At 32.2% G+C, this 72,089-nt stretch overlaps 1 protein-coding gene across 1 annotated transcript; it reads left to right on the top strand.

The window, feature by feature from the left end:
• The first annotated feature begins 24,931 nt into the window (after positions 1–24,931).
• LOC143233826 (uncharacterized) lies at positions 24,932–69,168 on the top strand. The gene is made up of 14 exons (XM_076470553.1): positions 24,932–24,941; positions 25,330–25,510; positions 28,029–28,105; positions 31,015–31,113; positions 36,511–36,699; positions 40,514–40,623; positions 42,708–42,825; positions 44,213–44,414; positions 44,676–44,824; positions 46,445–46,609; positions 49,143–49,234; positions 50,671–50,779; positions 67,223–67,363; positions 67,873–69,168. The coding sequence occupies exons 1-14, from the start codon at positions 24,932–24,934 to the stop codon at positions 67,977–67,979; spliced, it is 1,749 nt and encodes a 582-aa protein (XP_076326668.1). The 3' UTR covers positions 67,980–69,168.
• The last annotated feature ends 2,921 nt before the right edge of the window (positions 69,169–72,089 follow it).

Below are 72,089 nucleotides of genomic sequence, written 5' to 3'. Positions count from 1 at the left end.
CATGCAAATATTTCTTATGCACCGTGATGACCGATAAGTCACTGTATTGTCAGCGCTACTAAGATATCACATGGTGGTCTAAAAAATATCATATGGTGGTCTAAGAGGCTCCACCTGTCGCTGACAGTGACTGTTATAGTTGTTTAGGAAGATCGATTGACTGAACATCACGGTTTCTGGCACTAGGGTTAGGATGGACCAGTCGGTGTTGCTCAGTATTGTAGCGGGCACTTTCATGTAAACACGTGCTTAACTAGCTCGTCTCTAGACATAACGTACTAACAGCACTCGTTCGCTGAGACGTTTCTTTAACAGACTTAGTCGATATCTTTGTTGTATGTGTGTCCTTAATTGATCAACATAGATCCAGAGATGGACTCTTATATTCTGTGCATAATGGACCTAGGATTAACGTGGTTTCTGAGACGTGCACGTGGTGCGTGTCACAGTGTCGTCCATTGGTTGGTCAGATTAGTCCTGTTTGCAGTAACTGGTCAGTATTTTTTAACTTGTGTTATAAAAATCCTGTTTAGCCATTATCGAGTTCAATAGACCTTCATATGTGTCTCATTATCCAATAAAAATGTATTTAGTGTCAGACAACTATTGTTTTAATTTGGTTTTCTAAATTGAGTAGGAAATTTCGGAGATATGACGCTGTGATCATTATCTATGTTTTTGCATGAGAATCAACAACTTATGAAAGTGTTTTATATGTATGTGTTTGTGTACCCAACCATATTTAAATGAGCTGTTCAAACACGTGTGTCACTGATGCTGTCCCTAATTTAGACGAGATAGACAACAACTAGTCAACACCACCCATCGCCAACTCTTGGGCAGCTCTTTTACCAATGAAAAGTGCGAGTAACCGAAGATTATAATACCATTTCGCCCAAAAACGTGAACACGTTTGGTGGCGGGATTCGAACCTGAGACGAAAAACTATAAGTCGAGAGCCCTAACCATCGGGCCATGTCACCTCGTCTGAACCTACGTAAACATTCAGGTGGATGAATGCTTCTTACAAAGATTGTTGACAATTTTAAAACTTTATCACCGTCTTCCTTCTATTCGTTTTGAGACCCCGGCATGGCCAGGTGGTTAAGGCAGTTGACTTGTAATCTGTCGGTCGAAGGCTCGAATTCCTTTCATACCAAACATGTTCGCCCTTCTAGCCGTGGAGGCGTTACGATGTTACGGTCAAACCCTCTATGCGCAGACAGTTCTCATGTAGCTTTGCGAGAAATTCAAAAACAAACAAACAAACTAATCGTCTTGATTCCTCAAATTTTTAGTTAACTAGTGAAAACGATGTTGCCTCTTGGCGCGTGGATACAGAGACGTCTGAAAACTAAACATCAAATTAAACTTTCATTCTGCCAGTGGTGTACCGATAGGGTATTGTGGCTATAATCAAAATCTTAGTTATGTAAAGGCAGTAAGGTTATGAAAGTAATACTTTATAATCCCTTGTGTCAGAACAATGTCCTTCAAACATGTACAAGGAGACTGAGCGCTCGCCGTTAAAATAGGACACATCGTTACAACAATGAGGAAGGTATTCCAGCTAAGCCTAAATAACATAAAAATAAGGCTTGTTTAGTGAGATGCCAGTTGCAGTAAATATCGGTCGTGTTGAGTCAAGTTAGTTGCTTGTATCAACTTAGAGTAGTAAGTTATTATCAGTAACAAGTTATACGTGTGTAACTAATCAATATCTGAAAATATCGTACAGAAATAAAACTGTTGATATTCATTGTCAGTAACTAGTTGTACTTGTGTAACTAGGAAACAACACAAAATGTGTTAGAGACACAAAACTGTTGGTATTCATTGTCAGTAAACAGGAACCTGGTGAATCCATACCCTTTTGTCAATGAGAAACAATATTATTTATTTCATAAAGATAAAACTCTGCAAACCTAGAACTCTAAAATTATTTAAAGCCATTTTGTGACACTGTTCTGTTGCTGAATCTTTTGTCCTGTAAAAAGTTTTCCAGATGCTTAAATCTGTGACAAGTAAGAAAAATGAAAGTATCATGAAACTAGTTAAATTATAATGAAACTAGTTAAATTATAATGAAACAAGTTGAAGTATCATGAAACTAGTTAAAGTATCATGAAACTATTTCGGCTCTTTGATTGGCTAATTCTGGAATTGTTTTGCCAACTTTGTCTGTATTAATTCGTGACAGTAGACCTTCACAGTAATAATCTGGTCCTGGTTGAAGATCCTGTCATGGATAATACCGTCCACAGACCACCACACAGTGACCATAATCTTTTGTTGGAGCATTTTGATTTTGGGAGGTGTTTCAGAGCCTCGTCATAGTTGAGCCACTGGACAGATCACTTTCTGTTGTCTTAAAGGATCCACGTGTTGTCGTAGGTGACAATTTGATAAAGAAATAGGTCATTTCTGTTGCGCAAAATCAGCATAGCGCACAATTCAAAATGGTGATTTTTCTGATTTTCACTCTGTTCGTGTGAAACCAGTTTGTCCAGCTTTTTCACTTTTCCAGTTTTCTCCACATGGCCTTAAATTGTGGAAATGCCAAAACTCAGTTCTTGTCGAACAGTTTGGCGCGGTTGTGTTTCTGTTAATGTTTTCAGTTGGATATTTACAACAGCAGAAGAACATCCTCTGTCCTCCTTACCTTGAAGACCTGCATCACCATAACGAAACGTTTGAAACTAGAATTGTACTGCACGTTTGGAAGTGGTTCCTCCGCTCCATGCTTAGTTGGTAATCTGATGTTTGTAATGTATTATAACGAAGTTTGAATTCGTGCAAAACATGATGAGCCGTTTTTAACATTAATAATAAGGGTCTGAAATATTGGAAATAGAGCTTTAGAAAAGAATAAAACCTTAATGAATAGAAACAAAACTTCAGCTATTCAATGGTATATATGGAGTCTTCAGCTATTCAATGGTATATATATGGAGTCTTCAGCTATTCAATGGTATATATATGGAGTCTTCAGCTATTCAATGGTATATATATGGAGTCTTCAGCTATTCAATGGTATATATGGAGTCTTCAGCTATTCAATGGTATATATATGGAGTCTTCAGCTATTCAATGGTATATATGGAGTCTTCAGCTATTCAATGATATATATGGAGTCTTCAGCTATTCAATGGTATATATATGGAGTCTTCAGCTATTCAATGGTATATATATGGAGTCTTCAGCTATTCAATGGTATATATGGAGTCTTCAGCTATTCAATAGTATATATGGAGTCTTCAGCTATTTAATGGTATATATAGAGTCTTCAGCTATTCAATGGTGTATATATGGAGTCTTCAGCTATTCAATAGTACATATATGGAGTCTTCGGCTATTCAATGGTATATATGGAGTCTTCAGCTATTCAATGGTATATATGGAGTCTTCAGCTATTCAATGGTATATATAGAGTCTTCAGCTATTCAATGGTATATATATGGAGTCTTCAGCTATTCAATGGTGTATATATGGAGTCTTCAGCTATTCAATGGTACATATATGGAGTCTTCAGCTATTCAATGGTATATATATGGAGTCTTCAGCTATTCAATGGTATATATATAGAGTCTTCAGCTATTCAATGGTATATATATGGAGTCTTCAGCTATTCAATGGTGTATATATGGAGTCTTCAGCTATTCAATGGTACATATATGGAGTCTTCAGCTATTCAATGGTATATATATGGAGTCTTCAGCTATTCAATGGTATATATATGGAGTCTTCAGCTATTCAATGGTATATATATGGAGTCTTCAGCTATTCAATGGTATATATGGAGTCTTCAGCTATTCAATGGTATATATATGGAGTCTTCAGCTATTCAATGGTATATATGGAGTCTTCAGCTATTCAATGGTATATATGGAGTCGTAAAAAAGATGTTTCTTATCCCTATAAAGGACTGAAACATTAGCATAAAAATCCTCCACTATTTCACAAACAACCTTGTATTTATTTTAAAAAGGACTGAAAGAAATCAAGTAGTTCAAGTTAAAAACATGCACATGTCATGAAACTCATTAAACCCAATACACACTAATAATTTTACTAAAACATGCACATGTCATGAAACTCATTGAACCCGATACACACTAATAATTTTACTAAAACATGCACATGTCATGAAACTCATTAAACCCGATACACACTAATAATTTTACTAAAACATGCACATGTCATAAAACTCATTAAACCCGATACACACTAATAATTTTACTAAAACATGCACATGTCATGAAACTCATTAAACCCGATACACACTAATAATTTTACTAAAACATGCACATGTCATGAAACTCATTAAACCCGATACACACTAATAATTTTACTAAAACATGCACATGTCATGAAACTCATTAAACCCGATACACACTAATAATTTTACTAAAACATGCATGTCATGAAACTCATTAAACCCGATACACACTAATAATTTTACTACAACATGCACATGTCATGAAACTCATTAAACCCGATACACACTAATAATTTTACTAAAACATGCACATGTCATGAAACTCATTAAACCCGATACACACTAATAATTTTACTAAAACATGCACATGTCATGAAACTCATTGAACCCGATACACACTAATAATTTTACTAAAACATGCACATGTCATGAAACTCGTTAAACCCGATACACACTAATAATTTTACTAAAACATGCACATGTCATGAAACTCATTGAACCCGATACACACTAATAATTTTACTAAAACATGCACATGTCATGAAACTCATTAAACCCGATACACACTAATAATTTTACTAAAACATGCACATGTCATGAAACTCATTGAACCCGATACACACTAATAATTTTACTAAAACATGCACATGTCATGAAACTCATTAAACCCGATACACACTAATAATTTTACTAAAACATGCACATGTCATGAAATTCATTGAACCCGATACACACTAATAATTTTACTAAAACATGCACATGTCATGAAACTCCTTGAACCCGATACACACTAATAATTTTACTAAAACATGCACATGTCATGAAACTCGTTAAACCCGATACACACTAATAATTTTACTAAAACATGCACATGTCATGAAACTCATTAAACCCGATACACACTAATAATTTTACTAAAACATGCACATGTCATGAAACTCATTAAACCCGATACACACTAATAATTTTACTAAAACATGCACATGTCATGAAACTCGTTAAACCCGATACACACTAATAATTTTACTAAAACATGCACATGTCATGAAACTCATTGAACCCGATACACACTAATAATTTTACTAAAACATGCGCATGTCATGAAACTCATTGAACCCGATACACACTAATAATTTTACTAAAACATGCACATGTCATGAAACTCATTGAACCCGATACACACTAATAATTTTACTAAAACATGCACATGTCATGAAACTCATTGAACCCGATACACACTAATAATTTTACTAAAACATGCACATGTCATGAAACTCATTAAACCCGATACACACTAATAATTTTACTAAAACATGCACATGTCATGAAACTCATTAAACCCGATACACACTAATAATTTTAGTAAAACATGCACATGTCATGAAACTCATTGAACCCGATACACACTAATAATTTTACTAAAACATGCACATGTCATGAAACTCGTTAAACCCGATACACACTAATAATTTTACTAAAACATGCACATGTCATGAAACTCGTTAAACCCGATACACACTAATAATTTTACTAAAACATGCACATGTCATGAAACTCGTTAAACCCGATACACACTAATAATTTTACTAAAACATGCACATGTCATGAAACTCATTAAACCCGATACACACTAATAATTTTACTAAAACATGCACATGTCATGAAACTCATTAAACCCGATACACACTAATAATTTTACTAAAACATGCACATGTCATGAAACTCATTAAATCCGATACACACTAATAATTTTACTAAAACATGGACATGCCGTAAAAGTTATTAAGTCCGGTACACACTAATAATTTTAATAAAACATGAATATGCCATTAAACTTATTAAACGCGGTACACGCTAGTAATGTTACTAACACATAGATCTGTCATTAAACTTATTAAACGCAGTACACGCTAGTAATGTTACTAACACATAGATCTGTCATTAAACTTATTAAACGCGGTACACGCTAGTAATGTTACTAACACATAGATCTGTCATTAAACTTATTAAACGCGGTACACGCTAGTAATGTTACTAACAGATAGATCTGTCATTAAAGGTATTAAACGGTGTACACAGTAGTAATTTTACTAAAGCATCGAAATGTCACGAAACTTATTAAACCCGGTATGTACTAATAATTTCATTAAAACATGAGTATGCGATGATACTCATTAAACACGGTACACACTAATAATTTTAGTAAAACATGAATATGTGATGAAACTTATTAAACCAAGTACACTTGTAATGATCGATCGAGTATGATCGAACAGATAATGTTTCACTTGGTGTTATTGTACTTAGAGAGTATGATCAAACAGATAGTTTCACTTGGTGTTATGTATTTAAATTGTTTTCGAACAGTGAATGTTTCAACTGGTGTTATTAAAAGATTATTTCGAACAGTGAATGTTTTAGCCAGAGTTAATGTATTAAAAATTATGTTCAAACAATGAATGTTTCACCTGATTTTAAGGTATTCAAAGATTATGTTTGAGCTTTGAATATTTGATATGATGTTATTGTATTTATATATTATAATCGAACGCTGAATGTTTCACATGGTGTTATGTTATTTACAGAGGTTGTTGATCAGTGAATGTTTCACCTGATGCTATGGTATTTAAAAATTATGTTGGAAGAATGAATGTTCCACCTGGTATTATGGTATTTAAAGATTATGTTCGAACAGTGAATGTTTCACATGGTGTTATGGTATTTGAAGATTGTGATCGAACAGTGAATGTTTCACCTGGTGTTATATATTTAAAGATAAAGTTAGAACAGTGAATATTTCACATGGTGTTTATGTTGGAACAGTGAATGTTTCACATGATGTTTATGTTGGAACAGTGAATGTTTCACATGGTGTTTATGTTGGAACAGTGAATGTTTCACATGGTGTTATAGTATTTAAAGATTATTATCGAACAGCGAATGTTTCACATGGTTTTATGGTATTTAGAGATTGTGATCGAACAGTGAATGTTTCTCCTGGTTTTATATATTTAAAGATAATGTTAGAACAGTGAATATTTCACATGGTGTTTATGTTGGAACAGTGAATGTTTCACATGGTGTTTATGTTGGAACAGTGAATGTTTCACATGGTGTTATAGTATTTAAAGATTATTATCGAACAGCGAATGTTTCACATGGTTTTATGGTATTTAGAGATTGTGATCGAACAGTGAATGTTTCTCCTGGTTTTATATATTTAAAGATAATGTTAGAACAGTGAATATTTCACATGGTGTTTATGTTGGAACAGTGAATGTTTCACATGGTGTTTATGTTGGAACAGTGAATGTTTCACATGGTGTTATAGTATTTAAAGATTATTATTGAACAGCGAATGTTTCACATGGTTTTATGGTATTTAGAGATTGTGATCGAACAGTGAATGTTTCTCCTGGTTTTATATATTTAAAGATAATGTTAGAACAGAGAATATTTCACATGGTGTTTATGTTCGAACAGTGAATGTTTTACATGGTGTTATGGTATTTAAGGATTATGTTCGAATAGTCAATGTTTCATCTTTCTCAAGGTATGGTGTATTTACAATCTGATACCACAACTCTCTTGAATGGCATGTGAGATGATGGATGTCACCCAACAGTTCACAAGATTTGATAAATAAACATAATTAGTAACTTCCCACTGCTTGGCTTTTCTCTGGTAAATATTTTTCATCTTTTGTTCTGAATTTCCACTAAAGGAATTAATGGCGTGTGAGATGGAAACTTAGAATATCGCTCGTGCTGTGGCATCATGCTTAGTAAAATCACTTTGGAATCCAATTAGAAATTGTTTGAACTACTTTCGATCACGTAGCTCAATTTTCCGCAAGAACAGCGGCAAATTAAGGAGCACAGCAGATAGCCAGAGATGGCCTATTTCTGAAACAAATAAACACGACTCAAATCAAAAAATCGAAGCTAACCCTAATAAGGTGACCAGTAATAATATAATCCAATCCGATGATTGACCCCCGAATGGCCTAAGTTAAAACTACTATAAACAGAAGTATTTTTAAAATATAAACTAGTAGGCAAATAAATTTTCCTTTATTAGTTTGAATAAAACACTTACTTCCTGTACTGCTCAAAAATAGAAATAATATTAACTGAAATATCTTGGCTAAGAAGCGTAATGTTTGAGGACGTGACATCATAAATCATTACTTCATCATACGCATGCGTATTATTTCAAATTGTTTTTTGCGGTCGAGATGGCGGGTACTTCCGTAAAAAGTTTGAAATTCATTTATAAATCACTGATTATATCTAGTTTTATATTTTATCAGATGAAACTTGTTTAGAGCACTACATTTCTATTGAAGAAGAGAAAACATCTAATATTTTCAAAGTTGTTGGATCTGTATTTCTGCGTAACAAAACGTGTCACTTTCTGGAGTGTTCATCAAATGATGTGTGTCACAGACTAGGGTGGTTTTAATTAGTATGATGAAAAAGTGAGCGCTGTGTTTTGATTGGTAACATGCGGTGTCCATTTAGTAATAATTTAATACAAATATGCAATATATAGTAGCCCTAATGACGTATGATATTCTAAGGGTATAGTAGCCCTAATGACATGATATTTTATGGGTATAGTAGCCCTAATGACATGATATTCTAAGGGTAGGCCCGGCATTTCCAAGCGTGTTAAGGCGTGCTACTCCTAATCTGAGGGTCGTGGGTTCGCATCCCCGTCGCGCCAAACATGCTCGCCCTCCCAGCCTTGGGGGCGTTATAATGTGACGGTCAATCCCACTATTCGTTGGTAAAAGAGTAGCTCAAGAGTTGGCGGTGGGTGGTGATGACTAGCTGCCTTCCCTCTAGTCTTACACTACTGAATTAGGGACGGCTAGCACAGATAGCCCTCGAGTAGCTTTGTGCGAAATTCAAAAACAAACAAAGAAACACACAATTCTAAGGGTATAGTAGCCCAAATGACATATGATATTCTAAGGATATAGTAGCTCTAATGACATATGATATTCTAAGGATATAATAGCCCTAATGACGTATAACTGTCTAATGGTGGATAATTTCAACATAGTTCACATTGGTCTATTTAAACACATACAATTTTTATTAAAAATTTTAAACATTTACCAGATACATTAATTGTCTGTAAAAATATAAGGTTATTACAGGACATTAAAGAGTAAAATGTTTTGTTTTTTGAAATCTATATAATAATTGAAAAATGACTTACGAATGTTCAAGGTATGCTGCGCCGACATTTTGTTTTAAAGCGGGCAAGTAACGTACTTTCTTTTTTGAAAAACTAAAGAATGATATAGAATTTCCAAGTTAAACACCAGTTAATGCTTTAAAGTCACGTGTGCTTACGACTCCCATGGCGCCATCTTCATCAGTTCTTTATTACAGCCAGATAATTCGAAGGCTATTTCCGACTAGAATTTCGAGTGAAATTGGACATCGTGCAAGTTCCCATATCTACATGGTACACAAAGAAAAGCAGCTTACCAAAATATTCAGTTAACATTGCACGTGTATAGTGCTTGGTACGATCAGAGCTTGACCCGTGCCACGTGATTCAAACCAAGAGAATATATTTTTAATAAAAAAAGAAATAAAGGGATGGAGAAATGGCCGTGACTAGCAAAACGTGTTTAAAGTTTCTGTCTGTGATGGACCAGCAAAGAGAAAAATAGAAAGGTTCTCGCCCCATACAAGAAGGAGTACTATTTGTCTCTCACGGAAGGATATATTGCTTCGATAAACATGCAGTGTAGTTACGACATACCTAATTTTACTTTGCAAATGTCAAGTCATAAATAAAATTTGGATGAAAAGAAAATCAAATAGATAGGCTGAGAGATACTTAGAAATTATCTGTCTTGTCTCGTTTGTATTTAGTTACTCATTTCTAAAATCCTTTCGTGTACGTATTTGGTTTATCAATGTTTATGTCACTTCTTACTGTTTTCTTCTTCCGTTGTGTCCATTGTCTGTCTGATTGTGATAAATGTGCACAATAAATTGTGTTTTGACCTTCAAGTATTATGCGAATCGCTAGCAAAGACAATCTTAGAGTGGTTCACTCTACACACGTTCGTAATCACACATTACGATAGATGGCGATCGAGTGAATTCAGTCTTGATTTGATGGTTATGCCCCTTGCTATTTGCCACTTAAGCCTAATGGAGTCACTGAGTTAAACGCAGAGAAGTTTTTGAGTCGATAAAGCTTTATATACTTTTTAAAAAATATACATATTTCAGTAAAGTTTATCAATAGCTCAATATGTATATTTCTCACCATTCTTGTTTTCCTAATAGAAGAAACAGCATATTATAAAGATTACAGCCATAATAAGTAAACCCTGAATCTGTCTTAATCTCATGAGGTGAACATTACTTCACCGCTTCAGGTCATTATATTTGTAGCGAATTAGCTACACAAGATTTGTGAATATAATTTGAAACTATTCATTTCGGTATAGGAACATACTCACAGGGGGTTTTAGGAGGTGCAAGAGGTACAAATGCAACCTCCTTCTTTCAGACAGGGCTGCTGACCTTCTAGTATTGTTACTAGTGCTGCAAGATATCCTCTCATTAATAGGATGATGGGTTGTTTGGAGTGTTGAAAAACAGGAGAAGCAGTTTTGATGTTGAAAGGGTCGTATGGGTTTGTCCAACATACATTTTAATATGACGAGACTGATCATCTTTTAGGTAATACAAACCACTTCTTTAGTAATTTGAAAGTCTTTTTAGCCCTATTTGTACGTTAAAAAGTCAATAGTTTGTTATATAAAATTCAAGGTTAGAAAACGAATTTTATTACATGGATGGCAACCATTCTCTGATGGGTTTTGTATTTCACTTTTACCTGAACAAGGCTATCCTGGAAAGTTCTGCTCTTCTGAAAGGAAATAACAGGAATTTCAGGAAATATTTTTTTCCTTCGATCATGTAGTTGAACACAAAAATGTTTTAGGTTTTCTGAGCAGAACCAAGAAACGTTTCTGAGTTCAAAGTGACGGGTAATAACAAGAGGAATTATGTTTGAAACTTTACTATTCCACTGTTGAAAGCTGGTTTGTTATACACACTTGATGTGTTTTCTGTAGTCTGTTTTACCTGAACATAACGTGGTTTGTTATACACACTTGATGTGTTTTCTGTAGTCTGTTTCACCTGAACATAACGTGGTTTGTTATACACACTTGATGTGTTTTCTGTAGTCTGTTTCACCTGAACATAACATGGTTTGTTATACACACTTGATGTGTTTTCTGTAGTCTGTTTCACCTGAACATAAAGTGGTTTGTTATACACACTTGATGTGTTTTCTGTAGTCTGTTTAATCTGAACATAACGTGGTTTGTTATACACACTTGATGTGTTTTCTGTAGTCTGTTTAATCTGAACATAACGTGGTTTGTTATACACACTTGATGTGTTTTCTGTAGTCTGTTTCACCTGAACATAACATGGTTTGTTATACACACTTGATGTGTTTTCTGTAGTCTGTTTCACCTGAACATAACGTGGTTTGTTATACACACTTGATGTGTTTTCTGTAGTCTGTTTCACCTGAACATAACGTGGTTTGTTATACACACTTGATGTGTTTTCTGTAGTCTGTTTCACCTGAGCATGACATGGTTTGTTATACATACTTGGTGTGTCTTCTGTAGTTTGTTTCACCTGAACATAACATGGTTTGTTATACACACTTGATGTGTTTTCTGTAGTCTGTTTCACCTGAACATAACGTGGTTTGTTATACACACTTGATGTGTTTTCTGTAGTCTGTTTCACCTGAACATAACATGGTTTGTTATACACACTTGATGTGTTTTCTGTAGTCTGTTTCACCTGAGCATAACATGGTTTGTTATACATACTTGATGTGTTTTCTGTAGTCTGTTTCACCTGAACATAACATAGTTTGTTATACACACTTGATGTGTTTTCTGTAGTCTGTTTCACCTGAACATAACATGGTTTGTTATACATACTTGATGTGTTTTCTGTAGTCTGTTTCACCTGAACATAACATGGTTTGTTATACACACTTGATGTGTTTTCTGTAGTCTGTTTCATCTGAACATAACATGGTTTGTTATACACACTTGATGTGTTTTCTGTAGTCTGTTTCACCTGAACATAACATGGTTTGTTATACACACTTGATGTGTTTTCTGTAGTCTGTTTCACCTGAACATAACGTGGTTTGTTATACACACTTGATGTGTTTTCTGTAGTCTGTTTCACCTGAACATAACGTGGTTTGTTATACACACTTGATGTGTTTTCTGTAGTCTGTTTCACCTGAGCATGACATGGTTTGTTATACATACTTGATGTGTTTTCTGTAGTTTGTTTCACCTGAACATAACATGGTTTGTTATACACACTTGATGTGTTTTCTGTAGTCTGTTTCACCTGAACATAACGTGGTTTGTTATACACACTTGATGTGTTTTCTGTAGTCTGTTTCACCTGAACATAACATGGTTTGTTATACACACTTGATGTGTTTTCTGTAGTCTGTTTCACCTGAACATAACATGGTTTGTTATACATACTTGATGTGTTTTCTGTAGTCTGTTTCACCTGAACATAACATGGTTTGTTATACACACTTGATGTGTTTTCTGTAGTCTGTTTCACCTGAACATAACATGGTTTGTTATACATACTTGATGTGTTTTCTGTAGCCTGTTTCACCTGAACATAACATGGTTTGTTATACATACTTGATGTGTTTTCTGTAGCCTGTTTCACCTGAACATAACATGGTTTGTTATACACACTTGATGTGTTTTCTGTAGTCTGTTTCATCTGAACATAACATGGTTTGTTATACACACTTGATGTGTTTTCTGTAGTCTGTTTCACCTGAACATAACATGGTTTGTTATACACACTTGATGTGTTTTCTGTAGTCTGTTTCATCTGAACATAACATGGTTTGTTATACACACTTGATGTGTTTTCTGTAGCCTGTTTCACCTGAACATAACATGGTTTGTTATACACACTTGATGTGTTTTCTGTAGTCTGTTTCATCTGAACATAACATGGTTTGTTATACACACTTGATGTGTTTTCTGTAGTCTGTTTCACCTGAACATAACATGGTTTGTTATACACACTTGATGTGTTTTCTGTAGTCTGTTTCATCTGAACATACTTTCTTCATTTTAAAAAATTGACTTTAGGTACTGTTTCATTTAGAATGAGAGGGTGACAACTTAAAGTATTGTGGTCTCTCTGTAGGTTTGTTGCAGAAGTCAGTGCGTAAAATTCCGTTTTTTATAAAAACTGTGACGTCAGTAAAGTTAATCTGTGTAGCGAGTAATCACACGTAAACTTGATTGTGTTGTGAAAAGAGTTACATGTCTGATAAAACCTTTCAGTGATTTAATACTGGCTGTCGAAATGAAAAAAAAATATGTCGTCTGTGTAATGTTTCCACAATTGAGGTTTAACATACCCATTAACCTAAAGGTTGGTCACTTTCTTGTATATTGTAATAAAAGTTATTTAGTAGTAAGACACGACTAGCGAGGTTACTTACCTTCTGGTGTAATGTAACAAAAGTTATTTAAGAATAAGACAAGACTAGCAAGGTTGCTTACCTTCTAGTGTAATGTAACAAAAGTTATTTAAGGATAAGACAAGACTAGCAAGGTTGCTTACCTTCTGGTGTAATGTAACAAAAGTTATTTAAGGATAAGACAAGACTAGCAAGGTTGCTTACCTTCTAGTGTAATGTAATAAAAATTATTTAAGGATAAGACAAGACTAGCAAGGTTGCTTACCTTCTGGTGTAATGTAACAAAAGTTATTTAAGGATAAGACAAGACTAGCAAGGTTGCTTACCTTCTGGTGTAATGTAACAAAATTTATTTAAGGATAAGACAAGACTAGCAAGATTGGTCCCTTTCTGGTTATTGTAATAAAAGTTATTTAAGGATAAGACAAGACTGCCAAGGTTGGTCCCTTTCTGGTTATTGTAATAAAAGTTATTTAAGAATAAGACAAGACTAGCAAGGTTGCTTACCTTCTGGTGTAATGTAACAAAAGTTATTTAAGGATAAGACAAGACTAGCAAGGTTGCTCACCTTCTGGTTACTGTAATAAAAGTTATTTAAGAATAAGACAAGACTAGCAAGGTTGCTTACCTTCTGGTGTAATGTAACAAAAGTTATTTACGGATAAGACAAGACTAGCAAGGTTGCTTACCTTCTGGTGTAATGTATAAAAGTTATTTAAGGATAAGACAAGACTAGCAAGGTTGCTTACCTTCTGGTGTAATGTAACAAAATTTATTTAAGGGATAAGACAAGACTAGCAAGGTTGCTTACCTTCTGGTGTAATGTAACAAAATTTATTTAAGGATAAGACAAGACTAGCAAGATTGGTCCCTTTCTGGTTATTGTAATAAAAGTTATTTAAGGATAAGACAAGACTGCCAAGGTTGGTCCCTTTCTGGTTATTGTAATAAAAGTTATTTACTAGTAAGACACGACTAGCGAGGTTGCTTACCTTCTGGTGTAATGTAACAAAAGTTATTTAAGGATAAGACAAGACTAGCAAGGTTGCTTACCTTCTAGTGTAATGTAACAAAAGTTATTTAAGAATAAGACAAGACTAGCAAGGTTGCTTACCTTCTGGTGTAATGTAATAAAAATTATTTAAGAATAAGACAAGACTAGCAAGGTTGCTCACCTTCTGGTGTAATGTATCAAAAGTTATTTAAGGATAAGACAAGACTAGCAAGGTTGCTTACCTTCTAGTGTAATGTAATAAAAATTATTTAAGGATAAGACAAGACTAGCAAGGTTGCTTACCTTCTGGTGTAATGTAACAAAATTTATTTAAGGATAAGACAAGACTAGCAAGATTGGTCCCTTTCTGGTTATTGTAATAAAAGTTATTTAAGGATAAGACAAGACTGCAAAGGTTGCTCACCTTCTGGTTACTGTAATAAAAGTTATTTAAGAATAAGACAAGACTAGCAAGGTTGCTTACCTTCTGGTGTAATGTAACAAAATTTATTTAAGGATAAGACAAGACTAGCAAGATTGGTCCCTTTCTGGTTATTGTAATAAAAGTTATTTAAGGATAAGACAAGACTAGCAAGGTTGCTTACCTTCTGGTGTAATGTAACAAAATTTATTTAAGGATAAGACAAGACTAGCAAGATTGGTCCCTTTCTGGTTATTGTAATAAAAGTTATTTAAGGATAAGACAAGACTAGCAAGGTTGCTTACCTTCTGGTGTAATGTAACAAAAGTTATTTAAGGATAAGACAAGACTAGCAAGGTTGCTTAGCTTCTGGTGTATGGTTACAAAAGTTATTTAAGGGATAAGACAAGACTAGCAAGGTTGCTTACCTTCTGGTGTAATGTAATAAAAGTTATTTACGGATGAGACAAGACTAGCAAGGTTGCTTACCTTCTGGTGTAATGTACCAAAAGTTATTTATGGATAAGACAAGACTAGCAAGGTTGCTTACCTTCTGGTGTAATGTAACAAAAGTTATTTAAGGGATAAGACAAGACTAGCAAGGTTGCTTACCTTCTGGTGTAATGTAATAAAAGTTATTTACGGATGAGACAAGACTAGCAAGGTTGCTTACCTTCTGGTGTAATGTAACAAAAGTTATTTAAGGATAAGACAAGACTAGCAAGGTTGCTTACCTCCTGGTGTAATGTAACAAAAGTTATTTAAGGATGAGACAAGACTAGCAAGGTTGCTTACCTTCTGGTGTAATGTAACAAAAGTTATTTAAGGATAAGACAAGACTAGCAAGGTTGCTTACCTTCTGGTGTAATGTAACAAAAGTTATTTAAGGGATAAGACAAGACTAGCAAGGTTGCTTACCTTCTGGTGTAATGTAATAAAAGTTATTTACGGATGAGACAAGACTAGCAAGGTTGCTTACTTTCTGGTGTAATGTAACAAAAGTTATTTAAGGATAAGACAAGACTAGCAAGGTTGCTTACCTTCTGGTGTAATGTAACAAAAGTTATTTAAGAATAAGACAAGACTAGCAAGGTTGCTTACCTTCTGGTGTAATGTAACAAAAGTTATTTAAGAATAAGACAAGACTAGCAAGGTTGCTTACCTTCTGGTGTAATGTAACAAAAGTTATTTAAGGATGAGACAAGACTAGCAAGGTTGCTTACCTTCTGGTGTAATGTAACAAAAGTTATTTAAGGATAAGACAAGACTAGCAAGGTTGCTTACCTTCTGGTGTAATGTAACAAAAGTTATTTAAGAATAAGACAAGACTAGCAAGGTTGCTTACCTTCTGGTGTAATGTAACAAAAGTTATTTAAGGATGAGACAAGACTAGCAAGGTTGCTTACCTCCTGGTGTAATGTAACAAAAGTTATTTAAGGATAAGACAAGACTAGCAAGGTTGCTTACCTTCTGGTGTAATGTAACAAAAGTTATTTAAGGGATAAGACAAGACTAGCAAGGTTGGTCCCTTTCTAATTATTGTAATAAAAGTTATTTTGGGATAAGACATGACTAGTAATGTTGGTCACTTTCTGGTGTAATGTAACAAAATTTGTTTTGGGATAAGGTAAGAGTGGCAAGGTTGGTGAGATTTGAAGATGGTTTTCAGAACTTTAGATCCTTTATCATGTGGATTATTAATGTAAAAGGAAATGCATTAATTTTAGATTATTTAACATGTCTTTCGGTGGGGCGTCAGTAAAATTACGAATTAACAACACTAAAATCCAGTGATCGATTCCTCATGGTAGACACAGCAGATAGTCCAATGAGGCTTTGCTCTGAAATAAACGACCAACTATTGGGCACAGAAAACTGTCTGGTGTTAAATGTCTACAAACAGTGAATTCATCACTAATGTTTATAAAGTGATTTTTTATCTAAAAAAACGGAATACAGGTAATGTCATTCACGTGATGGAATACAGGTAATGTCATTCACGTGTTGGAATACAGGTTATGTCATACACGTGATAGTCAACGAAATCAGAAAGTTTTTTGTGTTTTTGTAGTAAATTGCCATCGGACTCTCTGTTGCCCTCGGGGGAATACAGATAACTGCTAAATAACCATGTCTGTGTTATAACTTATTGATAGCATTATTAAGTTAGTTTATTTAAATAAAATATAATTGGACAAGCTTGTCCATTTTTCGAGTACAGGAACGTTCCTTTATTAACTGTGGCCTTTTCAGAAATTTTATAACTGGTGGATTTAGTGAAATAAATTTTACAGTCATGTGTAAGTTTCTTCTAGCCATTATTGTTACATATATATTAATAAATGTAGTGCTTTAAACATCGCTACAGTTCTTATAGTATTGTTGAATACATGTTTAGGAAGTATTACTTCAAACATCACTACTGTTCGTCTAGTATTGTTAGTTATATATATGTTAATACATGTAGTACTTTAAACATTACTACAGTTCTTATAGTATTGTTGATTAAATGTTTAGGAAGTATTACTTCAAACATCACTACTGTTCGTCTAGTATTGTTAGTTATATATATGTTAATACATGTAGTACTTTAAACATTACTACAGTTCTTATAGTATTGTTGATTATATGTTTAGGAAGTATTACTTCAAACATCACTACTGTTCGTCTAGTATTGTTAGTTATATATATGTTAATACATGTAGTACTTTAAACATTACTACAGTTCTTATAGTATTGTTGATTAAATGTTTAGGAAGTATTACTTCAAACATCACTGATGTTTGTCTTGTATTGTTAGTTATATATATATTAATAGATGTAGTACTTTAAACACCACTGATGTTTGTCTTGTATTGTTAGTTATATATATGTTAATAGATGTAGTACTTTAAACACCACTGCTGTTTGTCTTGTATTGTTAGTTATATATATATTAATAGATGTAGTACTTTAAACACCACTGAAGTTTGTCTTGTATTGTTAGTTATATATATGTTAATAGATGTAGTACTTTAAACACCACTGCTGTTTGTCTTGTATTGTTAGTTATATATATATTAATAGATGTAGTACTTTAAACACCACTGCTGTTTGTCTTGTATTGTTAGTTATATATATGTTAATAGATGTAGTACTTTAAACACCACTTCTGATTGTCTTGTATTGTTAGTTATATATATATATTAATAGATGTAGTACTTTAAACACCACTGAAGTTTGTCTTGTATTGTTAGTTATATATATGTTAATAGATGTAGTACTTTAAACACCACTTCTGTTTGTCTTGTATTGTTAGTAATATATATATTAATAGATGTAGTACTTTAAACACCACTGATGTTTGTCTTGTATTGTTAGTTATATATATGTCAATTGATGTAGTACTTTAAACACCACTGATGTTTGTCTTGTAGTGTTAGTTATATATATGTTAATAGATGTAGTACTTTAAACACCACTTCTGTTTGTCTTGTACTGTTAGTTATATATATGTTAATAGATGTAGTACTTTAAACACCACTGATGTTTGTCTTGTATTGTTAGTTATATATATGTTAATAGATGTAGTACTTTAAACACCACTGATGTTTGTCTTGTATTGTTAGTTATATATATGTCAATAGATGTAGTACTTTAAACACCACTGATGTTTGTCTTGTATTGTTAGTTATATATATGTTAATAGATGTAGTAATTTTAAACACCACTGATGTTTGTCTTGTATTGTTAGTTATATATATGTTAATAGATGTAGTACTTTAAACACCACTGATGTTTGTCTTGTATTGTTAGTTATATGTATGTTAATAGATGTAGTACTTTAAACACCACTGATGTTTGTCTTGTATTGTTAGTTATATATATGTTAATAGATGTAGTACTTTAAACACCACTGATGTTTGTCTTGTATTGTTAGTTATATATATGTTAATAGATGTAGTTCTTTAAACACCACTGATGTTTGTCTTGTTAATTATATATATGTCAATAGATGTAGTACTTTAAACACCACTGATGTTTGTCTTGTATTGTTAGTTATATATATGTTAATAGATGTAGTACTTTAAACACCACTGATGTTTGTCTGTATTGTTAGTTATATGTATGTTAATAGATGTAGTACTTTAAACACCACTGATGTTTGTCTTGTATTGTTAGTTATATATATGTCAATAGATGTAGTACTTTAAACACCACTTCTGTTTGTCTTGTATTGTTAGTAATATATATATTAATCGATGTAGTCCTTTAAACACCACTGATGTTTGTCTTGTATTGTTAGTTATATATATGTCAATAGATGTAGTACTTTAAACACCACTTCTGTTTGTCTTGTATTGTTAGTTATATATATTAATAGATGTAGTATTTTAAACACCACTGATGTTTGTCTTGTAGTGTTAGTTATATATATATCAATAGATGTAGTACTTTAAACACCACTTCTGTTTGTCTTGTACTGTTAGTTATATATATGTTAATAGATGTAGTACTTTAAACACCACTGATGTTTGTCTTGTATTGTTAGTTATATATATGTCAATAGATGTAGTACTTTAAACACCACTTCTGTTTGTCTTGTATTGTTAGTAATATATATATTAATCGATGTAGTCCTTTAAACACCACTGATGTTTGTCTTGTATTGTTAGTTATATATATGTCAATAGATGTAGTACTTTAAACACCACTTCTGTTTGTCTTGTATTGTTAGTTATATATATTAATAGATGTAGTATTTTAAACACCACTGATGTTTGTCTTGTAGTGTTAGTTATATATATATCAATAGATGTAGTACTTTAAACACCACTTCTGTTTGTCTTGTACTGTTAGTTATATATATGTTAATAGATGTAGTACTTTAAACACCACTGATGTTTGTCTTGTATTGTTAGTTATATATATGTCAATAGATGTAGTACTTTAAACACCACTGCTGTTTGTCTTGTATTGTTAGTTATATATATGTTAATAGATGTAGTACTTTAAACACCACTGATGTTTGTCTTGTAGTGTTAGTTATATATATATTAATAGATGTAGTACTTTAAACACCACTGATGTTTGTCTTGTAGTGTTAGTTATATATATGTCAATAGATGTAGTACTTTAAACACCACTTCTGTTTGTCTTGTATTGTTAGTTATATATATATTAATAGATGTAGTACTTTAAACACCACTGATGTTTGTCTTGTATTGTTAGTTATATATATGTCAATAGATGTAGTACTTTAAACACCACTTCTGTTTGTCTTGTAGTGTTAGTTATATATATATTAATAGATGTAGTACTTTAAACACCACTGATGTTTGTCTTGTAGTGTTAGTTATATATATGTCAATAGATGTAGTACTTTAAACACCACTTCTGTTTGTCTTGTATTGTTAGTTATATATATATTAATAGATGTAGTACTTTAAACACCACTGATGTTTGTCTTGTAGTGTTAGTTATATATATGTCAATAGATGTAGTACTTTAAACACCACTTCTGTTTGTCTTGTATTGTTAGTTATATATATATTAATAGATGTAGTACTTTAAACACCACTGCTGTTTGTCTTGTATTGTTAGTTATATATATGTTAATAGATGTAGTACTTTAAACACCACTGCTGTTTGTCTTGTATTGTTAGTTATATATATATTAATAGATGTAGTACTTTAAACACCACTGATGTTTGTCTTGTAGTGTTAGTTATATATATGTCAATAGATGTAGTACTTTAAACACCACTGATGTTTGTCTTGTATTGTTAGTTATATATATGTCAATGGATGTAGTACTTTAAACACCACTGATGTTTGTCTTGTATTGTTAGTTATATATATGTTAATAGATGTAGTACTTTAAACACCACTTCTGTTTGTCTTGTACTGTTAGTTATATATATGTTAATAGATGTAGTACTTTAAACACCACTGATGTTTGTCTTGTATTGTTAGTTATATATATGTCAATAGATGTAGTACTTTAAACACCACTGATGTTTGTCTTGTATTGCTAGTTATATATATGTTAATAGATGTAGTACTTTAAACACCACTTCTGTTTGTCTTGTATTGTTAGTTATATATATCTTAATAGATGTAGTACTTTAAACACCACTGATGTTTGTCTTGTATTGTTAGTTATATATACATTAATAGATGTAGTACTTTAAACACCACTGATGTTTGTCTTGTAGTGTTAGTTATATATATGTTAATAGATGTAGTACTTTATACACCACTGCTGTTTGTCTTGTTTTGTTAGTTAAGTATTTATTGGAGTGATACTTCTAACATCACTACATTTTATCTAATTTTGTTGAATTTTTGTTTATGTAGGTATTTCTTTCTCATGCTGTCATAACCGTTTATCTGGATAACAAGAACTATTGTCGTTATCCATCATGTGAATGAATTAATGTACTATTATAACCAATTATCTGGATAAGAAGAATTACTTTCATTACGTATCGTCTGGATGACGTTAAGTACTGTCATAACACATCATCTGCATAACAAGTATTACTGTCACAACCCATCATTTAGATAACAAGAATTACTTTCATTACGTATCGTCTGGATGACGTTAAATACTGTCATAACACATCATCTGCATAACAAGTATTACTGTCACAACCCATCATTTAGATAACAAGAATTACTTTCATTACGTATCGTCTGGATGACGTTAAATACTGTCATAACACATCATCTGCATAACAAGTATTACTGTCACAACCCATCATTTAGATAACAAGAATTACTTTCATTACGTATCGTCTGGATGACGTTAAGTACTGTCATAACACATCATCTGCATAACAAGTATTACTGTCACAACCCATCATTTAGATAAGAAGAATTACTTTCATTACGTATCGTCTGGATGACGTTAAGTACTGTCATAACACATCATCTGTATAACAAGTATTACTGTCACAACCCATCATTTAGATAAGAAGAATTACTTTCATTACGTATCGTCTGGATGACGTTAAGTACTGTCATAACACATCATCTGCATAACAAGTATTACTGTCACAACCCATCATTTAGATAACAAGAATTACTTTCATTACGTATCGTCTGGATGACGTTAAATACTGTCATAACACATCATCTGCATAACAAGTATTACTGTCACAACCCATCATTTAGATAACAAGAATTACTTTCATTACGTATCGTCTGGATGACGTTAAATACTGTCATAACACATCATCTGCATAACAAGTATTACTGTCACAACCCATCATTTAGATAACAAGAATTACTTTCATTACGTATCGTCTGGATGACGTTAAGTACTGTCATAACACATCATCTGCATAACAAGTATTACTGTCACAACCCATCATTTAGATAACAAGAATTACTTTCATTACGTATCGTCTGGATGACGTTAAGTACTGTCATAACACATCATCTGTATAACAAGTATTACTGTCACAACCCATCATTTAGATAACAAGAATTACTTTCATTACGTATCGTCTGGATGACGTTAAGTACTGTCATAACACATCATCTGCATAACAAGTATTACTGTCACAAACCATCATTTAGATAAGAAGAATTACTTTCATTACGTATCGTCTGGATGACGTTAAGTACTGTCATAACACATCATCTGCATAACAAGTATTACTGTCACAACCCATCATTTAGATAAGAAGAATTACTTTCATTACGTATCGTCTGGATGACGTTAAGTACTGTCATAACACATCATCTGCATAACAAGTATTACTGTCACAACCCATCATTTAGATAAGAAGAATTACTTTCATTACGTATCGTCTGGATGACGTTAAGTACTGTCATAACACATCATCTGCATAACAAGTATTACTGTCACAACCCATCATTTAGATAACAAGAATTACTTTCATTACGTATCGTCTGGATGACGTTAAGTACTGTCATAACACATCATCTGTATAACAAGTATTACTGTCACAACCCATCATTTAGATAAGAAGAATTACTTTCATTACGTATCGTCTGGATGACGTTAAATACTGTCATAACACATCATCTGCATAACAAGTATTACTGTCACAACCCATCATTTAGATAACAAGAATTACTTTCATTATGTATCGTCTGGATGACGTTAAATACTGTCATAACACATCATCTGCATAACAAGTATTACTGTCACAACCCATCATTTAGATAACAAGAATTACTTTCATTACGTATCGTCTGGATGACGTTAAGTACTGTCATAACACATCATCTGCATAACAAGTATTACTGTCACAACCCATCATTTAGATAACAAGAATTACTTTCATTACGTATCGTCTGGATGACGTTAAGTACTGTCATAACACATCATCTGTATAACAAGTATTACTGTCACAACCCATCATTTAGATAACAAGAATTACTTTCATTACGTATCGTCTGGATGACGTTAAGTACTGTCATAACACATCATCTGCATAACAAGTATTACTGTCACAACCCATCATTTAGATAAGAAGAATTACCTTCATTACGTATCGTCTGGATGACGTTAAGTACTGTCATAACACATCATCTGCATAACAAGTATTACTGTCACAACCCATCATTTAGATAAGAAGAATTACTTTCATTACGTATCGTCTGGATGACGTTAAGTACTGTCATAACACATCATCTGCATAACAAGTATTACTGTCACAACCCATCATTTAGATAAGAAGAATTACCTTCATTACGTATCGTCTGGATGACGTTAAGTACTGTCATAACACATCATCTGCATAACAAGTATTACTGTCACAACCCATCATTTAGATAACAAGAATTACTTTCATTACGTATCGTCTGGATGACGTTAAGTACTGTCATAACACATCATCTGTATAACAAGTATTACTGTCACAACCCATCATTTAGATAAGAAGAATTACTTTCATTACGTATCGTCTGGATGACGTTAAGTACTGTCATAACACATCATCTGCATAACAAGTATTACTGTCACAACCCATCATTTAGATAACAAGAATTACTTTCATTACGTATCGTCTGGATGACGTTAAATACTGTCATAACACATCATCTGCATAACAAGTATTACTGTCACAACCCATCATTTAGATAACAAGAATTACTTTCATTACGTATCGTCTGGATGACGTTAAGTACTGTCATAACACATCATCTGCATAACAAGTATTACTGTCACAAACCATCATTTAGATAACAAGAATTACTTTCATTACGTATCGTCTGGATGACGTTAAGTACTGTCATAACACATCATCTGCATAACAAGTATTACTGTCACAAACCATCATTTAGATAAGAAGAATTACTTTCATTACGTATCGTCTGGATGACGTTAAGTACTGTCATAACACATCATCTGCATAACAAGTATTACTGTCACAACCCATCATTTAGATAACAATAATTACTTTCATTACGTATCGTCTGGATGACGTTAAATACTGTCATAACACATCATCTGCATAACAAGTATTACTGTCACAAACCATCATTTAGATAAGAAGAATTACTTTCATTACGTATCGTCTGGATGACGTTAAGTACTGTCATAACACATCATCTGCATAACAAGTATTACTGTCACAACCCATCATTTAGAAAACAAGAATTACTTTCATTACGTATCGTCTGGATGACGTTAAGTACTGTCATAACACATCATCTGCATAACAAGTATTACTGTCACAACCCATCATTTAGATAACAAGAATTACTTTCATTACGTATCGTCTGGATGACGTTAAGTACTGTCATAACACATCATCTGCATAACAAGTATTACTGTCACAACCCATCATTTAGATAACAAGAACTATCTATTAGGATTCGAGTCCTGGATTTTATCGTTTTATGTGTGTAAACTTACAGGTGACTTATTGTGAGAAGTATATTTCAGGATATTATTCTGAACAGTAATTATTCTGGTGTTGTGTTGTAAGACGAAACCACAACACTAAGTGTTTATGATGACAAAATATTTTTAAAATAATAAAAACTATCTGTAAATTTATTTTTCATTCTATTTCGTAAAGATATTTTTAACCTATGCTCCGAGCTTGGCTTTTAAATAAATATTTGTACTGTTTTTTACTGTCTTACTTTTCTAGTACTGAACAGTTTTCTCTTCTCCAGTGTCTCCTGACTGTTATTTTCCTTTCGAAGTTCAAGGAATATTTCTCGTCCAGACACAAGGTTCCACAGCTTATGGAGACAGTATCGTTACGTACTCAGAACTAACAATTGAAGTTGACGCAATTCCTCCATGGGGTCGCTGCCATTTTAGGATAGGAAACAACGTCATTGTAAAAGACAGGTGATTAATAATGGAGCTTGTTTTTGTTCTTTATGTTTGTATAAGTTATTGTTGTAACGTCATTGTAAAAGACAGGTGATTAATAATAGAACTTGTTTTTGTTCTTTATGTTTGTATAAGTTATTGTTGTAACGTCATTGTAAAAGACAAGTGAGTAATAATGGAACTTGTTTTTGTTCTTTATATTTGTATAAGTTATTGTTGTAACGTAATTGTAAAAGACAGGTGATTAATAATGGAACTTGTTTTTGTTCGTTATGTTTGTATAAGTTATTGTTGTAACGTCATTGTAAAAGACAGGTGAGTAATAATGGAACTTGTTTTTGTTCTTTATATTTGTATAAGTTATTGTTGTAACGTAATTGTAAAAGACAGGTGATTAATAATGGAACTTGTTTTTGTTCGTTATATTTGTATAAGTTATTGTTGTAACGTCATTGTAAAAGACAGGTGATTAATAATGGAACTTGTTTTTGTTCGTTATGTTTGTATAAGTTATTGTTGTAACGTCATTGTAAAAGACAGGTGATTAATAATGGAACTTGTTTTTGTTCTTTATATTTGTATAAGTTATTGTTGTAACGTCATTGTAAAAGACAGGTGATTAATAATGGAACTTGTTTTTGTTCTTTATATTTGTATAAGTTATTGTTGTAACGTCATTGTAAAAGACAGGTGATTAATAATGGAACTTGTTTTTGTTCTTTATGTTTGTATAAGTTATTGTTGTTTTTTATTTGCTCTCAATTCAGCTATTCTGGAACTTGTGCTGTAAAGTTGTGATTAAACAAGGCTTAACGGGGTTGATTATTCACTTACATCACTAACAGCGTTATTATTAAACCACTAACAGTACTGCAAAACTAACGTAAAGTTTTAAAATAATTACCCTACTCATACGGTTTTCATCCAAGTATAACTATGCAAGATTAATGAAGCTAATAAAATGTAAAGCAGTCAGTTCTTGTATTATAAAACGTGGTGGACGTGGCTTGATCAGTAGAACGTTTAGGCCGCTACTTGAGCGAATTACGCTGTAGTAGATATTGATTAAATGAACCAGTTGCTAAACTGTTCCAATCCACTAACTTTTTTAGTATACGTTTGATAAAAGTATTATTAATCTGAGAATAACCGAACGCATGAGCGAAGCTATCAAGGAAGTTGAATAGTTGTGTTAACCTATGGCCCTAATTTGTAGTCTGTCATTCAGCGTTGTTTAAGCCAGTATATGATCTGAAATTTATCTAACAATCGTTATCACTAAGTGGGACTTTTTATTGGTTTATTTAATAATCAGTTTACTTTGAGATTTTTCTAACGGTCTCTACGTTGTTCACTTCTTATCAATAAAAGTGTTAATTTTTCTAACGGTCTCTACGTTGTTCACTTCTTATCAATAAAAGTGTTAATTTTTCTAACGGTCTCTACGTTGTTCACTTCTTATCAATAAAAGTGCTAATTTTTCTAACGGTCTCTACGTTGTTCACTTCTTATCAATAAAAGTGTTAATTTTTCTAACGGTCTCTACGTTGTTCACTTCTTATCAATAAAAGTGTTAATTTTTCTAACGGTCTCTGAGATACGTTTTTATTTCAAGTGAGTTTCTTGTCATCACGAAAGTGTCTTGTTTCTTCAAGTTTGTTTACAATTGACAGACGTTAAAACAAAACGTTTGACATATTTGTTAACTTCGCTAGTGATTACGACACTCTCATGTCCTTCTTAATGACGAGAAATCCACTAAAAATACAAAGGAACACCTTTATACCTATATTAATAAATATAATCAAACATCTAAGCACGCCCTCTACATTCTTACACTTAGTTACACAACCCCCATCAAACATGTGGTCAGCTCTTGGTCACTTACCTCTTTCTTTTTTGTGAACCTGACGACAACCGAAGAAGGTCGAAACATTGTTCGCTCCTCTACATAAATATTTTCTGAACCCAAACCAGACGTTTTTACATATATAATGTTTCCACCTTCCTAGGTCATCTTCAGGTTAAGAAAGAGAGAGATTGCAAGTGACCTTTGCAGGACACATGTCTTAGGTACGTGAGTATAAACGCGTACTTGTCATGTTAACCTGAAGATGACCCCGGGCGGTTGTTTTCTCTTTATCAGTGAAAGTGTAAACATCCGTTCCAGCCATTCTCAGACACTCTCAGCCATTCTCAGACACTCTCAGGTGTCTCTTATACTAAGTCACAAAAACAACCTTAAAACTGAACTGACTGAATAACTGACAGTAACAGAGAAACTAAAAGAACTACCTCAGTAATCCAACATTCACTAAAACACATCAAACATTATTGTAATTCATGTTTTTATATTGCTTATTAAACTTTCAAGTAAACTTGAGCCACACTTCATCACGTATCGTGAAACTACCCATAGCCAACACTAGTAGGAACGTCTATCTATACCTTGAATCACATTTTCATGGTATCAGTTTGGTTATGTTTGTGTTTTAACAAATGAGATGTTTTAAGATATCTCATGTTCCTTTAGCGCTGGAACTCAAGATTGTCTACGATGTTTTCATCTGACTCTCAAGACACCAAATGTCATTCAAATCCACACTGAAGGTAAGTTATTGTTATATGAATCCATGCATTACGGATAAGAATTACTTAGATCCTCGTCAGACATCAATTCTCGTTCAGTAGATCCACAAATTATTAGTAAGTGACAATTTTATAATTATAGATATTTCAGTGCATTACTTTCATTGTTTCATTATTTCAAGTGATATCTATGTTATATTACTGTTTTGTTTGTTTGATTATTTCTAGTCATATCTAAGTTCTATTCCTGTTTTGTTTTTGATTTCTAGTCATATCTAAGTTTTATTACTGTTTTGTTTGACTGATTATTTCTAGTCATATCTAAGTTCTATTACTGTTTTGTTTGTTTGATTATTTCTAGTCATATCTAAGTTCTCTTACTTTTTTGTTTGTTTGATTATTTCTCATCATATCTAAGTTCTATTACTGTTTTGTTTGTTTGATTGTTTCTCATCATATCTAAGTTCTATTACTGTTTTGTTTGTTTGATTATTTCTAGTCATATCTAAGTTCTATTACTGGTTTGTTTGTTTGCTTATTTCTCGTCATATCTAAGTTCTATTACTGTTTTGTTTGTTTGATTATTTCTAGTCATATCTAAGTTCTATTACTGGTTTGTTTGTTTGCTTATTTCTAGTCATATCTAAGTTCTATTACTGTTTGGTTTGTTTGATTATTTCTCATCATATCTAAGTTCTATTACTGTTTTGTTTGTTTGATTATTTCTAGTCATATCTAAGTTCTATTACTGGTTTGTTTGTTTGCTTATTTCTAGTCATATCTAAGTTCTATTACTGTTTTGTTTGTTTGATTATTTCTAGTCATATCTAAGTTCTATTACTGTTTTGTTTGTTTGATTATTTCTAGTCATATCTAAGTTCTATTACTGGTTTGTTTGTTTGATTATTTCTAGTCATATCTAAGTTCTATTACTGGTTTGTTTGTTTGCTTATTTCTAGTCATATCTAAGTTCTATTACTGTTTTGTTTGTTTGATTATTTCTAGTCATATCTAAGTTCTAGTACTGGTTTGTTTGTTTGCTTATTTCTCGTCATATCTAAGTTCTATTACTGGTTTGTTTGATTATTTCTAGTCATATCTAACTTTTATTATTGGTTTGTTTGTTTGTTTGATTATTTCTAGTCATAACTAAGTTTTATTACTGTTTTGTTTGTTCGATTATTTCTAGTCATATCTAACTTTTATTATTGGTTTGTTTGTTTGATTATTTCTCGTCATATCTAAGTTCTATTACTGGTTTGTTTGATTATTTCTAATCATATCTAAGTTTTATTACTGTTTTGTTTGTTTGATTATTTCTAGTCATATCTAAGTTCTATTACTGGTTTGTTTGTTTGCTTATTTCTAGTCATATCTAAGTTCTATTACTGGTTTGTTTGATTATTTCTAGTCATATCTAAGTTTTATTATTGGTTTGTTTGTTTGATTATTTCTCGTCATATCTAAGTTCTATTACTGGTTTGTTTGATTATTTCTAGTCATAACTAAGTTTTATTACTGTTTTGTTTGTTCGATTATTTCTAGTCATATCTAACTTTTATTATTGGTTTGTTTGTTTGTTTGATTATTTCTCATCATATCTAAGTTCTATTACTGGTTTGTTTGTTTGCTTATTTCTAGTCATATCTAAGTTCTATTACTGGTTTGTTTGTTTGCTTATTTCTAGTCATATCTAAGTTCTATTACTGTTTTGTTTGTTTGATTAATTCTAGTGATATACTGGTCAGCTAGATACTGGGTTGCTAGGTTAGAAACCAGACTAATTAACTAGGAACTAAGTTGCTAGGCTGGAAATTAGACTGGTCAGCTAGGGACTAAGTTACCAGGCTAGAAGTTTGACTGATCAGCTAGGGACTACGCTGCTAAGCTGGAAATTAGACTGGTCAGCTAGGTACTAAGTTACTAGGCTAGAAGTTTGACTGATCAGCTAGGGACTAGGTTACTAGGCTAGAAGTTTGACTGGTCAGCTAGGGACTAAGTTACTAGGCTAGAAGTTTGACTGGTCAGCTAGGGACTAAGTTACTAGGCTAGAAGTTTGACTGATCAGCTAGGGACTACGTTGCTAGGCTGGAAATTAGACTGGTCAGCTAGGGACTAAGTTACTAGGCTAGAAGTTTGACTGGTCAGCTAGGGACTAAGTTACTAGGCTAGAAGTTTGACTGGTCAGCTAGGGACTAAATTACTAGGCTAGAAGTTTGACTGGTCAGCTAGGGACTAAGTTTCTAGGTTAGAAACTAGACTGATCAGCTAGGGACTAGGTTACTGGGTTAGAAACTAGACTGATTATCTCGGGTATATTTTTATTTTCGCGCAAAACGACTCGAAAACTATCTGTTCTAGCTGTCCCTAATTTAACATTGTAAAACTAGAGGGAAGGCAGCTAGTCATCACCGCTCACCGCTAACTCTTGGGCTACTTTTTTACTAACAAACAATGGGATTGATCGTAACATTATAACGCCCTAACGGCTGAGAAGGCGAGTATGTTTGGTGTGAAGGGGATTCGAACCCGCGACCTTCAGATTACGAGTCGAGTGCCTTAAGCACCTGGCCATGCCGGACAGGTCAACTTGGGACTAGGCTGCCCAATTAGCAACTTACCTGCCTTAGTAGTAACAAGGTCAGTCAGTTAGAGACTGGATTGCTAGGTTCTGGACTAAACTGGTCGGCTCGGTGCATAGAAACAACATATTAGTTTCTATATCTGAAGGAACAAAACGTATTGGTTTATATGGTCGAAGGAACAAAACGTTCAAGTTTATATGCGTATAGGATAAAACGTATTGGTTTGTATGTGTGTATTAACAAACTGTATTGGTTTATAATGAAGTATAATACCATTTGTTTCTTTATGTTTATGAACAAAACATATTAAATGAAGCAACGATTGTTGTTGTTTTACGATAATAGGACTCGGTAGATGTTACACCAATGAAAAGGCAGCACGTGCCACGTGTCCCGATGACAAAGCTATGTTTGAGAAACGGTTTAAAGAAATAATTTTATACAGTAAGTATACCTAGGTATAAACAAACTTTGATGTATTAATACAGTCTTAGGTTAATTCCAGTAAGTTAGGCTTACTGTTATACCAGTATGTTATTATATATTCGCTTGGCAAGGAAATAATGTAATCCATATATTAATTAATGTTACTTGTTACAAGTGTTTGGAACCATTCTGTTTTAATGTATGAAGCTTAGAAACTATACAATCAGTTAAAACGATGTGGGAGTTACCTGATGTCAATAATAAACGTGGTGTGCATGTTTTCTTGACTCTCAAGAAAATCATGATATTTAACGCTTGTGAAACATGTTTTAAGAATCACTCATCTTGATGGTTTATTCTCTAATAATATCTAGACTTTTCATCTACCAGTCGAGAAACGGAAAATAAATCCAGGAAACTGGAGGCTTTTTTGGGTTTTCTTTCCAACTTCCCAAGTGATTTTAACTTTGTTTAGTTAAAACGTTTCAGAAAGATTCGAGTGGATTTCTGAACAAATTTCTCTCTGCATCTTTATTTGTGGAGGCTAATTTTTGTAAGGTTTTTCTTTTTTGTTTTTACGCCCTGGGCTGTACCAACACTCAGATGTTCATGGAAGCGAGGATGGTAAACAAAGATTAAAACAATCCTGTGGTAAACTGGTATTTTTTGTAGTTCTGAAAATATATTGATGTCAACAGGAGTTAATAAGTGTAATACAGTGACTGGCAACGTTTCGCATGACATGAAACTCCTGACAATAAATTTGAGTGTAATACAGTGACTAACAACGTTTCGCATGACATGAAACTCCTGACAATAAATTTGAGTGTAATACAGTGACTGGCAACGTTTCGGATAACTTGAAACCCCTGAAAACAGAATGAGTTTGAATACCATATTCGAAAAGTTTGAACTCCATATTTCACAACTTTGAACTGTATATTTCACAAGTTTGAACTCCATATTCTTATGGAATAACTCCATATTCCACAAGTTTGAGCTCCATGTTTCACAAGTTCCCTAACTCCATATTTCACAAGTTCCCTAACTCCATATCTCTCAAGTTCCCTAACTCCATATCTCACAAGTTGAGATCCATGTACCACAAGTTCTTTAACTCCATATGTCACAAGTTCCCTAACTCCATATGTCACAAGTTCCCTAACTCCATATCTCACAAGTTGAGATCCATGTACCACAAGTTCTTTAACTCCATATGTCACAAGTTCCCTAACTCCATATCTCACAAGTTGAGATCCATGTACCACAAGTTCCTTAACTCTATATTTCCATTGCTCTATTGAACTTCAAGTCGGAAAATAAAACAAAAATAGTCACAGATTAGCAGACGACAAAACATATCCGGTTCTGGTGTATTTTGTAAAACATATCCGATTCTGGTATATTTTGTAAAACATATCCGGTTCTGGTGTATTTTGTAAAACATATCCGGTTCTGGTGTATTTTGTAAAACATATCCGGTTCTGGTGTATTTTGTTTGTTTGTGTTTCTTTCCCTAAATGTCATGAATTACCCATGAAAGTAGGCTGCACACGGATTTAACTTTCTCATTTCAACACATAATCTGTAACCTATTATAAACCCCAATAAATATTCTACACACAAACATCATTAACTAATAATGTCTGGATCTTATAGAACACAACCACACAAACAATATTCCACTAGTTTGTATTTAAATCACTGGCACTTGTCCTTTATGTGATTCTCATGAAAATCATTGTTGGTAGCTAAACATTCCATTGTTCTCATTGTTTCCTGGTTCCCAGGAGTTTACCAGACGTGGAGTCTGTGATGAAAATATTCATTTGTGGTTCACTTCGTTATTTAGAATTAATCTTATTCTGACTGAACTGTTTTTACGTCATTATTTACTATTGTCATGTTATAATTCACTACAGCTTAAACTGATATTAGTTTGTTTTAAATGAAATTAATGTTTCACGTGCCACGCTCAACTTGTGTTTCTGATGAAGGTAACGGATATTAATACACACGTAATTTATCTCACGAGAAATATTTTGCAACTTGTTATTACTCATGACTCAGCATCACTAGATATGGGTGTTAAGACCCCTCTGTAAACAAAGAAACAATACACTTGGTAGAAGAAGCAACACGTAGTGCCAGAGCACGACTCTTTTCAAAGCAAGTGTATTTATTTGTCTGTTTCTTTCAAGGGCTATCTGTTTAAAGCCGTCTCTGATAACATAGAGGGAAGACAATTAGTCAACAAGCCAACGCTTGTGTTACTTTTGTCTGAACGACTGGTTGGATTATTTGTTATTAAAGCTGACCAATGACACCAGAGTGCAGATAACATTTCTGCGGTAAGTGGTCATAAAGACCGATCAATGGATCACGTCCAAAACTTCCTTTAGTGACACATTTATATATTTTATTTCATTATGTTTGTTTGTTTTTGTTTATTTTTGAATTTCGCTCAAAGGTACACGAGGGTTATATGCGCTACTTCATTACGCACCTGTGGTAAACGTATATTATGCGCTACTTCATTACGCACCTGTGGTAAACGTTAGTCAACTTTACAGTTCCACCTGTGGTAAACGTTAGTCAACTTTACAGTTCCACCTGTGGTAAACGTTAGTCAACTCTACAGTTCCACCTGTGGTAAACGTTAGTCAACTCTACAGTTCCACCTGTGGTAAACGTTAGTCAACTTTACAGTTCCACCTGTGGTAAACGTTAGTCAACTTTACAGTTCCACCTGTGGTAAACGTTAGTCAACTTTACAGTTCCACCTGTGGTAAACGTTAGTCAACTTTACAGTTCCACCTGTGGTAAACGTTAGTCAACTTTACAGTTCCACCTGTGGTAAACGTTAGTCAACTTTACAGTTCCACCTGTGGTAAACGTTAGTCAACTTTACAGTTCCACCTGTGGTAAACGTTAGTCAACTCTACAGTTCCACCTGTGGTAAACGTTAGTCAACTTTACAGTTCCCCTTTGTTGAAATAATGTCTATCGCACCAGGCAATTTGGACTCTCTTGAGGTCACTCAAGGAAACTGTAATCAATAACACTACACCACTACCTCAGCGACAACAAGTGGTAGAAACACTCCACTTAACAAGCAATCATGGAGTTATGGACAACTGTCTACAAATCAAACTGGGAAATAAAATAGACATTCACAAGAATTCTGAAATTAAATTATTTAACAAATATTTAATATTTATCGCATCTTTCAAGTACACTACTTGTAGAGATTACACTAAGATAATCCTCAACTCTAACTAATAACTGTTTTGTTCGCGAGATCAAATCCCGCCGCCGAGCATGCAGTATGAACATTCTGTTGAGTCCCACTTCTCGTTGGTAAAAAAAGCTCGCGGAAGGGGGTGTTGTTGGCCCCCGACAATCTCAAGATTAGTATAGTTTAACCTAGTAATTCTTAACCAAACTACTAGCTGGCTAAGTTGATTCAGCCAGTGCTGGGGCGACATTACAATAGTTTCTCGTTCTGTGTAGCGCCTAGTTTTGTACAGAATGTCCTCAAGCGTTACCGTTGGAACAATAATTTGTGTGTGTGTGGTTTTTTTAACTGGTGAGTGTAATTAAAACAAGAATACTGATGTCGTATCATGGTTTCCGAAAGTAGATTGTTAGGTGTCAATCAATGCATACCGATATTACCATGGTCCGTAGGTAGTGGCAAGTGACATACTTTCAACAAACACAGACTCTTCGCATTCCTCCAGGGTGTGCACGTGGTTAACACAGGTAAATCACTGCACGTGAATGTCAACATGCCATAAGAGACTAGTTAAATACTACAGTGTTACCTAGTGTTATAAAATATCCTGTTTGTGGACTTTGTATGAAAATTCGTTTTGTGGAAATTAAAGATTCTGTTCACATTCATCAAATTATTCTACTTCTGATCAGTTCAAATTAAACCCAAACATTCTGTGCAGTCTAAACACGTTTACTGTATTTCTGGAATTCGTTATCACATAACAAACCCTACAATTCTCTCTCCTATCACCGACTTACCTATTAAACGTCAAAAGAGAGTTTTTGTTAACTGTACCAATCAAACATAGCAATGTAATGTTTTAGGGAACATTTTGTCACGAGCAGCAGAAAACAAAATATCTGGTGAAACTTTTGTTGTGTGTATCAGAGAACGACAATATTGGGGAAAAGTTTTGTTGTGTGTATCAGAGAACGACAATATTGGGGAAAGTTTTGTTGTGTGTATCAGGGAACGACAATATTTGGGAAAAGTTTTGTTGTGTGTATCAGAGAACGACAATATTGGGGAAAAGTTTTGTTGTGTGTATCAGAGAACAACAATATTGGGGAAAAGTTTTGTTGTGTGTATCAGAAAACGACAATATTAGGGAAAAGTTTTGTTGTGTGTATCAGAGAACGACAATATTGGGGAAAAGTTTTGTTGTGTGTATCAGAGAACGACAATATTGGGGAAAACCCTTGTTTTATCTTCAGATTCATACTTTGACATGGCTTACCAGTAGGCCACACACGGCTCTTAAGGACAGCGTTAGACGATTTCAAGTTTAGACATTAATTTATAAGTATTTCTCACGATTATATATTAGTTTATAATTATATCTTTCTGTTACATATTAACTTATAATTTTCTCTCACTATTTCGTATGGCGCTAATGTTAGTTTCATTTAATTTCGTTTGTAGTTTGTTTGTTTTTTTAGAATTTTCGTAATTATATTTAAACTTATGACGATTAGATTGTCTCTTGACATAGTATGTAGATTTTGAACAAAACGGGAGACTTTCAAGTTATTTGAATCGCGTGTGATATTAATGGGATTACGCCCGAAATTTCGTCAACACTGAGCATTAAACTAATGTTTCGATAAGGTTAAGTTTTAATTTTCTGTCATATAATATTCCCTATTCATTTTCATGCCGGATTGATATAGTTTTAGTACTGATATGAAATGTTAGGCTTAGTTGTTTGTTTTAGAGCAAAGCGACATTGGACTATCTGTTATGTCTACTGCGAGGAATCGAACTTCAGTTTTTAGCGTTGTGAGTCCGTAAACTTATCGTTTGTCCATCGAAAGACACTCATAATGTTTTTATGAGTTCTCTAAGTTCAGATGTTTTATCAGTTCTATTAACCTGTTATCGTTTCGTTTATGTACTTGTGAAAGAATTGTTTTAATAGAGTTGTAACAGTGACATAACCTATCAATAAACATAATATTATTTATCTTTGAATTGGGTATTTGTCCTCATTGATACAATTGGATCTAGTTTTTACTATGTACGGTATTGAGTAATGAAACAGCAAATTATCCCTGAAGAAGGGTATTTGATTGACTACAATCTATTTTATGACAAATGTTATAAGTCTATTTGAATGTGTATTTTAATACTTTTAGAGAAACAAGATCTTAAGACTGTGTCCACGATTCAGAATATTTTTTGTCCCATCAACGGTAGGTATCACTTCACCTACACAGCGAAGAATGGAAAGTTTCAATGTCCTCATCTTTTCTCAGAGATTAGCAACTGTCCCCATGGTAACAGTCTGGGCATCCGATTTCGACAGTGCAACTTCCCAGACATGAGTATGATTTTTATATTATAAAGAATTAGTAGTAGTAAGCCTAAATGTAAGAAATAGTAGTAGCAACTGTCCCCATGGTAACAGTCTGGGCATCCGATTTCGACAGTGCAACTTCCCAGACATGAATATGATTTTTATATTATAAAGAATTAGTAATAGTAAGCCTAAATGTAAGAAATAGTAGTAGTAAGCCTAAATGTAAGAAATAGTAGTAGTAAGCCTAAATGTAAGAATTAGTAGGAGTAAACCTAAATGTAAAAAATAGTAGTAGTAAACTTAAATGTAAGAATTAGTAGTAGTAAACCTAAATGTAAGAATTATTAGTAGTAAACTTAAATGTAAGAATTAGTAGTTGTAAGCCTAAATATAAGAATTAATAGTAGTAAGCCTAAATGTAAGAAATAGTAGTAGTAAGCCTAAATGTAAGAAATAGTAGTAGTAAGCCTAAATGTAAGAATTAGTAGTAGTAAACCTAAATGTAAGAATTATTAGTAGTAAGCCTAAATATAAGAATTAGTAGTAGTAAGCTTAAATGTAAGAATTAGTAGTAGTAAACTTAAATGTAAGAATTATTAGTAGTAAACCTAAATGTAAGAATTATTAGTAGTAAGCCTAAATGTAAGAATTAGTAGTAGTAAGCTTAGATGTAAGAATTAGTAGTAGTAAACTTAAATGTAAGAATTAGTAGTAGTAAGCCTAAATGTAAAAATTAGTAGTAGTGAGCCTAAATGTAAAAATTAGTACTAGTAAGCCTAAATGTATTTATTGGTTGAATAATATAAAATAATTATTACTGAGTTTGTTTGCCTGTTACTGCTTACAAAGTTACACATTGGGTTATCTGTGCTGTAGCCACTACGAGTATCGAAGCCTAGTTTTTAACGATATACGTCAATAGACTTACCGCTGTACCACTAAGGGCGCTACTTTTAAGAACAAATTGTAAACACTAAGTTTAGTTAAGCTAAGGATTGATAATAGTTACTGAAATATAACAATGATAACACGTATCAATAGGTTATTACCTTTAAACATAACAATCATAACACGTATCACTAAGTTATTACCTTTAAACATAACAATCATAACACGTATCAATAGGTTATTACCTTTAAACATGACAATCATAACACGTATCAACAGGTTATTCCCTTTAAACATAACAATAATAACACGTATCAATAGGTTATTACCTTTAAACATAACAATCATAACACGTATCAATAGGTTATTACCTTTAAACATAACAATTATAACACGTATCAATAGGTTATTACCTTTACACATAACAATGATAACATATATAACAATAGGTTATCACCTTTAAACATAACAATGATAACATGTAGCAATAGGTTGTTACCTTTAAACGTAACAATGATAACATGTAACAATAGGTTATCAACTTTAAACGTAACTATGATAACATGTAGCAATAGGTTGTTACTTTTAAACATAACAATGATAACATGTAGGAATAGGTTATTACCTTTAAACGTAACATTGATAACATGTAACAATAGGTTATCAACTTTAAACGTAACTATGATAACATGTAGGAATAGGTTATCAACTTCAAACGTAACAATGATAACATGCAACAATAGGTTATCAACTTTAAACGTAACAATGATAACATGCAACAATAGGTTATCAACTTTAAACGCAACAATGATAACATGTAACAATAGGTTATTACCTTTAAATGTAACAATGAAAGGATGTCACAATAGGTTATTTCCTTTAAATGTAACAATGATAACATGTAGCAATAGGTTATTACCTTTAAATGTAACAATGAAAGGATGTCACAATAGGTTATTTCCTTTAAATGTAACAATGATAACATGTAACAATAGGTTGTGAACTTTAAACGTAACAATGATAACATGTAACAATAGGTTATTATTTTTAAATGTAACAATGAAAGAATGTTACAATAGGTTATTACCTTTAAATGTAACAATGAAAGGATGTCACAATAGGTTATCAACTTTAAACGTAACAATGATAATATGTAACAATAGGTTATTACCTTTAAATGTAACAATGAAAGGATGTCACAATAGGTTATTAACTTTAAACGTAACAATGATAACATGTAGCAATAGGTTATTACCTTTAAATGTAACAATGAAAGGATGTCACAATAGGTTATTACCTTTAAATGTAACAATGATAACATGTAACAATAGGTTATCAACTTTAAACGTAACAATGATAATATGTAACAATAGGTTATTACCTTTAAATGTAACAATGAGAGGATGTCACAATATGTTATTACTTTTAAATGTAACAATGATAACATGTAACAATAGGTTATCAACTTTAAACGTAACAATGATAACATGTAACAATAGGTTATTACCTTTAAATGTAACAATGAAAGGATGTCACAATAGGTTATCAACTTTAAACGTAACAATGATAACATGTAACAATAGGTTATGAACTTTAAACGTAACAATGATAACATGTAACAATAGGTTATTATTTTTAAATGTAACAATGAAAGGATCTTACAATAGGTTATTACCTTTAAATGTAACAATGAAAGGATGTCACAATAGGTTATCAACTTTAAACGTAACAATTATAACATGTAACAATAGGTTATTACCTTTAAATGTAACAATGAAAGGATGTCACAATAGGTTATCAACTTTAAACGTAACAATGATAACATGTAACAATAGGTTGTGAACTTTAAACGTAACAATGATAACATGTAACAATAGGTTATCACCTTTAAATGTAACAATGATAACATGTAACAATAGGTTATCAACTTTAAACGTAACAATGATAACATGTAGCAATAGTTATTGCCTTTAAATGTAACAATGAAAGGATGTCACAATAGGTTATCAACTTTAAACGTAACAATGATAACATGTAGCAATAGGTTATTACTTTTAAACGTAACAATGAAAGGATATCACAATAGGTAATTTGTTTTAAAAATTTGGATACTTGAAGAGTAAGATTAAAGTTGTTCCTAAAGTGGTGGCCCAGCATGGCCAGGTGTGTTAAGGCGTTCGACTCCTAATCTGAGGGTCTCGGGTTCGAATCCCTGTCGCTCCAAACATGCTCGCCCTGTCAACTATGGGGGCGTTAGAACGTGAGGTCAATCCCAGTTTTCGTTGGTAAAAAGAGTAGCCCATGAGGTGGTGGTGGGTGGATATGACTAGCTGCCCTCCCTCTAGTCTTACACAGCTAGCACAGATAACCCTCGTGTAACTTTACTGGAAATTCAAAAACAAACAATCCTAAAGTAAAACTGAGGAAAATGACTTCCATAAACGTTTCTATTCAAAACACAAGTTTAACAGACTTTACTTTTGAAACTCGTGAGTTCCCTAACTTTGTAATAACAATACAATTGTTATCTTGGAACTTGTTGTGAGTTCGATATTTTCGTTGACAATAACAAATGATATTTTTCGAATTTATTGGGAGCTCCATAAGTCTGTGCTAACCATACAAATTTTACTATCCGAATTATTTTACGTTTGTATTAATAATAAAAATGTTATTATCGAAAGTTATCAGTTTGAGACCTTTCTACTTGTCATAATTAACTATAACAATGGAAGGCATAAAGTAAGATGATGCGTTTATATATTATAGGTTCTTATGTACCTGAGTTAGGACTAAATACTATTGGAAAGTATAAAATAAGATGATACGTCTATATATTATAGGTTATTGTGTACCTGAACTAGGACTAGCTTCTGAGCTAGAACTAACTTCTAATTTAAAGCATTGTTATTAATGTAACAACATTTTGTTGTTGTTTTTTTTTCTTTTAGACGTCCAGTTTTTGTGTTTAGGGGACTGGGAAGGGCCTAACGAAGATCGCCATCTTGCTCTGATGGATCTACGGCCAGAACCAGAGGGGAGACCCAAGTACCGTTGTGGGGTAAGCCACATACGTCTTTAGGCTAGACTGCAGTGGTTCTTAACCTGGGGATCGTGACCCCTGGGGGTCACGGATGGTTTGAGAATTATTGGGGAAATCACGGAGCAGTTTGTAGTTTTCGTGACAAGTGTCTGTAACTACCCACCAATGAGAAACACGCTGAAGTGCAGCAGTTGAACTGCGTCCAATGAGAAACACGCTGAAGTGCAGCAGTTGAACTGCGTCCAATGAGAAACACGCTGAAGTGCAGCAGTTGAACTGCGTCGAGATGCTTGTTGCGCAACCACCTGTCTAATTTTGAGTAAAAATTTTCATATATTACAACGTTTTGAATTGCCTAAATTTTTAACTATATAATATTAATACATCAAACTTAAAATTTAAATATCAAAGTTTCCATCGTATTTAGTATATTTTCTCTCTATATATTATATCAACCCTCACACTGAGTGAATAAGTGGGTTTTGTATGATGTTCAGTAATTCAATGGATTTTGTATTTGTTTAGCACTTGTAGCATTTCTAAAGGTCATTTATTTGTAACATTTTCAATAAATTAGGATCTTTATATAGTTTTGTTTTATTTTACCTTTATGCAAAGTGCACCATTACAAAAATTATTATTGGGGTCATGGTAATACCCTGGAGAGTCTCAAGGGGTAAGACGATGAAAAGGGTTAAGAACCACTGGACTAGAGCGTTGAATTTAAACGTTTCTGTAGATCGTTATTCTAAATTCATATTGCGATATAACATACTGACTCAACTGAAGCAACACTTTCCATTAGTAATGTATAAAGTATTAGACAACCTCAGAATGTGGTATTTCGTTTTCGGCAGCGTCACACACCGCTGATTACGTAGTGTCTGGTTAGGTGTGTAAGCGTCAGCAGTTTCCAGAATGTACGTTTGGGTGAGTTCTAGGTATTTCTCCTTATCGGTGACAAGAAACAACTTTATTTAATATATAGAACATTCAAATGCTATATGAAAGTATGTTTATTAATAACAGATGTAATAATACTGCTCTAACAAGTCTATCATTTATCACATGATTACAACATTACTAAGTGTGCATATGCAAGAACAGTTTGTTAAGTGATACATAACTTTGAAATGTTGGTTTACCTTAACAACATGCTAATATCCGCACTAATAAGTCATCGTATTTTGAAAATCTTAAAACAATAGCTTAATTTATTAGCAGGACTCTCACTGGGGGACATTTAAAAATAATGAACTATCTAATTCGTTTTGTTTCTTAATGTTAATCAAACTTTATTGGACATTTTTATTACTCAAAAATGAAATATTCCCCACACTGTCCTTAGAGCTGCAAAAAGTGATTTAAAGTGGCATGTTTACTGAAATCCATTAGTGTATCATTAACTTAATAGTCAAGAACAAGAAACATGGAATTCTCCAAATGACACACAGAGGTATTCAGGAACTATTTAGAACCACCTTGGTAGATTTTGTGTAGCAAGCCATGAATAACATTATGCCTGTAGCTGTTTTCGTAGTATTCCTGTCTACTCATCCCACTGCTGACTACAATGATGCTTCAACCTTCTAACCGAATCACAGATGAAATAATTCATACGTCAACTGAAAGTTAAACATAAAACACTGATAGCAGAACCATAAAAGGTTGAGAGATGTTTAATTAATGATGCTGAGAATGTTTATTGATATATACTGTGTTTATTTCCAGCAGGTAGACCTTAGTACTAGATAGCATAAAGACTTGAGGATGTTGTGTTTCACTTTAAAAACATATCAGTTAACAAAAGAAATCCTGTCTTAAAGTTGTCTCTAAAACATAGGCTCAAAACCACCTTTTTTAATATTGAACAAATTGAAGTGTTAATACACCCTCTGTTCTCTGTGTGTGTGAGAGAAGAGGCACAATAACCAACACAGTCTCAGATTTCACGTTTATAACGGCGCTTAAACTTTTCACCTGATTGTTCACTGCAGTAAATAAAGATATACCAGCAAGTTATTCAGTCAGTTAAATAGAATATAATTATCTTCAGGTAAAGACCAGAGTTAAATTATAACTTCCACTTATTTCACGAACAGTTGTACAAGAAAGACGAGGAAACAGGGGTGGTCTTTATCTCTTTATCTGCTGACTCTACCTGTTCTACCAGACTTCGCAGTTCGTCAGAAGGTTACGAGTCTCTGCTGCTTTCTCCAAGTAAGTCAGAAATCTTTAACATGTTAACAAATATTTCATTTTTCAAATGTATATTATTTGATGTTTTGTGACATGGGACAGGGGATTATCGTATAGATAATAATTAAACCGATCGTTGGTTGTTGTAACACAGGTGGTCCGTATCGTGCTCAGAACTGGGCTGTATACCGCCTGATAAAACATGTTACAGTTTGAAAATTACATAGTGAAACATAATGAGTATCGTTCTCAACTGTACTATATACACCAATACAGTTTTCTCAAACCTAGGTCCTTAAACGAGGATTTTAAATCCTACTTAAATGTTCGTATACGAAGACCAGAAACACAGAGGATTGACTGTGTGGTATTAAAATAGTTTTGGAGTCTCAGCACTTTGTTATAGTTCATGTCCAGTTACGCTCTATCAAAATCGTGGTAATAACCACATTACATAAACTTACGTCATAAGGATATCATGTCTGAAGTATGCAACTCCTTTTTGTATGTTTTCCATAATCCATCTAGTGTACGACAATGGCAGTTGTAGAATATCATTACTGACATCCGTCGGTTATGTATCCGGAGACTTGAGCAGAGTCTCTCCGTGAGAACTACCACGAACACGTTTTAATTTGCAAAATGTTTGACCCGTGTGACAAGAATCATGCCTTATCTGTTTGGTCTTGTTTCCATACAAAAATCATACTTAGTTATGTTGTATGCTGTTTTACTCTCTAAAACAATCAGTATTTTGGGAGACATCGCAGTACCTCAAAATGGTCTAACAATATCAAATTGTGGTTTTGATACACGCCTATCGACGACAAATTCATATCGCCTGTAATTTCCACGTGCCTTACCGAGGTGCTTGTTCAAAATTATTTTAATATAGTATTCTCTTTCTCAGACCTGTATATGTGAAAACACACTATTTTTAGGTCTTGGAACATAACATGCATGCAATTTAAATTTAATTCACTGTGAAAACACTTAGGATCTTAATTATATAAAGGCTTATAAGCATATCGCTGATGAAATATATAGACTTCGTAAAGACGTTTCAGCGACAACATACAGAAAACTTTAGGGGTAGTTCGGTTGGATAGTTTTAATAACAGGAATATTAAATTATTTTGATGAGACAGTTAAATAACACTAATTGAAAATGGTACAGGTAATTTGTCGACAGAAAAGTTTTAGTGAGAATACGTATTTGAAGTAATGGGTAGTTTTAACTACCCATATGACTGTATTAAACATGCCTTCATGTGTTTCTGATGAAGGCCACTGTGTTAAACATGCCTTCATGTGTCCCTGATGAAGGCCACTTTAATGACTGTATTAAACATGCCTTCGTGTGTGCTTGATGAAGCCCACTTTAATGTTTATCTCTCTTCTTTCTCAGTTCCTGAGTCTAAAGCTCTATTAGTTCGGCCTCACTGCAAGTTTCCTGACTGGAGTCAAGGACAGTGGGAACATATCCTTGTAGACGGTAGAAGGTTTACTTTTAGAGATTTTGTCAATTTTCAGACAATCACCGCGACCTGCATACAGAAGGAAAACAAAACACCCAACGACCGGTTCTTCGTGTCCACTGTCTCTCAGTGGTGAGTAACGAAACTGTTACGTATCCTACCAAGTTTCAGATAAGCTTATGCGATGGAAGATCAAATGCTACGGTGATAATATATTACTAACAAGTTTCATCTTCTTACATACTATAACATCGTAACACACCAAATGTTACATGTTATGTGTTTTCTATATATTATAACATCCTCTCACACTAAATGTTACATGTTGTGTGTTTTCTACATATTATAACACCGTAACAAACCAAATGTTACATGTTGTGTTTTCTGTTAAAGCGGAGAATCTTTCTACAACTGTGTTTGGCTCGAAAGGCGAAGTCACAATATCCTGGAGATCATGTTTGGATCAACTCCCAGTTCCCACTTCTCGGATAATCTTTGCAGGAATCAACAGTTTGAGTCCAAGGAATGGGTTACACAAGGAAGTAAGGATCTAAAACATAAATATCTGTAAATTTGTGAACTTTCCTGTAACACATCAGTCAGACCGTTAACTTACGAACGGAAATAAATTTGATAGATTAAATAAACAAAACAGATGTAAGCATTAGTTATAGCGGTTACTGTTTATTACTTATCAGCGACCAGGTGTGGTCTAATGGTTTAACGTTCTCAGGATGTATATAGGAAGGTTCATGGTACACAACCCACTGCCGGAAAAAGATTTTGTTTTTAGGAGTTGTTTTTAGGATTGTTATAAAAGTAACAATCAAACCTCACTAGTCGGTATCTCAAAGGTTGGCGGGGGGTACTGTTGATTAACTATTTAGTTTATCAATTGAAACTCAGGGACGGCTTTGTTTACACAAATAGTCAAAAATATTCGTTTACGAACAAGTAATTATTTTTAAAATTTCAATTATTATTACTTCTGTTTTCAACATATTTTTATTAGTACCAGAAAGATCGCAAAGTTCATATTAATGTTTTATGACAACAGGTGTGGTGAATAATAGAACTAAATTCGGTGTATTTGCCCATCATTTTTAGGGCGACTATCAAAGTTATTATGAATGAAATATTCCTCTAAGTTTTACATCTGGATTTTTTTTCTTTTTTTCTCCAGAATCCCTACAACAATTCCACCTGTTAATCTTCCAGACACAGATAATTTGTCTCGGGAAACCAAAGCTATCTTCTGTGTTCACTGCGTGGAATCTAACCCTTAATTTCAGGGTTGTAAATCCGTAGAGTTATAAAAGCTTTGTACTAAAGCAAAACAGCTGTCGTAAAACACATTAGATTCATACACCATAAACCCTAATATAAATAGACACAGAAGTTAAATTTGCTTATTATATATTTTTCGACGAACATTAAAAGACGTCACTGCCTATACTTATTGTATAGTATTGTTGAGAAATTTAATGTTTTATTGGTTAATAAATGTGTTTGTTATCTGTGTTTAACTTTGAACTAATAGACTAGAGAAGAGGCAGTTAGTCAACAGTAAACTCTGACCTCTCTTGAACTTCTCCAGTGGTTTTTATCTATTTTTCGTCGATGACCCACATCAGGTGGGCAAAATACCCCGCGGACCGCCCGCCTACTAGTTCTATCGCAACTCTCTTGTTCTCTCGTAGCATTGTGTTAGTTGCTTGCATGTTGGTGAACCAGTATGTGAAATACATTTTGAAAACCACTGCTCTAATCAAATAGTGGGACTTTACTGTTACTCTTATCAAGCGTTCATAGTGATTTTACTGCACTGAGATACAATCCACCAGGCGTGGCCTGGTCCACAGAACTCCTAAATTCCAGGGTTTTTTCTCAGCGTATAGATAGTCGAACATCAGCCTATACGTTTGTGTTTGTTTAAAGGACGTCCCTATGTTTGGACTGTCACTTTCCTATTAATTATAAATATTGTGTTTTTAATCCATAAACCATAGTGTAGATACAAACCGCAGGTCACGCTTGTATTTGTTTTTGTTTTTCTTCTTAAAGGTTCTATTGGTTGCCGACAGGTGTCCCTCTATAACAAATTATTTCTATCTTCATACTTGCTGTTAGTCTTGTGTCAAATCTGTTCTTACCGTCTACAGAAATTGCCGTGAAAGAGGCCACCTCTTGTCCCATCACCGGAGACTTCACGGGCGTGGTTCCCGACACCACGGGATTGTGTGCCAAGATAGCTTCGGACTGTAACAACCCAGACGTCATGTTCTACTCTGTCATTAACTGCTCCAACAAATCGCATGTTTATGAAGGTTAGATTCGATATCTTACTGGTCGGCTATGTCTCCAAACAAAACTCAAAATTAATAAACTATACTTTTTAAATAAATAACAAATATTGGGTTCAAAATTCTAACCCTAACTGTGATATATAAATAAAACTGATGAGAAATTACACTTCAGTAACTTAATCTAGTTAACACCATAACTGTTGGTGTTTATGTAAGTTGATACTATACATAGCATCTCAATTACTACTGTGTACCTTGTATATCATTCAGCTTAAAGAATCTAGGTATTGTTGGAAACGCCTCGTCGGCACCGAATACAGAAGATATCAATGGTTGCATTTTGTTCTGCATTCATCTTTGTTTTCACACAGAATTTTCTTTTCATAAGTAAATAAATTATATTACATGTGGTTTAAATATAAGATTTATTGTGTTTTTCTAGTTATATTTACAGCTGCCATTGATTTCCTAATTTTCATCACAGCAACTTAGATAACATGAATATTCATCAGTCACTTTAAATCTCTTACTTCAACCTTGAGATGAGTATCACCTGTCTGGAACTTTTATATTTTCTGAGAGCTGTACTATCGCCACTGAGTGTCTGTAATCACACCGACACTCTTAGGTCGTCTGTAGACCTGTCAATTATTGTAATCACATGACACTCTTAATTCATCTGTAGGCCTATCAATTATTGTATTCACACCGACACTCTTAGTTCATCTGTAGGCCTGTCAATTATTGTAATCACACCGACACTTTTAATTCATCTGTAGGCCTATCAATTATTGTAATCACACCGACACTCTTAGTTCGTCTGTGGGCCTATCAATTATTGTAATCACACCGACACTCTTAGTTCGTCTGTGGGCCTATCAATTATTGTAATCACACCGACACTCTTAGTTCATCTGTAGGCCTGTCAATTATTGTAATCACACCGACACTTTTAATTCATCTGTAGGCCTATCAATTATTGTAATCACACCGACACTCTTAGTTCGTCTGTGGGCCTATCAATTATTGTAATCACACCGACACTCTTAGTTCGTCTGTGGGCCTATCAATTATTGTAATCACACCGACACTCTTAGTTCGTCTGTGGGCCTATCAATTATTGTAATCACACCGACACTCTTAGTTCGTCTGTGGGCCTATCAATTATTGTAATCACACCGACACTCTTAGTTCGTCTGTGGGCCTATCAATTATTGTAATCACACCGACACTCTTAGTTCGTCTGTGGGCCTATCAATTATTGTAATCACACCGACACTCTTAGTTCGTCTGTAGGCCTATCAGTTATTGGATGCAACAGTAATTAGGACAGAAAAGGAGAAATTAAAGGTTCTCGTTTCTATTTTAATTACTATAAAAAATTGAAACGAGATATTTTGAACAGAGTTTGAAAAGAAAAAGCCTCATTACTTTAGTGACTGAAATTTTCATTTCACATTTTTGTTTTGAGAGTGGATACGGCACAAGTAATACAAGCGATATCATTTCTTACTTGTAGATATTGTTACACGTAATCTTGATGTCAGGTTTGCTTTGACGGAATTTATCCTTGAAAAACTGTTGTAAATGAGAAGAAAACATACTGATAAAATGAAGGTTATTACGCACTGTTTTATTGTTTTACATATAAAAGTTTTATTAGATGAAATAATGCACTGAAAAGTAAAACTTTCTCAATATAAAATATACCAAACTTTGGCTCGTTGGATTCTGGAATTTAAAAAATACAATAAGCCAATGTATTGACCGATATGCTGAGATCCAGTTAAACTCGTTACTGTCGGCGAGGCCTTTTTTAATGACGGTTAATATTTATTATAAAACAGTAATAGAGAGGACGTGAACGAAATACCGATGTGCCTTACACAGAGCCGGGGTATTGTTTGGTAGATAATAACTGTGGAAACTAATCACTTGCACGCAACGAGTCGTTTTTACCCAGAAAGAAAGTTACCAACGGAAGTATCTTTAACCTACGAGTTGACGATTCGAATCTCTGCGCAAGAATTGCTAATGTAATACACGCGTGGATAACAGATGTGAAACTATAACATACGTTGGTGAATTGTCTCGGTCGTGACTCTAATCAACGTGCTCCGAACAGAACGTTTCATCTTCTAATTTTAAGGTTTATTACGGCGCATGTCTGTGTGTGTGTGTGTTTTCTTACAGCAAAGTCACATCGGGCTATCTGCTGATCCCACCGAGGGGAATCGAACCCTGATTTTAGCGTTGTAAACCGTAGATTTATCGCTGTATCAGAAGGGAGCTACGACACATGCACGCATGCCATATTTCAAATTAACTTCCAGGAAGTGTGTTATTTATTATGAATATTACAATAAAGACGTCTTTGTGCGTTATGTTCTTTAAATAGTTTTGAAACGTAATTTGTTTGTTGTAATTGTTTTGTTTTACAATTTCCTGGTATCACAATAATTTAATTTTTTTGTGTTTATTAAATTATGCTACTGTTAATCGATAAGAGAGTAATACCTTGTTTAGGTTTTCATAATTTTCATTCATTTACCAGAACGCGTGTATCGATGCATTGGAAACTGGGAAGAAAGTGGCGCCCTCTTTACCTACACACAACGTGAAGACATTCGAGGACGCCAGTGTTTCGTAAGTAAAATAGAAACCACACAAAGTAGTCTTCACATTTATAGCTCGAAAATTATCAAAATACTTAGATTTGTTTTCGTATTTTCTGCTATTTGAAGTTATATAAAAATGGAATACTATTTTAACAAATTCAAAACCATTGCAAAAAAAAACAAATAAACTCACAAACAAGTTTGAGAGTTCACAGTTTTTAAATTACGTTTATGCGTGACTCAGTATCGTACTATGGAAGAAAAACAACAAACTAATGAAAACGTGTACTATTCTTATAATTTGTTTAAAAGAGACACGAAAAATATTAACCTTTCTACACCCTAACAGAATAAATTTCCAGAATTTTGGTTGTGTGCTCTTGGCAAAAAAAAAAAAAAAATGACCGAGGTTTTGTTATTTTATAATATTAATTTAACTGTGTCTGACAGAAAAAGAATTATGTGCCCCTTTCTCATGTGTCCTAGATTTGTGTTTAGAATAAATGCAGCTCAAACTGGTGTAGTAAGCGGGTGTGGTGTGCCTCCAATCTGTTAAGTAAGAGTGCATCAAAATCAACATAACGTAATGTGTAGGGACAACAAAAGACCTATTAGTCCATTTAAGTTGTCCCATTCTATAAGACAAACTAAAACTATTAAATAAAAACAATTTAAGAGTTAACCCTTATTCATATATCTATCAAGTTTTCTTTTAAACTCACTCAATCTTACTGCCTCCACAACATCAGAAGATAACCCATTCCATAGGCCAACCACCTTATTTCAAAAGTAAAACTTAGTTGAAGACGGCTTCTAGTTTGCCAAATCTGTACTTCTGTCCCCTCGTTCAATAATTTTCGGTGTTGAGTATAAGAAGTGTTGATGCATCAACATTATTAATTTTTTTTGTAATCTTAACACTTCAATCAGATCACCCCCAACTCTTCTTTTTTCAAGAGAAAACAATTTTAAGGATCTTAATATAACAACCCTTCTATCACAGATAGAATATCAGTAACCATTCTATAAACCATTTCAAACAATTCGATGTCTCTCCGAATGAAAAATACCCTCAGGAAAATGTATTAAATTTCAACCAGAATCAGAGATTTCCTTCACTTCGTTCAGTATAATCAACACCACCAGCGTCTACGGACTCACACCACGAGAAACCGGGTTTCGATACCCCTGGTGGGCAGAGCACAGACAGCCCATTGTGTAGCTTTTGCTTAATTGCAATAAAACAAAGTATAATCAACCTTTGGACACCTAATTTAGTTCGACTTCTACACCTATCACATACACATGATTGACGTTTTTAGTAAACAGTTTAGTTTTCTTCAATTTACTGTATAATAACATTTAAATAAACTTTTATGTTTTCGATCACAAATATTCAAGCTTTTCAATGCAAGGAATTTTGAACGAACTCACATGTTAAGCCTATTCTCACGTGAATTACAGGTTGGGAAAGTAGTGAGGAACGGAAACGAGGCCTACATCAAGGAAGCTGGTGAAACTTGTTCCCGGGATAAAGATACCTTCACTGTGGGCATGAAGATTGTTAAACAAGGTGAATGTTGCACTAACTGTTTAATGAAGATTGTTAAACACGGTGAATGTTACACTAACTGTTTAATGTTTAACACCTAATTTAGTTCGACTTCTACACCTATCACATACACATGATTGACGTTTTTACGGTGAATGTTACACTAACTGTTTAATGAAGATTATTAAACACGGTGAATGTTACACTAACTGTTTAATGAAGATTGTTAAACAAGGTGAATGTTGCACTAACTGTTTAATGAAGATTGTTAAACACGGTGAATGTTACACTAACTGTTTAATGAAGATTATTAAACAAGGTGAATGTTACACTAACTGTTTAATGAAGATTATTAAACAAGGTGAACGTTACACTAATTGTTTAATGAAGATTATTAAACACGGTGAATGTTACACTAACTGTTTAATGAAGATTATTAAACACGGTGAATGTTACACTAATTGTTTAATGAAGATTATTAAACACGGTGACTGTTACACTAACTTTTAATGAAGATTATTAAACACGGTGAATGTTACACTAGTTGTTTAATGAAGATTATTAAACACGGTGACTGTTACACTAACTTTTAATGAAGATTATTAAACACGGTGAATGTTACACTAACTGTTTAATGAAGATTATTAAACAAGGTGAACGTTACACTAATTGTTTAATGAAGATTATTAAACATGGTGAATGTTACACTAACTGTTTAATGAAGATTATTAAACACGGTGAATGTTACACTAATTGTTTAATGAAGATTATTAAACACGGTGACTGTTACACTAACTTTTAATGAAGATTATTAAACACGGTGAATGTTACACTAACTGTTTAATGAAGATTATTAAACACGGTGAATGTTACACTAACTGTTTAATGAAGATTATTAAACAAGGTGAATGTTACACTAACTGTTTTATGAAGATTATTAAACAAGGTTAACGTTACACTAACTGTTTAATGAAGATTATTAAACAAGGTGAACGTTACACTAATTGTTTAATGAAGATTATTAAACACGGTGAATGTTACACTAACTGTTTAATGAAGATTATTAAAAAGGGTGAATGTTACACTAACTGTTTAATGAAGATTGTTAAACACGGTGAATGTTACACTAACTTTTAATGAAGATTATTAAACAAGGTGAATGTTACACTAACTGTTTAATGAAGATTATTAAACACGGTGAATGTTACACTAACTGTTTAATGAAGATTATTAAACACGGTGAATGTTACACTAACTGTTTAATGAAGATTGTTAAACAAGGTGAATGTTACACTAACTGTTTAATGAAGATTATTAAACACGGTGAATGTTGCACTAACTTTTAATGAAGATTATTAAACACGGTGAATGTTACACTAACTTTTAATGAAGATTATTAAACAAGGTGAATGTTACACTAACTGTTTAATGAAGATTATTAAACACGGTGAACGTTACACTAATTGTTTAATGAAGATTATTAAACACGGTGAATGTTACACTAACTGTTTAATGAAGATTATTAAACACGGTGAATGTTACACTAATTGTTTAATGAAGATTATTAAACACGGTGACTGTTACACTAACTTTTAATGAAGATTATTAAACACGGTGAATGTTACACTAACTGTTTAATGAAGATTATTAAACACGGTGAATGTTACACTGACTGTTTAATGAAGATTATTAAACAAGGTGAATGTTACACTAACTGTTTAATGAAGATTATTAAACAAGGTGAACGTTACACTAACTGTTTAATGAAGATTATTAAACAAGGTGAACGTTACACTAATTGTTTAATGAAGATTATTAAACACGGTGAACGTTACACTAATTGTTTAATGAAGATTATTAAACACGGTGAATGTTACACTAACTGTTTAATGAAGATTATTAAACACGGTGAATGTTACACTAATTGTTTAATGAAGATTATTAAACACGGTGACTGTTACACTAACTTTTAATGAAGATTATTAAACACGGTGAATGTTACACTAACTGTTTAATGAAGATTATTAAACACGGTGAATGTTACACTAACTGTTTAATGAAGATTATTAAACAAGGTGAATGTTACACTAACTGTTTTATGAAGATTGTTAAACAAGGTTAACGTTACACTAACTGTTTAATGAAGATTATTAAACAAGGTCAACGTTACACTAATTGTTTAATGAAGATTATTAAACACGGTGAATGTTACACTAACTGTTTAATGAAGATTATTAAACACGGTGAATGTTACACTAACTGTTTAATGAAGATTGTTAAACAAGGTGAATGTTACACTAACTGTTTAATGAAGATTATTAAACACGGTGAATGTTACACTAACTTTTAATGAAGATTATTAAACAAGGTGAATGTTACACTAACTGTTTAATGAAGATTATTAAACACGGTGAATGTTACACTAACTGTTTAATGAAGATTATTAAACACGGTGAATGTTACACTAACTGTTTAATGAAGATTGTTAAACAAGGTGAATGTTACACTAACTGTTTAATGAAGATTATTAAACACGGTGAATGTTGCACTAACTTTTAATGAAGATTATTAAACACGGTAAATGTTACACTAACTTTTAATGAAGATTATTAAACAAGGTGAATGTTACACTGACTGTTTAATGAAGATTATTAAACAAGGTGAATGTTACACTAACTGTTTAATGAAGATTATTAAACAAGGTGAATGTTACACTAACTGTTTAATGAAGATTATTAAACAAGGTGAACATTACACTAATTGTTTAATGAAGATTATTAAACACGGTGAACGTTACACTAACTGTTTAATGAAGATTATTAAACAAGGTTAACGTTACACTAACTGTTTAATGAAGATTATTAAACACGGTGAATGTTACACTAACTGTTTAATGATGATTATTAAACACGGTGAATGTTACACTAACTGTTTAATAAAGATTATTAAACAAGGTGAATGTTACACTAACTGTTTAATGAAGATTATTAAACAAGGTGAATGTTACACTAACTGTTTAATGAAGATTGTTAAACACGATGAATGTTACACTAATTGTTTAATGAAGATTATTAAACAAGGTGAATGTTACACTAATTGTTTAATGAAGATTATTAAACAAGGTGAATGTTACACTAACTGTTTAATGAAGATTATTAAACAAGGTGAATGTTACACTAACTGTTTAATGAAGATTATTAAACACGGTGAATGTTACACTAACTGTTTAATGATGATTATTAAACACGGTGAATGTTACACTAACTGTTTAATGAAGATTATTAAACAAGGTGAATGTTACACTAACTGTTTAATGAAGATTATTAAACAAGGTGAATGTTACACTAACTGTTTAATGAAGATTGTTAAACACGATGAATGTTACACTAATTGTTTAATGAAGATTATTAAACAAGGTGAATGTTACACTAATTGTTTAATGAAGATTATTAAACAAGGTGAATGTTACACTAACTGTTTAATGAAGATTATTAAACACGGTGAACGTTACACTAACTGTTTAATGAAGATTGTTAAACAAGGTGAATGTTACACTAACTGTTTAATGAAGATTATTAAACACGGTGAATGTTACACTAACTTTTAATGAAGATTATTAAACAAGGTGAATGTTACACTAACTGTTTAATGAAGATTATTAAACACGGTGAATGTTACACTAACTGTTTAATGAAGATTATTAAACACGGTGAATGTTACACTAACTGTTTAATGAAGATTGTTAAACAAGGTGAATGTTACACTAACTGTTTAATGAAGATTATTAAACACGGTGAATGTTGCACTAACTTTTAATGAAGATTATTAAACACGGTGAATGTTACACTAACTTTTAATGAAGATTATTAAACAAGGTGAATGTTACACTGACTGTTTAATGAAGATTATTAAACAAGGTGAATGTTACACTAACTGTTTAATGAAGATTATTAAACAAGGTGAACGTTACACTAACTGTTTAATGAAGATTATTAAACACGGTGAATGTTACACTAATTGTTTAATGAAGATTATTAAACACGGTGAACGTTACACTAATTGTTTAATGAAGATTATTAAACACGGTGAATGTTACACTAACTGTTTAATGAAGATTATTAAACACGGTGAATGTTACACTAATTGTTTAATGAAGATTATTAAACACGGTGACTGTTACACTAACTTTTAATGAAGATTATTAAACACGGTGAATGTTACACTAACTGTTTAATGAAGATTATTAAACACGGTGAATGTTACACTAACTGTTTAATGAAGATTATTAAACAAGGTGAATGTTACACTAACTGTTTTATGAAGATTATTAAACAAGGTTAACGTTACACTAACTGTTTAATGAAGATTATTAAACAAGGTGAACGTTACACTAATTGTTTAATGAAGATTATTAAACACGGTGAATGTTACACTAACTGTTTAATGAAGATTATTAAACACGGTGAATGTTACACTAACTGTTTAATGAAGATTGTTAAACAAGGTGAACATTACACTAATTGTTTAATGAAGATTATTAAACACGGTGAACGTTACACTAACTGTTTAATGAAGATTATTAAACAAGGTGAATGTTACACTAACTGTTTAATGAAGATTATTAAACACGGTGAATGTTACACTAACTGTTTAATGATGATTATTAAACACGGTGAATGTTACACTAACTGTTTAATGAAGATTATTAAACAAGGTGAATGTTACACTAACTGTTTAATGAAGATTATTAAGCAAGGTGAATGTTACACTAACTGTTTAATGAAGATTGTTAAACACGATGAATGTTACACTAATTGTTTAATGAAGATTATTAAACAAGGTGAATGTTACACTAATTGTTTAATGAAGATTATTAAACAAGGTGAATGTTACACTAACTGTTTAATGAAGATTATTAAACAAGGTGAATGTTACACTAACTGTTTAATGAAGATTATTAAACAAGATGAATGTTACACTAATTGTTTAATGAAGATTATTAAACAAGGTGAATGTTACACTAACTGTTTAATGAAGATTATTAAACAAGGTGAATGTTACACTAACTGTTTAATGAAGATTATTAAACAAGGTGAATGTTACACTAACTGTTTAATGAAGATTATTAAACAAGGTGAATGTTACACTAACTGTTTAATGAAGATTGTTAAACACGATGAATGTTACACTAATTGTTTAATGAAGATTATTAAACAAGGTGAATGTTACACTAATTGTTTAATGAAGATTATTAAACAAGGTGAATGTTACACTAACTGTTTAATGAAGATTATTAAACACGGTGAACGTTACACTAACTGTTTAATGAAGATTGTTAAACAAGGTGAATGTTACACTAACTGTTTAATGAAGATTATTAAACACGGTGAATGTTACACTAACTTTTAATGAAGATTATTAAACAAGGTGAACGTTACACTAACTGTTTAATGAAGATTATTAAACACGGTGAATGTTACACTAACTGTTTAATGAAGATTATTAAACACGGTGAATGTTACACTAACTGTTTAATGAAGATTGTTAAACAAGGTGAATGTTACGCTAACTGTTTAATGAAGATTATTAAACACGGTGAATGTTGCACTAACTTTTAATGAAGATTATTAAACACGGTGAATGTTACACTAACTTTTAATGAAGATTATTAAACAAGGTGAATGTTACACTGACTGTTTAATGAAGATTATTAAACAAGGTGAATGTTACACTAACTGTTTAATGAAGATTATTAAACAAGGTGAACGTTACACTAACTGTTTAATGAAGATTATTAAACACGGTGAATGTTACACTAATTGTTTAATGAAGATTATTAAACACGGTGAACGTTACACTAATTGTTTAATGAAGATTATTAAACACGGTGAATGTTACACTAACTGTTTAATGAAGATTATTAAACACGGTGAATGTTACACTAATTGTTTAATGAAGATTATTAAACACGGTGACTGTTACACTAACTTTTAATGAAGATTATTAAACACGGTGAATGTTACACTAACTGTTTAATGAAGATTATTAAACACGGTGAATGTTACACTAACTGTTTAATGAAGATTATTAAACAAGGTGAATGTTACACTAACTGTTTTATGAAGATTATTAAACAAGGTTAACGTTACACTAACTGTTTAATGAAGATTATTAAACAAGGTGAACGTTACACTAATTGTTTAATGAAGATTATTAAACACGGTGAATGTTACACTAACTGTTTAATGAAGATTATTAAACACGGTGAATGTTACACTAACTGTTTAATGAAGATTGTTAAACAAGGTGAATGTTACACTAACTGTTTAATGAAGATTATTAAACACGGTGAATGTTACACTAACTTTTAATGAAGATTATTAAACAAGGTGAATGTTACACTGACTGTTTAATGAAGATTATTAAACAAGGTGAATGTTACACTAACTGTTTAATGAAGATTATTAAACAAGGTGAACATTACACTAATTGTTTAATGAAGATTATTAAACACGGTGAACGTTACACTAACTGTTTAATGAAGATTATTAAACAAGGTGAATGTTACACTAACTGTTTAATGAAGATTATTAAACACGGTGAATGTTACACTAACTGTTTAATGATGATTATTAAACACGGTGAATGTTACACTAACTGTTTAATGAAGATTATTAAACAAGGTGAATGTTACACTAACTGTTTAATGAAGATTATTAAGCAAGGTGAATGTTACACTAACTGTTTAATGAAGATTGTTAAACACGATGAATGTTACACTAATTGTTTAATGAAGATTATTAAACAAGGTGAATGTTACACTAATTGTTTAATGAAGATTATTAAACAAGGTGAATGTTACACTAACTGTTTAATGAAGATTATTAAACAAGGTGAATGTTACACTAACTGTTTAATGAAGATTATTAAACACGGTGAATGTTACACTAACTGTTTAATGAAGATTATTAAACAAGGTGAATGTTACACTAACTGTTTAATGAAGATTATTAAACAAGGTGAATGTTACACTAACTGTTTAATGAAGATTGTTAAACACGATGAATGTTACACTAATTGTTTAATGAAGATTATTAAACAAGGTGAATGTTACACTAATTGTTTAATGAAGATTATTAAACAAGGTGAATGTTACACTAACTGTTTAATGAAGATTATTAAACACGGAACGTTACACTAATTGTTTAATGAAGATTATTAAACAAGGTGAATGTTACACTAACTGTTTAATGAAGATTATTAAACACGGTGAACGTTACACTAACTGTTTAATGAAGATTATTAAACGAGGTGAATGTTACACTAACTGTTTAATGAAGATTATTAAACACGATTAATGTTACACTAACTGTTTAATGAAGATTATTAAACAAGGTGAATGTTACATTAACTGTTTAATGAAGATTGTTAAACAAGGTGAATGTCACACTAACTGTTTAATGACGATTGTTAAACAAGGTGAATGTTACACTAACTGTTTAATGAAGATTATTAAACACGATGAATGTTACACTAACTGTTTAATGAAGATTATTAAACAAGGTGAATGTTACACTAACTGTTTAATGAAGATTATTAAACAAGGTGAATGTTACACTAACTGTTTAATGAAGATTGTTAAACACGATGAATGTTACACTAATTGTTTAATGAAGATTATTAAACAAGGTGAATGTTACACTAATTGTTTAATGAAGATTATTAAACAAGGTGAATGTTACACTAACTGTTTAATGAAGATTATTAAACACGGTGAACGTTACACTAACTGTTTAATGAAGATTGTTAAACAAGGTGAATGTTACACTAACTGTTTAATGAAGATTATTAAACACGGTGAATGTTACACTAACTTTTAATGAAGATTATTAAACAAGGTGAATGTTACACTAACTGTTTAATGAAGATTATTAAACACGGTGAATGTTACACTAACTGTTTAATGAAGATTATTAAACACGGTGAATGTTACACTAACTGTTTAATGAAGATTGTTAAACAAGGTGAATGTTACGCTAACTGTTTAATGAAGATTATTAAACACGGTGAATGTTGCACTAACTTTTAATGAAGATTATTAAACACGGTGAATGTTACACTAACTTTTAATGAAGATTATTAAACAAGGTGAATGTTACACTGACTGTTTAATGAAGATTATTAAACAAGGTGAATGTTACACTAACTGTTTAATGAAGATTATTAAACAAGGTGAACGTTACACTAACTGTTTAATGAAGATTATTAAACACGGTGAATGTTACACTAATTGTTTAATGAAGATTATTAAACACGGTGAACGTTACACTAATTGTTTAATGAAGATTATTAAACACGGTGAATGTTACACTAACTGTTTAATGAAGATTATTAAACACGGTGAATGTTACACTAATTGTTTAATGAAGATTATTAAACACGGTGACTGTTACACTAACTTTTAATGAAGATTATTAAACACGGTGAATGTTACACTAACTGTTTAATGAAGATTATTAAACACGGTGAACGTTACACTAACTGTTTAATGAAGATTATTAAACAAGGTGAATGTTACACTAACTGTTTTATGAAGATTATTAAACAAGGTTAACGTTACACTAACTGTTTAATGAAGATTATTAAACAAGGTGAACGTTACACTAATTGTTTAATGAAGATTATTAAACACGGTGAATGTTACACTAACTGTTTAATGAAGATTATTAAACACGGTGAATGTTACACTAACTGTTTAATGAAGATTGTTAAACAAGGTGAATGTTACACTAACTGTTTAATGAAGATTATTAAACACGGTGAATGTTACACTAACTTTTAATGAAGATTATTAAACAAGGTGAATGTTACACTGACTGTTTAATGAAGATTATTAAACAAGGTGAATGTTACACTAACTGTTTAATGAAGATTATTAAACAAGGTGAACATTACACTAATTGTTTAATGAAGATTATTAAACACGGTGAACGTTACACTAACTGTTTAATGAAGATTATTAAACAAGGTGAATGTTACACTAACTGTTTAATGAAGATTATTAAACACGGTGAATGTTACACTAACTGTTTAATGATGATTATTAAACACGGTGAATGTTACACTAACTGTTTAATGAAGATTATTAAACAAGGTGAATGTTACACTAACTGTTTAATGAAGATTATTAAGCAAGGTGAATGTTACACTAACTGTTTAATGAAGATTGTTAAACACGATGAATGTTACACTAATTGTTTAATGAAGATTATTAAACAAGGTGAATGTTACACTAATTGTTTAATGAAGATTATTAAACAAGGTGAATGTTACACTAACTGTTTAATGAAGATTATTAAACAAGGTGAATGTTACACTAACTGTTTAATGAAGATTATTAAACAAGATGAATGTTACACTAATTGTTTAATGAAGATTATTAAACAAGGTGAATGTTACACTAACTGTTTAATGAAGATTATTAAACAAGGTGAATGTTACACTAACTGTTTAATGAAGATTATTAAACAAGGTGAATGTTACACTAACTGTTTAATGAAGATTATTAAACAAGGTGAATGTTACACTAACTGTTTAATGAAGATTGTTAAACACGATGAATGTTACACTAATTGTTTAATGAAGATTATTAAACAAGGTGAATGTTACACTAATTGTTTAATGAAGATTATTAAACAAGGTGAATGTTACACTAACTGTTTAATGAAGATTATTAAACACGGTGAACGTTACACTAACTGTTTAATGAAGATTGTTAAACAAGGTGAATGTTACACTAACTGTTTAATGAAGATTATTATACACGGTGAATGTTACACTAACTTTTAATGAAGATTATTAAACAAGGTGAATGTTACACTAACTGTTTAATGAAGATTATTAAACACGGTGAATGTTACACTAACTGTTTAATGAAGATTATTAAACACGGTGAATGTTACACTAACTGTTTAATGAAGATTGTTAAACAAGGTGAATGTTACGCTAACTGTTTAATGAAGATTATTAAACACGGTGAATGTTGCACTAACTTTTAATGAAGATTATTAAACACGGTGAATGTTACACTAACTTTTAATGAAGATTATTAAACAAGGTGAATGTTACACTGACTGTTTAATGAAGATTATTAAACAAGGTGAATGTTACACTAACTGTTTAATGAAGATTATTAAACAAGGTGAACGTTACACTAACTGTTTAATGAAGATTATTAAACACGGTGAATGTTACACTAATTGTTTAATGAAGATTATTAAACACGGTGAACGTTACACTAATTGTTTAATGAAGATTATTAAACACGGTGAATGTTACACTAACTGTTTAATGAAGATTATTAAACACGGTGAATGTTACACTAATTGTTTAATGAAGATTATTAAACACGGTGACTGTTACACTAACTTTTAATGAAGATTATTAAACACGGTGAATGTTACACTAACTGTTTAATGAAGATTATTAAACACGGTGAATGTTACACTAACTGTTTAATGAAGATTATTAAACAAGGTGAATGTTACACTAACTGTTTTATGAAGATTATTAAACAAGGTTAACGTTACACTAACTGTTTAATGAAGATTATTAAACAAGGTGAACGTTACACTAATTGTTTAATGAAGATTATTAAACACGGTGAATGTTACACTAACTGTTTAATGAAGATTATTAAACACGGTGAATGTTACACTAACTGTTTAATGAAGATTGTTAAACAAGGTGAATGTTACACTAACTTTTAATGAAGATTATTAAACAAGGTGAATGTTACACTGACTGTTTAATGAAGATTATTAAACAAGGTGAATGTTACACTAACTGTTTAATGAAGATTATTAAACAAGGTGAACATTACACTAATTGTTTAATGAAGATTATTAAACACGGTGAACGTTACACTAACTGTTTAATGAAGATTATTAAACAAGGTGAATGTTACACTAACTGTTTAATGAAGATTATTAAACACGGTGAATGTTACACTAACTGTTTAATGATGATTATTAAACACGGTGAATGTTACACTAACTGTTTAATGAAGATTATTAAACAAGGTGAATGTTACACTAACTGTTTAATGAAGATTATTAAGCAAGGTGAATGTTACACTAACTGTTTAATGAAGATTGTTAAACACGATGAATGTTACACTAATTGTTTAATGAAGATTATTAAACAAGGTGAATGTTACACTAATTGTTTAATGAAGATTATTAAACAAGGTGAATGTTACACTAACTGTTTAATGAAGATTATTAAACAAGGTGAATGTTACACTAACTGTTTAATGAAGATTATTAAACACGGTGAATGTTACACTAACTGTTTAATGAAGATTATTAAACAAGGTGAATGTTACACTAACTGTTTAATGAAGATTATTAAACAAGGTGAATGTTACACTAACTGTTTAATGAAGATTGTTAAACACGATGAATGTTACACTAATTGTTTAATGAAGATTATTAAACAAGGTGAATGTTACACTAATTGTTTAATGAAGATTATTAAACAAGGTGAATGTTACACTAACTGTTTAATGAAGATTATTAAACACGGAACGTTACACTAATTGTTTAATGAAGATTATTAAACAAGGTGAATGTTACACTAACTGTTTAATGAAGATTATTAAACAAGGTGAATGTTACACTAACTGTTTAATGAAGATTGTTAAACACGATGAATGTTACACTAATTGTTTAATGAAGATTATTAAACAAGGTGAATGTTACACTAATTGTTTAATGAAGATTATTAAACAAGGTGAATGTTACACTAACTGTTTAATGAAGATTATTAAACACGGTGAACGTTACACTAACTGTTTAATGAAGATTGTTAAACAAGGTGAATGTTACACTAACTGTTTAATGAAGATTATTAAACACGGTGAATGTTACACTAACTTTTAATGAAGATTATTAAACAAGGTGAATGTTACACTAACTGTTTAATGAAGATTATTAAACACGGTGAATGTTACACTAACTGTTTAATGAAGATTATTAAACACGGTGAATGTTACACTAACTGTTTAATGAAGATTGTTAAACAAGGTGAATGTTACGCTAACTGTTTAATGAAGATTATTAAACACGGTGAATGTTGCACTAACTTTTAATGAAGATTATTAAACACGGTGAATGTTACACTAACTTTTAATGAAGATTATTAAACAAGGTGAATGTTACACTGACTGTTTAATGAAGATTATTAAACAAGGTGAATGTTACACTAACTGTTTAATGAAGATTATTAAACAAGGTGAACGTTACACTAACTGTTTAATGAAGATTATTAAACACGGTGAATGTTACACTAATTGTTTAATGAAGATTATTAAACACGGTGAACGTTACACTAATTGTTTAATGAAGATTATTAAACACGGTGAATGTTACACTAACTGTTTAATGAAGATTATTAAACACGGTGAATGTTACACTAATTGTTTAATGAAGATTATTAAACACGGTGACTGTTACACTAACTTTTAATGAAGATTATTAAACACGGTGAATGTTACACTAACTGTTTAATGAAGATTATTAAACACGGTGAATGTTACACTAACTGTTTAATGAAGATTATTAAACAAGGTGAATGTTACACTAACTGTTTTATGAAGATTATTAAACAAGGTTAACGTTACACTAACTGTTTAATGAAGATTATTAAACAAGGTGAACGTTACACTAATTGTTTAATGAAGATTATTAAACACGGTGAATGTTACACTAACTGTTTAATGAAGATTATTAAACACGGTGAATGTTACACTAACTGTTTAATGAAGATTGTTAAACAAGGTGAATGTTACACTAACTGTTTAATGAAGATTATTAAACACGGTGAATGTTACACTAACTTTTAATGAAGATTATTAAACAAGGTGAATGTTACACTGACTGTTTAATGAAGATTATTAAACAAGGTGAATGTTACACTAACTGTTTAATGAAGATTATTAAACAAGGTGAACATTACACTAATTGTTTAATGAAGATTATTAAACACGGTGAATGTTACACTAACTGTTTAATGAAGATTATTAAACAAGGTGAATGTTACACTAACTGTTTTATGAAGATTATTAAACAAGGTTAACGTTACACTAACTGTTTAATGAAGATTATTAAACAAGGTGAACGTTACACTAATTGTTTAATGAAGATTATTAAACACGGTGAATGTTACACTAACTGTTTAATGAAGATTATTAAACACGGTGAATGTTACACTAACTGTTTAATGAAGATTGTTAAACAAGGTGAATGTTACACTAACTGTTTAATGAAGATTATTAAACACGGTGAATGTTACACTAACTTTTAATGAAGATTATTAAACAAGGTGAATGTTACACTGACTGTTTAATGAAGATTATTAAACAAGGTGAATGTTACACTAACTGTTTAATGAAGATTATTAAACAAGGTGAACATTACACTAATTGTTTAATGAAGATTATTAAACACGGTGAACGTTACACTAACTGTTTAATGAAGATTATTAAACAAGGTGAATGTTACACTAACTGTTTAATGAAGATTATTAAACACGGTGAATGTTACACTAACTGTTTAATGATGATTATTAAACACGGTGAATGTTACACTAACTGTTTAATGAAGATTATTAAACAAGGTGAATGTTACACTAACTGTTTAATGAAGATTATTAAGCAAGGTGAATGTTACACTAACTGTTTAATGAAGATTGTTAAACACGATGAATGTTACACTAATTGTTTAATGAAGATTATTAAACAAGGTGAATGTTACACTAATTGTTTAATGAAGATTATTAAACAAGGTGAATGTTACACTAACTGTTTAATGAAGATTATTAAACAAGGTGAATGTTACACTAACTGTTTAATGAAGATTATTAAACACGGTGAATGTTACACTAACTGTTTAATGAAGATTATTAAACAAGGTGAATGTTACACTAACTGTTTAATGAAGATTATTAAACAAGGTGAATGTTACACTAACTGTTTAATGAAGATTGTTAAACACGATGAATGTTACACTAATTGTTTAATGAAGATTATTAAACAAGGTGAATGTTACACTAATTGTTTAATGAAGATTATTAAACAAGGTGAATGTTACACTAACTGTTTAATGAAGATTATTAAACACGGAACGTTACACTAATTGTTTAATGAAGATTATTAAACAAGGTGAATGTTACACTAACTGTTTAATGAAGATTATTAAACACGGTGAACGTTACACTAACTGTTTAATGAAGATTATTAAACGAGGTGAATGTTACACTAACTGTTTAATGAAGATTATTAAACACGATTAATGTTACACTAACTGTTTAATGAAGATTATTAAACAAGGTGAATGTTACATTAACTGTTTAATGAAGATTGTTAAACAAGGTGAATGTCACACTAACTGTTTAATGACGATTGTTAAACAAGGTGAATGTTACACTAACTGTTTAATGAAGATTATTAAACACGATGAATGTTACACTAACTGTTTAATGAAGATTATTAAACACGGTGAATGTTACACTAACTGTTTAATGAAGATTATTAAACAAGGTGAACGTTACACTAACTGTTTAATGAAGATTATTAAACAAGGTGAATGTTACACTAACTGTTTAATGAAGATTATTAAACATGTTTAATGTTCTCTATCGCTAAGTAAACAACAGTTGAGTAGTTTTTATTAACTACAGGCCCGGCATGACCAGGTGGGTTAAGGCATTCGACTCGTAATCCGAAGGTCGCGGGTTTGAATCCCGGTCGCACCCAACATGCTGGTCATTTTAGCCGTGGGATCGTTATAATGTGACGGTCAATCCCACTATTCATTGGTAAAAGAGTAGTCCAAGAGTTGGCGGTGGGTGGTGATGCCTTCCCTCTAGTCTTACACTGCTAAATTAGGGACGGCTAGCGCAGACAGCCCTCGAGTAGTTTTGCGCGAAATTCAGAAAACAAAACAAAAAAACAATAAACTAGAGTTTGAGAAATACACGAGTACAAACTGTGGATAGATAACATTATTAATTAATAGATTTAAAAATGATAAAGTAATGAGAACGGTTTTTGTTGTTAAATGAAACAAAAGATATTGACGAAAGGCCAGCTGTTAACAAATATTTACAATGATTTATAGATTATTGTGAAAAGACTAAAGTAACAGTTGTCATAGCAGTGCAATTGAAGATATGTTCTTTTTTAAAAAACGACCTTCAGTTTTTGAGTATTTATAATAGTTTTATTTTAGGCTGGGGGGATTCGATGGAAAGGGTTCGGGGCAGTTGCACCCAACTAATCCACCTCTTTTTTCCAGCCGTCTGTCCATAGGGAGGAATCGAACTCAGGACTTTAGCCTTGTACGTCTTGACACTTACCCTTGCCCCACCGGAAGAAATATTTATTTATAACTGGTGTTTTTCTCTGTTTATCAGTACTCAAAGTTTAACAACAACCTTCGAATAAAAGTACAAAATAAAGTGAAACAATATCGTCCATCCTGTCCCCTGGTGGGTCAGTGATAAGTTTACGGTCTTATAATACATTACACACAGCAGACAGCAGCGGTGTCGCTATTGTTTTCATTCTGGTATGACATCGATCCTGGATTCCTTTTCTAGTTTTACATCAACTCGGATTCGGGGCAGTGTGCGATGTCCTCTGGCACGTTGTGACTTTGCTTTAAAACAAGTGACTATATGAAAAGAATGATTAAACCAGAAATCGAATATTCTGATGATTTACAAGAACCCCCTAATGCAAAGAACAACAAGCGGGTATTTCTAACTTGGTTGTTCTCAGACCAGGACGAAGTTGTTTCTCTTAAGAAACATTTTCATTAATAAAATAATAATGTTGATTTCTGCTTCCATAAAAGTTTCTTCTCAAAATAACTATTAAGGTTTGACTGTTGACTACGAGCCCATCTTATCAAAGTTAGGGACGGCGAACGCAGACAGCCCTCGCTTTGTTTTGAGCAAAATTCAACAAATAAACAAAAGTTTAATCTGATAAGAGGTGAAAACATACTTTAAAACGACAAGCGCTATAAAGATAAATTAACAGATTGAAGTCACTGGGATTAGTTTTTAGACAAAATACTTGTAAGCTAGAAGCGATTGTTTGCTATAGTCTAGAAGTAAAAATGTTTTATGATCTATCAACGATATTATTACGTGGCACAGATGTGAAGATGTACTTTATTTTTATTAAAGTTTTAATACCCATAACAGCCATTTTGAGAATACATTTTTATTTCAAGTGGGTTTCTCGTCATCATGAAAATGTTTTAATTCTGAAAGCGGCAATATTTTATTTCTTAAAGGCGACAAAGGTTTACGGTGTAGGCGGACAGTGTTTTTAACGTCTCAAAGCGACATCGTTTCCTAATGTACCATAACTTTAACAATATTTGCATTTTTCAGTATCTTGTCCACAAGTTCCAGTAACAGTTAAACATATTAAGCTTCCATGGAGACCAGCGCTGATCCCATTTTCGCAAGGCATGTCGCCCTCTAGTGGTAATAACGATAAGCCTACTTCTCCGCCAGGGAAGTGCAATACTGGTAAGAGAGCTGTTTAAATCGAATGTTTTTACTTCTACGTAAGATAAGAAAGAACTGGCTTAGGTGGAGAATCTCTTTTCATTACTGTTACTTAAATCTAAGTACGTAAACTTTCTCTTGTTACGTTATTATACGAGACGCTAAAGATGGGTTCTTTAACGTAAACCTTAATTAAAAGAAAATAATATAATATATAAGATAATATATCGATTTTCATCCACCGCGGCTATTTGAAAACGATTTATCAGAGTATATGTTAACATATACAGTTTGAAACGTAGTATCTGTCGAAGAGTTAGATGACGTAAGTTATGTTATTGAATATGAAGAGATGAATTATTCAGTTTTTAAAAATGGTTGTCTCTTGTTGATTAGAAGAAAATAGCTGACATTTTGTAATTTTTTGTCGTAAAGAATTGGACCGAAGGTACATAAAATTAATTAAAGATTTTTAAACTAATAAACCACTTTTTTCTAAGATATAACATATTACACTTATTTATTGTCAGAACAACCAAACCAAGGCCGTTCTATTCATTCCTGTAAGAGAGTGCTGTCAAATCTTGTGCAAGTGATGTGGCTTCTTCTAATAACCAACTATGTTAGAATAGCATGATTATTTCTGTCTTGCAACAGGAATCACAAACAGGGTTATCGAAACACAATACAGTTTTTACCATTTCTTCGTCGACAGGAAACTATAAGCTAGTCCTACTGACGACGATTCCTGAAATTGTGATTTGTCTTCTGAGCTTTCAAAGAATTAAAAGAACAAAAAACTTAAAATATTTCTGAAAGACAAGTGTGGATGATGAACCTCTAGCACTAAAAGTGTGGAGCAGCGAAACAAAGAGTTCGTTGTGTCGAAAAACAAAAATGGCGTATTTGTACCCAACTAAAATCAAGAGACGTATATTGTTGAGCGCTAAAGAATTAATAATAAGACAGAGATGGCGAAGATAAGCATCCAAGAAAACGTTGTTTTTTATTTGTTTTCGTCTAGTGGTATTGAACTGTTTATTGCATTTTTGTCCTATGCGAACATTAAATTTGTCAGGAAAAAAGTTGTACACGTCTACAGAATTTTTTGTAGGAGCTTGGTGGCGTCATGTATCGCAAAATTTCATAATAATAATAAAATGCAGAAATATTTGTTTAAAATAAAAGGTGACAGCACTCTTTATCACTATCAATTTAAAGAAAGTCTCTGGGTTTTAATGAAACAATTTATCATTCTAAGAAGCTGTATTGCTTCTTCATCAACAGCAAGAGTTTGGTTTGAAAATTTGACAAAAATTTAATTCTGTAGTATTTATAAACTACTGTATCTGAGAAAATTGTTATTTCACATAAGTCTGGCTCGGCATGGCCAAGCGCGTTAAGGCGTGCGACTCGTAATCTGAGAGTTGCGGGTTCGCATCCGCGTCGCCAAACATGCTCGCCCTCCCAGCCGTGGGGACGTTATAATGTTACGGTCAATCCCACTATTCGTTGGTAAAAGAGTAGCCCAAAAGTTGGAGGTGGGTGGTGATGACTAGCTACCTTCCCTCTAGTCTTACACTGCTAAATTAGGGACGGCTAGCACAGATAGCCCTCGAGTAGCTTTGTGCGAAATTCCGAAACAAACAAACAAACAATCACATAAGTCTACTAGTTACCAGTTTGTTTTCAGAAAGTTTTAACAGACCTTTGTTGATAACGTCAGTGGTTAGCTTAGTCTATCAATGTACCGAATGGCTTAGCTGCAAATTGAAGGTGGATGAAGCCAATTTGTTCTGTTTATTTTTAAAATTATATTATTGTACCTGAGGTAAAATAAAATATAAATGAAACGATTTATCTTAAAATGTTTCAAGTTTTTCACATAATTTATTTTGTACGAGTAAAATTTATATGACACAAAAGACAATTTGATATGTGCGAGATAAAGGCGCCTCTCCCATAAGCAGTAAATTTATAGACTTACAATACTAAAATTCAAAATCCAATTCTCCTCGGTAAACAGTGAGCAGATAACTCTTTGTATAGCTTTGCGATAGAAAACAAATAAACAAAAACGATTATCTAATAAATGACGGACACAAGGAATAAGCCTTACATATGAGTTTCTACTTTACATCTTTTTAACTTAAACTATTTTATCTGGACTCGTTTATTTCTTAAAAATCACACTTTGTTTTACAATCAACATTTCTACAGTTATTGGCGTTATAAGCCCACTGAGACACCGGTGAGATGGGGTTAATAAAATAGAACACCACGAGCAGAGATAGTTTAAATAATAAATCTAGAATTAATTTGAGTATATATGACATTTTATATGCACCAAAGACTAGAATAATAAATTCTATAGTAGCTTTCGAAGTCAAATGCGTTTCCATCACGAAGTTAACGAGAATTTGTGTTATGGTATCAGCGATGCTATCCAAAACGGTGCTTATATCTAAAAATTTGATTTATAAATCCTTTATTTTTAAATAACTAATTTTATTTTAAAAAGTGTGTTCCACGAAATTCCCAAAATTATCTAGAGTCGATTTTTTCTTAAAAGTTTTCTCAAGGAGAAACAAAGTATTTGCTTCGTGGCGAATCCTAAACAGGCCAAAATTATGAACATATTTTAGGCCAAAATATTTATTATTTTGTGGAACATTAAAGAAAATGACTTTGTTGTTAATGTTGCGGTCAAAGTTACTTTTCTTGCAATAATTTAAAATGTATTTTATGAATTTCAAGAGCTGCAAGTGTATTGTAAATACTAAACCAAGATGTATTCTACTATTTTTATGTCAAGGTTTTGTTTACTTCTGTACAAAGTTTCTGATGAAACGATATAATCAAGTATTCCTTTTTTTTCCGTTACTTTTTTCTAGCGGTTGATATGACAGAATGTTTTGCTATTTACTCGTGAGTTGTTTCGCTCGGCTTCTGCCCTGGAAACCGTATAGTGTATTCACAACGAAGACTTGCCTTTTTTATTTTTGCAAAAATGCTTTTATAGAGTAAACTGTTATTTTTATATTTTTTGATAATTTATTTTTTAAGATAATCATATGACATCGTTCATCAGAACTAGATCTATAGGATTTCAGTTCACCAACTTTTACTTGCATAAATAATACAAAAAACAAATATTTATTTTACCTTGTTTTATTGAAGTACGGATTATAAAACACGACTTTACGTCAGTGAATGAACTAACATAAAATAAATAAATAACACTGGTGAAACAATATGAAACTATTATTTACTTGTAATAGGCAGTATTTCAATCTACCTGGTATGAGCCTCTAAACAAGGAAAAACATTCACAAAATTAGATGACAAATGATTTAGGCTTCCTTCCTAAATATAAAATCATAGTAATGAGGAATCCAGTGCTACATTATGAACTAAGACAAGTCCGGCAGTAACACAGTACATTATCAGGTTGGAGGGGTAAGGTGAGTAACATATCACTAGCTATGTGGAATAGAGTTAGGTTTAGAACAACATGGCATATTATCTGTTATCGAGATAGTGGAATATCTTGTATAATAAGTATATTCATTATATAATGTTCTATTCCTTAAACTGTATCAATTTACAAACACTCACTGAAAAGTTTGCCAGATTACTGTTCGTTATACTCTATTATTATAATACATTTAGTTTGCCAGATTACTGTTCGTTATACTCTATTATTATAATACATTTAGTATGCCAGATTACTGTTCTTTAGACAATTATTATTATTATTACTCATTTCCTTTCCCAGATTACTGTTCTTTATAGTGTATTATTATTATTATTCATTAAGTTTGTCATATTACTGTTCCTTATACTGTTATTATTATTACAACAAACTTAATTTACCAGATTACTCTTATTTAGACTCTATTATTATTATTATTATTATTACTCATTTTCTTTCCCATATTACTGTTTCTTAGACTCTATTATTATTATTATTATTATTATTATTACTCATTTTCTTTCCCAGATTACTGTTCCTTAGACTCTATTATTATTAATTTAGTTTACCAGATAACTGTTCTTTAGACTCTTATTATTATTATTATCACACATATAATTTGCCAGATCACTGTTCTTTAGGTTCTATTATTGTAACACATTTACTTTGCCAGATTACTATTATTGAGTCTCTGTTATTATAACATTTAATTTGCCAGATTACTGTTCTTTAGACTGTAAGTGATCTTATAGAACATGTGGAAAGTTTCTGCTACCTACCACACAAAACATTCAACACTGGTATCAGACGTTGGAACCACACTGTTCTGTACATATGTCTGTTACTTAGCACTATCCTTTCTTAACCTGTTGACTGCCAAGTATTCCAGCTGCTACAATACAACTCTAATGTTTCTTCATTTTGTAACTTTTTCGTGACGCCATTTTGAATCGAAAGTGAAACAATTTGTATGTAGGTCAAATGCATGTATGGTGCTGACATCTAGCGTTGAAGTTGGGTATTATGAAGAACGAGTGAACTCGTCCGTGGCACTGTTACCGATCGGCTTGGACGAGTTATCCCGTCTACGGCACTGAACAGGTTAATGTTGGAACTTTAACATATCACAAACCACACACACAATGAATAGATAACACTTTATTCAACAAACAAGTTAGATATTTTAACAGTACACTAATAACGTCAAATTTCTTTATCTTTCCTGGAGATTTGGTTTAATATCTCAAAATCAGACCTAATGAAGTTAGAATT

This window comes from Tachypleus tridentatus, chromosome 1, assembly GCF_004210375.1.
Source record: "Tachypleus tridentatus isolate NWPU-2018 chromosome 1, ASM421037v1, whole genome shotgun sequence".
NCBI lineage: Eukaryota > Metazoa > Arthropoda > Merostomata > Xiphosura > Limulidae > Tachypleus > Tachypleus tridentatus.
Note: the sequence above shows the minus strand (reverse complement) of the source record. Positions and strands in the feature narration are given on the sequence as shown.

Excerpts from the sequence above, each read along its gene's own strand:
- LOC143233826 (XM_076470553.1), top strand. Across the intron at positions 36,700-40,513 it reads GTGCAACTTCCCAGACATGA|ACGTCCAGTTTTTGTGTTTA; the intron begins GTATGATTTTTA and ends TTTTTCTTTTAG. Across the intron at positions 50,780-67,222 it reads CATGAAGATTGTTAAACAAG|TATCTTGTCCACAAGTTCCA; the intron begins GTGAATGTTGCA and ends TGCATTTTTCAG.